Genomic DNA, 72,089 nt, shown 5'->3' with positions numbered 1-72,089 from the left:
TTAAAAAATTAAAGAGAAATTAAAGCATGTAATTGACACCAAACTTAAAATTTGACACTAAACTCAAACAAGAAACACAAACTTTTTTGGTTTTTATGATTTTATTGATTTTTTTGTATTTTTCGAAATTATTTTGGAAAAAGAAAATAAAATTTTTAATCAGAATTCCAGGATTCATGTAATGTTAGTCTAAAGCTCCAGTCCAAAAGAATTAGACATGGCCAATGGCCAGCCAAGCTTTAGCATAGAATTATAAATGAGAATCCCAAAACTGATGCAATGTTATTCAAAGCTTCGGTCCAACAGAGTTAGACATGGCCAGAAGGCCAGCCAAGCTTTAGCATAATAAATACATACAACAATTCAATGAACATGATAAGTTAAAGCTCCGGTCCAAAAGATTAGACATGGCTTAATAGCCAGCCAAGCTTTAACATATCATCATGAAGCTCGAAGATGGAATTCATTCTTAAAAATTTTGAAGAACACATTTTTTTTTTAATTTTTTTTTTTGAATTTTTCAAAAACAAATATATATAATTTTTTTGAATTTTTCGAAAACTAAAAATAAAAGGCTTAAACATAAAATAAAATTACCTAATCTAAGCAACAAGATGAACCGTCAGTTGTCCAAACTCGAACAATCTCCGGCAACGGCGCCAAAAACTTGGTAGTGGGAAATCGTGATTCACACTTTTCACATCTCCGCACAACTAACCAGCAAGTGCACTGGGTCGTCCAAGTAATAAACATTACGTGAGTAAGGGTCGATCCCACGGAGATTGTCGGCTTGAAGCAAGCTATGGTCATCCTTGTAAATCTTAGTCAGGCGGATTCAAATGGTTATGAGGTTTTGATAATTAAAAGATAAATAAAACATAAAATAAAATAAAGTTACTTATGTAATTCATTGGTGGAAATTTCAGATAAGCGTCTGAAGATGCTTTGTTGCTTCTGAACCTCTGCTTTCCTATTGCCTTCTTCCAACCATGCGTGCTCCCTTCCATGGCAAGCTGTAGGATCCTCTCAGTGAAAATGGTCCTCTACGGTTTCTGCACGGCTAATCAACTATCGGATTTCTTGTCTCGGATGAAAAATACCAGGCACAGCTACCGCATGGCTAATCATATGTCGGTTCCCGCTAGCATCAGAATAGGATCCATTGATCCTTTTGCACACTGTCACTGCGCCCAACATTCGCAGGTTTGAAGCTCGTCACAGTCATCCCTTCACAGATCCTACTCGGAATACCACAGACAAGGTTTAGACTTTTCGGATCACAGAAATGCTGCCAATGATTCTAGCCTATACCACGAAGATACTAATCTCATGGACTCGGTCCGTGTATTAGATATCCAAGAGAATATACTCCGGCTGTCGTCCAATGACTACGTTGAACATCATGTAGACTGCTTGTGGTTGTCAGGCACGCGGATCTTGGCTAAGCGAGTAACAAAGATAGTGGGTGATTGTCACGGGTCACCCCTTCATTCTAACTTAACTGAATTAAGTACAAGATTATATCTTGGAGAAGAAGTAGGTGTGAATTGAAAGAAAAACAATAGTACTTGTATTAATTCATGAAGAACAGCAGAGCTCCACACCTTAATCTATGGGGTGTAGAAACTCTACCGTAGAAAATACATAAGTGAAAAAGGTTTAGGCATGGCCAAATGGCCAGCCTCCAATGGAGGTTCCAAAGTGTAAAAAGTTACATATGGTCCAAAGATATAAAATAAATCTCTAAAAGTAGTTTTTATACTAAACTAGTAACCTAGGGTTACAAAAAATGAGTGACTAAGTGTAGATAGTGCAGAAATCCACTTCCGGAGCCCACTTGGTGTATGCTTGGGCTGAGCATTAAAGCTTTTTCGTGCTTAGGCTGTTCTTGGAGTTAAAACGCCAGCTTTGGTGCCAGTTTGGGTGTTTAACTCCAATTCTGGTGCCAGTTTGGGCGTTTTACGCTAGAAAGTTTTAGGCTGGGTTTGAACGCCAGTTTGGGCCATCAAATCTCAAAAAAAGTATGAACTATTATATATTTCTGGAAATCCCAAGATGTCTACTTTCCAACGCAATTGAGAGCACGCCAATTGGGCTTCTGTAGCTCCAGAAAATCCACTTCGAGTGCAGGAGGGTCAGAATCCAACAGCATCTGTAGTCCTTTTTCAGCCTCTGAATCAGATTTTTGCTCAGGTCCCTCAATTTTAGCCAGAAAATACCTGAAATCACAGAAAAATACACAAACTCATAGTAAAGTCTAGAAATGTGATTTTTGAATAAAAACTAATAAAAATATAATAAAAACTAACTAAAACATACTAAAAACTATGTAAAAACAATACCAAAAAGGGTATAAATTATCCGCTCATCAGCAATCCTAGAACTTCCAACAGATAATCAAAGCTTATGAACAGACTAAACCATAAATAGAACAGGCAACTAGATAAACATCTTCAGTCTAACTAACATTCCCCTTTCCAAATCTTGCGAACCTCCCAACCGCCATCAGTAATTTGATATTGCAAACACAATTATATTAACAAGGAAATGCACAAATTGGAAGCAGGTACGGTAATTACACAATTAGCGAGTATTATGCAGTCAATTAGGAATTCCAAACAATTCACATATAAAGCATATGATGTATGCCTGTCCTAGTGGCTGATGAGTCTCATCTGTTAGTTATAAAGTCAACTCGAAAAATCCTGGTAGCTAACCATTGGATTGTCCCTCTGTCGTGTATCCCCAACTCGAGTTATACTCAATCATAATCATCAATACATATTCACAACACCCACACTGGTGTTTATCCATGGGGGCGAGCTCATCTAGAACTTTCACAGTGTCCGGCCACACTTACGACATAGGGTCAGCAGAGTATTGAGTCTCCACCTGGAACACGTGCTGGCTAGCCACTACTTTCACCCAGGGAAACTCGTATCTCAGATAGTGAAAGTGCAACATTCACATTTCATTCAATAAGCATATATGCAATCATACTTAGCCATAATTCAATAATAGCTCAGCCATAATTTGGCAATAACTCAGCCATTCGACTCATAATACAATCCATAACCAGCAAATTTTGTTAACAATTATAGCCTTTCGGCTCATGGCATATAAAGCACTTTCACAATCATCTTCCGTATCTCATATAATTATCTTTGCTCATCATTCATCATTAATTCTCTCCTTACTTCATCCACAAGTTATCACATTTCCTAGCTCCTTCCCATTGCTAGGCATACTATAAAGATTCAGGGCATAAGGGGTGAGAACAGAAGCTTAGAAGTCTGAAATTTGGCTTTGAAAACTCAAAAATCAGTTTTTTGATGAAAATGGTGACACGCGTGCGCGTCACCCATGCGCACGCGTGGGAGGCCAAAAACGTAGAGTGACGCATGAGCGTCACCCATTCGCACGCATGGGAAGCAGAGAGACCAAGTGATGCACACGCGTTAGCCACGCGTACGTGTGGGTACATTTTGTGCTTCTCGCACAAAACCAGCACAATACCAGTGCAACTCTCTGGATTTTTTACTGGGCACTTGCATCCACACATCCGACGCGTACGCATCGGCCAGGCGCACGCGTGATGGAGCAAAATCTGAGATTGACACGTGTGCGTCAGCCACGCGTGCGCATGGGAGTACGATCTGCCAAAATTTTTACTAAGTTTAAAAAGCTGCAGGATTCCATTTTCAAACCCCAAACTTTCGACGAGCATAAATTTTTCGTTTCAAATCATTTTCCATATGTTCTTCAAATGGAATAAACATCTCAAATCCAATTTTATTTCTAAACAAGTTTGACACAAATTGGGAATCCGGAGACCAAGTTATGCTCCGTCAAAGTAGGACCAAAAACCACATTTTCATACAAAACCACAAAGTTCCATTTTCAAAACAAACTAATTTCACCCCTTTTTAAAACTAACCAAGACATACCAAAAATCAACCTCAAGCATCCTCAACTCATATGTTGACATTTTTATCAAATTCATAACCCACCAATCCACCATTTTAACCAATCTCAATCAAATAACTCAATTTTAAATACAATATCATGTCATATATATATCTTTCATCATCCCAATTTCCAACAATACCATTTCCAATCAACCATCAATACATACAATCAATATCATTCTCCTCATCAACATGGTTTCACCTACAATTCAACCTCAACCAATCATTAAGCATATATCAAAACATGCATATCTCTCATGCATCATACCATCAAAACATCAATATCCATTAATCACATACATGACCACACAATTCATCTCAACCATTCAACAACATCAACAATTCAAATCCTATCTTAGGGCCTCTAACCTAAGTTTTCACACCACATTACATTTTAGATACAGAAAACCGAGACCATACCTTAGCCGATTCCTCGCTCAACCCGGAACACCTCCAAATCACTTTTTCACAAGCTCTCAAGGCTTCAACACCTCCAAGATCAGATTTTTAGTACACCAAAGCCCTTTTCCAAGCTTTCCAAAACTTCAATCAAGTTTCAATATTCACATACACACTACCTAAACCACAATTATCACATCTAAACACAACAACTCAATACCCAAACATCATAAATCAATAAATTCTACTAGGTTTGAGAATTTTACCACACCCAAGGATCAAGGAGACAAGATTAAGCCTCTTCTTCAAGTTAGTTGGATCCTATAACATCAAAGAGCCCAAAATCTCAACACTTTTTACCTGAAAATTTGAATTTAAGGGCTGAGAAAACTGAACTAAAATCGTGGCTTACCTCAAAAAAAAGTTGTGGTTTTTGTAGAGCTTGTCACGGTGAAGGTGTGGCCGCAAATGGTGCGGCAATCGGAGCTTCGGATCAAAAGTTATGGTGGTTTGAAGATCAAGTGAGGATTAGAACTTTGGAAGAGTGTTCTTCCCCCTTTCCTCACACATTTCAGCGTTTTGGAGGTTTAAGAGAGGAGATAGAGTGTTGTTTTAGGGTTTTAGGTTGAGCTTGGTTGGGCCAAGGGCCCAATATGGGTCCGATTGGCCTGGTTTGGCTCGTTCGATCCAATCTTGGGCCTTTTTCCTTAAAATTAGTATCAAAATTTTCGTTTTAATTTTCTCTATCATATTAAATCATAAAAATCACATTTTTAATTTTTTAGAATAAATTCTAATTTATGGGTTAATTAGTCATTAATTAACCGGGTTTTACAAAAAATATAAAGTTAAAAAACACCAAACATGCGAGGGCTGCATGTTCGCCCTATTGGTATGTTATATTATTAAACTACTAGTAGATGCAGTATATCATTCATGTTGGAAACCATAAATTGTTGCCTCCTTTTCTCTAGGTATTGTACTTCCAGCAACTGAAACATGATCTGCTCGATGACTATCAAGAACCGGAGCCATGAATTGTGACATCTTGGTGGTTATGACATGTTCTTTTTTCCTTGAGGATAGGGGTTCGAAATCCACCCCACCCATTTTGACAAATTTTCACTTTTAGCGGTTCGGTTGAACCGGTTTTATCGAGTTTGACCGGTTCTTATCGGTTCATTCCGGATTTGACCGGTTCACATAAGTTCTCTATCTTGTTTTGTTTAATTAGCGGACCAGACTGGTTTAGAGTCCGGTTCATCGATTTTTTGGTTGAACTGGCCGGTTCGGTCCGATTTTTACAACACTGGCAAGGAGGAATCCATGAAAAAGTAGCCTCGTAAGACCACAACAAAACCACCCTCAAGACGAGAACGCATACAACAACCGGAAAAACAGACAGCAGCTCTTAAGGTGAGTACATTTTATTGTATGTATAGGTTCCGTTCTTTATATCATAGCTCGTCTTATGATATAGATAGATGTTATTTGGACAGGGTCAATTGGATGTTCATTTCTGCATTATAATGGATGATTTTTTTATTCAGATTCATCTTCTTCTATTTTATTTTATCTACATTATTGAATATATTGGTTGTTTTTGTTTCGTGCCTTGTTGGATATTTACAACACAAGAAAGCATGAAACCTATGAGGAGAAAAGGTGCGTATTGTTAAAGGCAGATCATGAAGAGGAAACACAAAATTATCTATAGAGAAAGCTGCCTCACAGCTTACGAAGACACCTACAGTAGCTCCCGACTCTGATGACGAGGACAATGAGCCAATTTTAAGAGAATGCGCTGACTATTTCAACATGTGGGGAACCTACAAAATGAGAACCTAGGGGATGCCGAGGTCAATCTCAATCAGAAAAAAACTTCTAAAAAAACATCAGGCCACGAAGATCTCGATCCAATTACTTCATCAACAACACTAGTGCAACTTAAGGATATGATTTTGAAAGGCAAGTTGTTTGTGACAAAATTTGTCATCTGTGTCCATCTTACATATGAATGATTCTAGTTTCTTTAATAGCATAAAGTGTTTCTTTTATCTAACATGAATTGCTTTCGACGCAATGACCCAGAAAGTGAATAACTTTGGGCAAACATTGAGCGAGCTCAGTACACAAGGTCTATTAGCACGGAACACATCCAAACTGTGATGCCGAAGAGTTCATATTGCCAGACACCGAGTCTAGTGCGACCTAACTTCTCTTTTAGATTAACTCAACTGGCAAAGACACCCTTCCCATCCTCTACTCCATCAGTGCATCCGAGGCTTAAGAATTTTAAGTTTGGCGAGCATAGGGAGCAACAAGTCTGAGGATGGATTCTGAAGTGACCCTTGAGAAATAACAACCTTTGGCATCGTACAAAGGTAGACCGTATCTAGAATTGTTCAGGAAGGGTTTATACACATTGCAAACCCATCGTTGGGTCAATAACAGTATACGTAAATCAAACTAACAACTATTTATAATGACTACATTTTTACCATATATTATATCTTTAATCAGTGGCATAATTTGTACGTGAAAACTTGACCATGCCGATCGTGCAACAGATGTGCTACATATTCAACGAATCGGCATCATCGAGATTCAGGCATGATTTTTATTGCGTGTGTCCGAGAATATTGGTATTCAAACTATAATATAATTTCAATGTTACAATACCTGTTAGCATACTGACAACTATTGATTTAATAGGAAATGGTCACGCAACCACAAAATCTAGATTTTTTCAAGGACGGAGGCAATTCCGGTGTATGTGGGGTTGGGTGCAAACTTCAGTGACGATACTAGATACTTCGACAAAGTCGAAGCGGCCAAGTGAAAATGGTTGAGCTAAATTCTGTTAAACTATTCCATATTACACATTCCTAAGATGACTTGAACTTATTTTTTGTGTGTAACTGGTTCTATCTGATTTGCTGAATTTCTCACGCCTATGTTAAACTATGCTAGTTACTTTGTTTTGGTCAAATTGTTAGTTGTTACTTAAGAATTGAGGGGGATGCTCATTTTAACATGTATGCCGGTTGATTCTTTTGCATGATAAGTGGATATTTATTTGGTTAATACCATTACTTTGGATTTGACTTAGTTTAATTTTGGTCAATTTGTTAGTTGATATCCTATGTGGTTTGGGAGTTAATTAAAAGATCTGTTTAAACTTAGTTTGATTATGCTTGATTTGACATAATTAGATAAGGTGCACTAGTATGAATGCAATAAAAAGTTTTTATGTTTTGAATGTTTTGTTCCGTGTGTATATTGAGGCAATGATTATTTTTCATATGTTTGAACGGTCATTGGTGGCTGTATACATTTGAGATCGCATGCTGGTACTGGATAGTTTGCATTTTCAGGCGCATGATGCTGATTGAACAAAAATAGATGCATATGCGATAAAAAAGACCTCCTATATACCCTGTAAACCTTTCTAGTCATTTACCTGTAATATATTATAACAATGAAACTGAACCTGTTTTCTAAAGGAGACTAATTGAAGACATGGCTAAAATAGCCATTCCCTCCTACGAGCGCATTGCAAACGGCCCGCTTCGTGCATACGCCAAAATTTCTAAACAACCGAACAGGTGAATTGCATCGAAACACACCAATATATGTATTCGTAGTTCACTTTAGATATGTGTGTAGTCTCCTAATAAAATCCATCATCTTTATTTATGTAGCTGTGATTGTGGCATCTATGCCATAACATTCATGGAGAGGTAGACTGAAGACGGTCAACTGGATGAATGGGACAATGTGAGCTTACCAATCCTACTAGAATTATCTTATGTTCTGTGCAATACACATTTTTCTGATGCTTCTATCCTATCACTCGCAACTAAATTTACCATACAGGATATCCTAAATTCATTCAGATCAAAATTGATGCTAGACATCGTTTTGGGTCCATATAATTCATTGGTTGATCAAGTGCTAAAGGTGTTGGAAGACCAACCTGAACCTCTACGCTGCAACCATCCAAGAAACAAGCGTAAGGAGGTGAGAACACCATTCACAGCACCAAACACGAGGACCATGATACAATGGACTGAAGGATTAGCCGTGAAAAAGACTGTCAAGTGAGAAAAAGAACAACCGAAGAAAGTTGAATAGTATAATCCTCTTTATTATATTTATTTGTTGAATAATTGGAGTTTCTTTATAAGACACAGTGTGATGTTTTCCAGGCACAAACATATAGATGCTTCATTCTTTTTTTTTTTAACTTGGGTGATTCTATTGTTGCAAAATCAGGCAAAATTAAGTTAAATCCAATCCAAAACAAATAAACATCCACTTTAGAATGAAAATAACCATCTACCTACCTAGTAAAATGAATATCCAACATATTTTAAATTGACCACAACTTCTAACATGTCCATTAATTTTCTCATTTATTACACACTTATCTTAATAGTGACATATATTTTATAATTTACTAATTTATATTTTAGGCAAATGACTAACTTAAATAGGATTTAGCTTTTTAGTAAAAAATTTGTGATAATAGGCCTTATTCTCACAAATTTTTTTTAAAAGTCTTATAACTTAATCACTTATATCTAAATGGCATAACTCGAAACAACAGCAGTTGCACGAGTTTCGCAGGACAGCGACACTTCCGAAACGACAAGTACCGCGAGTCAAAGATTCCTCCAGCGATGATGGTGAAATATGGATGCGAACTGGCAGGGCATTGTATAGGCTGCGTGGTGGAGGTTGGAATTGCTGTTACGGTGGGATGGGAGAACCGTACGTAGTGTAAATGTGTTTATGGGTGCTAATCCTAAATTTTTAAATTTTAAAATCTGATAATAATTAATTAATTAAGAATCTGAAATTTAAAATTAATTTTACCATTCCTTTTTAATCTATTGTTCGCGTTGTTTACTATATGCATTGTTCCCCTATACTTTCTCATAAAATAATAGACAAAATATAAAGAATGTTACAAGCTCGTTATAATCTTAATGTTTTTTTTTTTTTCTGAAAAAATATACCATCACATTAATCACCAGTAGCACCGCCACTAGTCACATCATCTTCATCATTGCCACCACCAACAGTTCTCACCACCAACAACATCATCCCCTACTCGCACTACGAGAATCATCCATGCTGAACACAATCAACCACCACCATCTACAATCACAAAGTGATTTTCTAATCAAAATAAAAGAAAACAAAAAAAGTTAGAAAAGATAGATTTGGGATATAGAATAGCAAATCAGACAATAAAGGCAAAGAAAGATGTAGCGGAGGAAGAGAAGACAACAAAGCAGACAAAGATGTGATGGCGACAAAGAGAAAAATAAAGATGTGATGACAACCAAAGAGAAAGACAAAGACATGACGATGATGATAAAACTTGTATGCAGCTGGATATCTTTTTCCTCACATTTCTCTTAAGCTCTTAACTTATAAATCTCCCTTACCAATCTCAGATCTCCATTATCTCTTAAATCTTAGGTCTCCTAACTCTTCACCCAACGGTGCAACCACCTTTGTCGTCCTTTCTATTTCATAGAACTGTTGTTGTCGCTTGTCTACCGTTGTCTTCTTCCTTTCATCCTTTATTGGCACCACCATCTTCATTTCTTATTTGCCATTGTCTTCCTCCTATATTACCATATTCTATCACAGTCTCATGATTTTTCTCTTTCTTTCCTTCATCACTCCACTGTCATTCTTTTATGCTCTACCACTATTCATCACTTGTCTATCATCATATTCTCCCTCTATTTTACTGCTTGGTGGTGGTTGTGTTTTCATTAGTGCAGTTATTTGCTTGTCATGATTGTTCTATTTTTTATAATTTGTTGGCTTTTCTTTTTGTTTTTAACCTAAAATACGATGTCGTTTTGTCTTTTTCTTTTCTCCATATATTAAAAGAACCATAAAACCATTTGGATTATAGTTCATTGCAATTTGACAATTTTTTAAATATTTTTTGATTCGATGCTGATTTTTAAATATGATGATTTTACCATAGTATTGAATAAGCTTGAACATTAATTTTTAGTTAAACCAATTCAACTAACCAATTCAATTTGGTTCTCAAAATATTGAATAACTAATAATATGAAGAAAGAAAATAAAAACATAAAATACAATTGAAAATAAATGAAAAAAATTCATAAGACTTCCATCTTTATTGTTATCAAATTTAACTCAACTGATGTGACAACTCTCTTTTCTCTCCTTGGTAAAAGCTCTGTTCTCTCTCTTGGTAGCAAAGTGACTGTCGGTGGAGGACTGTTGACCAAGGTTCTGAAAATTAGACCGGATCGGTCGGTTTGACTGGGTTAACCGAGAATCGATCTTATGGCCGGTCCGGTTGATACGCAAAACCGCTTTACAAAAAACCAGTTTAAAAACTGGCCGAACCGATAGTTAACCAGTAAATCGGTTAAACCGGTCAGGTTTTTCAAAAGACCGGTTCTCTAAAAAAAAAGTAAAAACCCCACCCCCTAAAACACCCGACCCTCTCCCTTCTGTCTCACTCTCACATTCCAACCAAAATCCCTAATTTGCCTAACCTATGAGAGAAAACACCGCTGCCACTATCAGCCCCAACACCATCTTGAAGCCCCACTAGCCACCGTCAGCCCCCCAGCTGCCGCCACTCTTCTCTTCCTCACCGTCTCTACTTGTCGCGAAGCCCCACCAGCCATCGTCACCCCCAGTTGCTGCCACTCTTGTGCTCACCATCTTTGTGCTCGTCGTGAAGCCCGCCTCTGTGATCGTTGTCGTCGGCAGTGACAGAGGGTGCCGTCGTTGTCCTCGTCCTCGTTCTTCTTATCCTCTATGTCACGCAAACGGTTACTCAATCCTCTTTAAGCGCATCCTCTCCTCCGTGAATCTCTGCCCAGAGCCTCGCCGTAAAATCACTGCTCGGGGCCTCGCCGTCGCAAAATGATCCTCTTCCGAGCTTACTCTGTCACCGATGTTCCTCCTTCGCCGTGTCTCCGGTAATAATTAAGCCACTGCTTCTTCAGTTTCAATTTCTAAGATTCTGACTTCTGAATTGGGATTGTGTTCTGAGTTGGATTGTTGCTCATGTGGTTTTGAATTTAGTTTGGAGGTTAAGTTTGGATTGTTTTAGTTAGGTTTTCTGTTTCTAGATTCTCTGGATTTGGATTTGGATTTTTAGTTTTCTGAGTTTTGTTGTTGAATAGATTGAAAGATTTTTATTGAAATTTGCTATAACTCTGAATTTTTTTTTGTTGATGATGGATTGAAATTTTTAAGTGTAAGTGTAAGTTTGTGATTCTAAGTTTTCTGAGTTTTATTGTTGAATAGATTGAAAGGTTGTTTTTGAAATTTGCTGTAACTCTGAATTTTTTTCGTTGCTGATGGATTAAAATTTTTAAATGTAAGTTTGTGATTCTAAACTTTTATTGCAATGACCAATTTTTAGTTTCCTGCCTCGCTTCTTCTTTTATTGAAGTTCCTCCCAGATAGTAGCCAGTCGATACTCAGAGAGCAGAGATAACTGATAATATCTCTAACCAGCTTTGAGTATTGGGTTACCTTTTCATGGACATTGTCTAGCTTGAAATGAAATTTAGACATAGATCATTGATTTAAACCAACTTATTCTGTACCAAAGCATTCTCTGAGTTAAAGGATAAATTTTCTTGTTGATTATTTTGTTATAATTTAGAAGTTAGTTAAAAAAAAATTTATTTTATAGAATTTTAATAATAAAATATGAATAAATTATTATGTCAAGTTATAAACTTCTGAATTTTATCAATTAAGAAATTATTGAATTTGTATATTTAAAATTGTATATTAAATTTTTAATAATTATATTATATATTTAATGAAACCGATTCAACTTCGATTGGAACCCGGTTGGACCATTGAACTATTGAACCTGTCACCTGATCGGTTCAATGACCGATCCGATTCTCGCAACCTTGCTGTTGATCCTCCTCTCTTCCCCCTCCCCCTTAACTTTCAACCCTCTCTTCTTCCCTTTTCTTTCCCACCTTCTCTTTCATTCTTTTTTCCCCTCCATTCTTCCACTTGTGTTTTTGGCTTTCCCAACCTCTTACCTCACCCCTTTCTTTCTGTGTTCTTTTTCACCTCTTTTTTTCTCTTCCTCTCCATCTCTCCCTTCTTGTCTCTTTTTTTTTTGTTTTTTTGTTTTTGTATTTTCTATTTATGTTTTTAGTCTCTTTGTTACCGGTCTAGCTTTCAATAATTTTCTGATGTTTAATATTCTTTTCTTTAGTAATGTCCTCTTTTATAAGTGCTTTGATTCTAGTAGATCTAAAGAAAAAAATTAGGGAAAAAACTTTTTGTTTATGAAGATATTTATAGATCAGGAAAACGTTCATATCTATTGTGAGAAAAAAGATAAAATACTAAATTGTATTGCAGTATATCTATGTAGATTTAGAAACAAAAGAAACTTAAATTTATCTCTATTTCTACCTTTTAAAGTTATTCGAAATCGAATATTGTGCTTTCGTCCTCTCGATTTATAATTTAACATAAAAATATGTATCTTTTTTTAGTGGTAGAACTAATGTGTTTTTATTATTAAGTAAATATTCAAATTGGTCCCGAAAGATAGCCCGATCTTCAAACGATTCCCCGTAAGAAAAAGATAATAAAATTGTCCCCGAAAAATTTAAAATTGGTAACGTTAGTCCTTCCGTCAGTTGGATGATGACGTGGAGGGCTAATGCCACGTGTCACAAGATGATTGGTTGACATGTCAGATCGGTGACACGTGGCACGCCACGTGGCACTTGACATGTAAAAAAGTTATTTATAATAAAAATAGTCCTTGAAAGTTCAGACGTAAGTCATATTCATCCCTAAAATTTTAAAAATTAATCAAATTAGTCATTATATAATTTTTTTATTTTTTCTTGATAATATTAAATTTAAAATATTTTTTGATACTACTAATTTTAATAGAAATGTAATTGACAATAAAAAAAATTAGTAATTGTATCTTTTCTTCTTAAAAATTTGTTCAATAAAATTATCTCTCTCCTCTAATTCTTGTCAAAATCTCTCTTATTCTTTTTTATTCTAAAACATTTTTCTTACATTATTACATTTTGCTGGAATATATATATATATACTCAAAATTGAAATGTATGTATTTGTTACCCTAAATAAAGTTATATGCTCAAAATAAAAATTTATGTATGTTAACCTAAACAAATTTAATAAAAATTTATACATCTTTTTTTTCATTACGTTATTACTTTCATTTAGATTAACATACATAAATTTTGATTTTGAGCATATAACTTTGTTTAGGTTAACAAATACCTACATTTCAATTTTGAGTATATATATATATATATATTCCAACAAAATGTAATAATGTAAGAAAAATGTTTTAGAATAGAAAAGAATAAGAGAAATTTTGACAAGAATTAGAGGAGAGAGATAATTTTATTGAACAAATTTTTAAGAAGAAAAGATACAATTACTAATTTTTTATTGTCAATTACATTTCTATTAAAATTAGTAGTATCAAAAAATATTTTAAATTTAATATTATCAAGAAAAAATAAAAAAATTATATAATGACTAATTTGATTAATTTTTAAAATTTTAGGGATGAATATGACTTACGTCTGAACTTTCAAGGACTATTTTGATTATAAATAACTTTTTTACATGTCAAGTGCCACGTGGCGTGCAACGTGTCACCGATCTGACATGTCAACCAATCATCTTGTGACACGTGGCATTAGCCCTCCACGTCATCATATGCCACGTGGCACTTAACGTGACACGTCATCATCCAACTGACGGAAGGATTAACGTTACCAATTTTAAATTTTTCGGGGACAAATTTTATTATCTTTTTTTTATGGGGACTCGTTTGAATCGGACTATCTTTCGGAGACCAATTTAACTATTTACTCATAAATATAAGTGTGGTTTGGTTATTTCTACGCATGGAAATTTATTTTTGTGTCAAAAAAAATTTAACTCAACTGAGTCGAGTTATTAATTAAATTGTATTTTCATTGAAACTAGTTTAATTGGGTGTGACCTAATCAGTTTTAATAAAACTGGTGGCCCAACTAGTTTTGTTAACCCGAGAGTTGAGATTGGGTATTTGGGTCACACCATTTTATTTTATTTTATTTTTTTTAATTTTACTTTTTAACCTCTAAATTTCAAAACGAACTGGTTTGCACCACAAGGTTTGGTTTAGTGGCAACTATGTTTGACTTGCTAGGAGATGCACCGAGTTTAAATCTCAGTTAAGACTGGATATTGTTTAAGAGCCCATAGTATCATGGTAGTGTGTGAATGTTTTGTGTTGGGTGTAATGACTAGGATAGGAGACTGTCGACAAAAAAAAAAAAAAGAACTGGTTTGATATTTTTTTTTCATTAAAAATTGTTGAAAAAAGAAATCCTAATTTGCTAATTCCATCATCAGCCTCAGTGCCTCACAAAGCACGGTCACACTACCAAGCCTTCCACTCGCAATAGACCGAGAGAGAACTGGTTCGCCTTCTGCCTCCGCTGCTGTTTCCGCCGCAGCTGGCTGCTGTCTTTCCCGTGAATTTGATTCCGCGTGTCCCTCTGCCGCTTATGTTTCTGCTCTTGCCTCCCTTTCTGTGCCTCTGCTCACCTCTGGTGAGTTCTTTCTCTTTTTTCTTTTTTTTTTTTGTTTCCTACTTAATTTAGCTAATTAGTTGATTTAGGCATTTTTCTAAACTAGTATAACGAACTTGAAGTGGAAGGCTAGGATTAGATGAGTTGAATGGGGAAGGAGCGGAGAAGAATTGTGTGTAACAGAGTAGGACTGATTGTGGGGAATTGAAGAGAAAACGGTGGAGAAGATTCTGAATAGCGAAAAGGTGAAAACTAGAGAAGGTATTACAAAGAGTGGAGGGGCGGGAGCCGGGAAGGGGTTAATAAGAGGAAGATGACAATGCCAAAGGATATTAGTTGTTGGGTATGAACAATGTTTGAGGTTAATGATAGGTAACGAGTATTGATTCTGCAGGCGGTAATTAAGAAGAATGTGAACTGCATTCGCTTCTGGCAAGCGAAAATCGAGGTATTAATTAAAACGCAAGCTTAGAGGGATTGTTGGATAAAAAAGAAAGGGAACTATATTGAAGAGATTTGGGGTATGCTGTGTAATGGGGAGGGACGAATAGATGCTGCTGCAGAAACTAGTACTACTTGTGTTAGTTTGTGTTCTCTTGGAAGCTTGGTGTATGTGTTACTCAATTTCTGAACTTTCTTTGGACTGGCATAATTGTTCAGCTAAGAGTACTCCTCTTGTATTTGAGCTCTCTTATTAAGTATCGGAAAAGAAAAAAAAAGCTAAACTTAGCTTATTAGTTATTTGTTGATTGGTTGATTTAATTCTCGATTTAGCTAATTAGTCCATTGATTGATTGGTTGATTGGTTGATTTAATACTTGAAAGTTGCTAATTAGTTAATTTGTTGGTTTAGTTCTACTTTACTGTTAGTTAATACTTTAGTAACGATAGATGATTGTGCACTTTGATGCATTTGAGAAGTCAAGTATTATGTTGGATTATGCTTTATAGTTACATTTGCTATCACCATCAGTGAAATTTACTATATATAAAGGGGATTGGAAGGGGTTGGTGCACAACCTCCTTTTTTTTCCCCCTATTTTTCTCCTAAAATACCATTTGTCATGTATATATTCACATTTGTTTGTTTGTTTGTTTGTTCTTTTTTTTGGGCTAATTCTAAGACTTGAACTTAAAGACAACTTAGTTATTATTTCTAATTTCATCTGAAATTATGTTGGTTGGCATTGATAAGCAAGCAGATTGTGGGTCTAAATTTAATTGTGCTTGATACAACAACAAAAACAACAAACTTGTATCCTATAATTTAAGGTCAACTAGATGGATCAAACAATACTGTTGTGCCCTTTCATGTATCATTGCTGCAGTAAGCTCATTTGTGCTTAGATTTCTTTGGACCACCTCATACAAAGTCTTCTTAGGTCTCTCTTTGCCCCTAACCACTAATGTATCTCCTTTCTAATCTACCCTCTTGATCAGATGCTCTACTGGGATTGTTAATGGTGCTAGTATGATTTAAATTGTTAATTGTTCCTGATAATATGATCTAAATTGTTAATGCTACTAGGATTTTGTTTTCAAAAAGAAGTAATGTTAAAAATATAAGTGTGAATTTCAACAGGGTGAGGTTAAGCTACCTCGATTTATGAAAAGAAGATAAAATGACACAAAACTAAGAAACAAGGAGAGTAGGAATTTAGCAGCGCTGCGTGATCCCTTGAAAATCAAATATAGCAACTTCCTTGAGTACTATGCTTTGGGCTCTGCATAGGTCATTTTTTAGTCTAAACCAAACCACACTATTCTTATAGATAGGCAATCTATTTCAGTTTAATAGCTATTGTTTTTATGCCTTGAAGATTTGTCCTTAATTAATAGTTTATTAGTAATGTGTTACTTGGTCAGGCTTTACTCCATGTTTCATCAAGAATTGCACATTGCATCATACTATCTTTGTGTGCGTGTCTACCACTGCCCGTCATTTGATTGTAATGGTATATAAATAAATTTGATATTTTATGAATTTTTTGTCTTTTTGGGGCATATGGATGTGATGAGGTGTGTACTTAGGGACTCATGCATACTATCGGAATCCCTCACCACTAGCCCAAATGTGGCCTTCTTTTTAAGAATCTTCTACGAACGCAATTGACTAGTTGTAATTATTTCCCGGCACTAATATATTAACTAATTTCTACCATTTGGGTTGGCTACAGTACATGGCTCAGTTTACCTTTTCTGGTTCTACCATAAACCAAATTTGAAGTAAAAGCATATAGAATAAAGTTGCTTCTTGGGTTTTCCTTGATCCCTTCTTACTATCTTCGTTTTGGTTCACTTTTCCTGTTGGAGCCTCTACTAGTCTTCTTCCATGACTAAATCAGATTAGGAAAGCTTCTGCTATTTTTCCTTAATAAGTACCACTCCAATGTCTAATCTTATCTTATCTTGTTTGACAACTCCACTTTGGCATTTTCTCTTCAATATGAAGATGCTTTGTTTTTTTTTTTTGGCACTAAACTACATAGCGTTCACTACCTTAATCATTGTTTCTGTCCTATCTGTTTTTTTTTGGTGACTTTCTGTCCTATCTGTTTGGTAGAATTTTCTTGCGTTTGACAATGAAGATGTGAAACAAAGCTGGATTCTCATTGTTTTCTTATCTGTTTTTTTCTTTTTTTGTTGCTGGTGTTGCAGTTATTAGCTGTAGCTAGGAAAAATGGCCAGGTAAGAGGTGGTGGTATTTTTATTTTTGATGACTACAAAACAAGTTGGTTTAAATGTTGATGTACCTCTCTCTCTCTCCACCATAGTTTTTGATTGTGGATGGCGACTCATCAGTGTTTTAAAATATCGGCCATGGTGGCGCCATAACGGTATGGCGTGGCGGGATTTGCCCTCGCCGCCATACAAACGCCACCGCGAAGGGGTTTTCACGGCGGGCAAAAGGCGGCCGCAATTGCGGTGACGCCATGGCGGACCGCCAGGAAAATGGCGAAAATTGCGGGTTTTTTCGAATTTTTAAAACAAATTCGAGGGTAAATGGGTAAATTAGCAAAACCCTAAATGATACATGTAACCCACTAACCCAGTTCAGCCGCTGCAACTCAAAAACGACTCTTCCTCTCTGATTCATGTCCAAAACGGCTTTCTATCTCTGTTCTCTTTCTCTCTTCTGTGTGCCTCCTGTGCCGCCGATATTCGCCATCGCCTGTCGCCGTTCGTCGCCGCCGGACGCCATCGCCTGCTGCCATCCGTCGCCGCTGGTGGACGCCGCCGCTCATCACCACAGTTCCCTCTTTTCTCTGGTTCGTACCAGTTACAGTACATACATTCCTTTTTTTTTTTTCATTTAGTGCACTCACTTGACTGTCTCCTTCTCTTCCCTCATAAACCTCTCTTCCTCCAACTTGTTTTCCTTTCAGTTCAGTTCACTATTTTATCATTTGTTAGTTTAAAGACATGATGAGACAATGGCTTTGGTCTTTCTCTTAAGTTTTTAGTTTTTATGTTCTATGTTTTATGTTTATTTCCTACATTTGATATTATATTTGCTGCATTAATTGGATATGTCTAGAAAAATGATTACATATATTAGATTTTATAGTTTATTATGTTTGCAATTTTTCTGCATGTTTTTTTGTACATATATATGCATTTTTCAGGTAATCCGCCATTTCTGCCATTTCCCGCAACGCCATCCGCCATTATTTTATGGCGGATTTTTGGCTCACCGCCATGAGCCGCCATCCGCAATCAAAAACTATGCGACTCATGGCGATGAACCAAAAATCCGTGATAAAATAATGGCGGATGGCATTGCGGGAAATGACGGATTACCTAAAAAATGCATATATATGTACAAAAAGACATGCAGAAAAAGTGCAAATATAATAAACACACTGTTTTAAAATATCGGTTATGGCAGCGCCATGGTGTTATGGCATGGCGGAATTTGGCCCCCCCGCCATATAGAGGCCACTGCGACGTGGTTTTCACGGCGGGTGAAAAGGCGGCCGCAATTGCGGTGGCGCCATGGCGGAACGCCATGAAAATGGCGGAAATGGCGGGTTTTTTTTTTTGAATTTTTCAAAAAAATCTTTGGGTAATTGGGTAAATTAGGAAACCCTAAGCGATACCTGTAATCCTAATTAGCCTCTTATTCAAAAACTTCTCTTCCTCTCTTATTCACGTAAAAAACGACTCTCCGTCTCTGTTCTCTCTTCTATGTGACTGCAGTCGGCGCCGATCTTAGCCGCTGCTCGTCGTCATTCGTCGCCGCTCATCAACGCTGGTGGTCGCTGCCCGTCATCGTTGGTGGTTGCCGTCGCTTATCACCATAGTTCCCTTTTTTTCTGGTTCGTAGTTACATACAATTCCTTTTTTTTTCTTTGTTGTTCGTTCTGTTCGTCGTCTCCTTCTCTTCCCTCATAAACCTCTCTTCCTCCAATTTTTTTTCATTCAGTTCAATTCACTATGTCAACTTTCAGACCAGCTCCTGATTCTAATACCTCTGTCCCTTCCCCTGCCTCTACCTCTGTTGGTCATGCTGCTGGCACTGTTCCTTCTCATCTTGGAGTTGCTGTCCGTTCTAGTAGAATTGATCCAAGCTGGAAATATGTTAGTACTGTGGAAGAAGAAAATACCAATGACACCATATGTAATTTTTGTAGAAAAATTATGAAAGGAGAGATTACACGGGCAACGTAGCACTTAATGATTAAGCCTGGAAATGTTGTTGGATGTAAAATGGTCCCAAAGGATGTTATTGCTGAATTATGAGAGTTTTACAATCAGAAAAAAATCGAGAAAGACAAAGTGCTACACCGGCAAGCATCGAGGAACATAGTGTCAATGCTAGGGAGCTTGATTTAGAAAGTTTGGGATTTGGACTGTTAGAAGAAGATGCTCAAGGAATTGATCCAATTTCAAATCCAACTCCAATGGCAGCAGCTAACGGGGGTGCAAGTTCTATGAGAGGTCCAATGGATTTGTTTGTTAAAAGACTCGAAACTGCCATTGTAAGAAACAAAAAAGAGAAATTGAGGCAGCAGAATATCAAGGAAGCATGTAATAAAGAAGCGGTTCGTAAAGTTCATCAATACATAGCACGGTGATTCTACCAAACTGGGATTCTGTTGAGCCCAGTGAGGTTGAAGAGTTTTCAAGAAATGATGTTGGCTGTTGGAAGCTTTGGTTCTAATTTACCTGCTCCCATTTATCATGCTCTAAGGGTTCCGTTCCTTAATGAGGAGTTGGAATACACCAAAGACTTGTTGAAGGGTCATAAAGAACAATGAAAAAAGTATGGCTGCTCTATTATGTTAGATGCTTGGACGGGTAAGAGACAAAGGAGCATTATCAATTTTCTTGTAAACTCTCATAACAATGTTTTTGAAGTCAATTGATGCCTCTAATTATGTGAAGACTGGTGAAAGAATATTTGAACTTCTTGATGATATTGTTGAGGAAATTAGGGAGTAAAATGTTGTTCAAGTTGTAACTGACAATAGGAGCAATTATGTTCTAGCCGGTAAGTTGATGATGGAGAAAAGACCGAACTTGTTTTGGTCTCTGTGTGCTGCCCGTTGTTTGGATTTGTTGCTTGAAGACATGGGAAGATACCATTAATCCAAAAAAACCATAAAAAGTGCCATTTCTTTGGTTAGCTTCACTTATAGCCACTCTAGCACTTTATCCATAGTGAGACATTTCATAAATGACAAGGAGTTCATGAGGCATGCAGTCACCCGATTTGCCACTTCATTTTTCTCTTTGGAAAGGCTTTACGAGGAGAAAGGAAATCTAAGAAGAATGTTCACCTCGGATAAGTGGGTGAGGAATAAGTTGTCAAGGGAGGCAAAGGGGAGGGAGGCGACAAAGATTGTTATCAGTCCTTTTTTTTTTTGGAATCATATCAAGTACACCTTTAAGATCATGGGTCCTCTTGTTTGGGTGCTTCGACTTGTTGACAGGGAGAAGAAGCCATCAATGGGTTATATATATGAAGCAATGGAGAAGGCAAATGATTGCATCATGAAAACATTTTCTAATGATGTGGGCAAGTACACTGAAGTTTTTAAAATCATTCACAACAGATGGAATTGCCAAATTCATCGTCCGTTGCATGCAGCTAGTCATTTTCTGAATTCGGAGTTGTTTTATGGCAACCCTCGCATTGAGCTGGATTTAGAAATTACAAAGGAGTGATTTGAGTGCATCACTAGATTGGTGTCAAGTCCAGCTGTGCAAGAGAAGTTATTGGAGGAACAAGCACTATATAAGGCCGGCTATGGACTTTTTGCATCACCCTTTGCAAAATCTCAGAGAAAAAAGCTTTTACCCGGTAAGATTAATTTTCCAATGCATTGTTAACTTAGAATGTTAGATTAAAATCTTAAGCCAAATTTATTTTAATTTTAATATTTTATAGCATTTTGGTGGTGGACATATGGGCATGAAACTCCAAACATGCGAGACCTTGCTATCAATATTTTGAGCTTGATTTGTAGTGCTTCAGATGTGAGTGCAACTGGAGTATTTTTGAGCATGTAAAGTATCACTAAAACTCGTTAAAATTTAGAAGTAATAAACTTCCAAACTTGAACACATATATTTGCATTTTTTCTACATGTTTTTTTGTACTATATGCATGTTTTAGGTAATCCGCCATTTTTGTCATTTTCTGCAATGTCATTCGCCATTATTTTATGGCGAATTTTCGGTTCACCACCATGAGCTGCCATCCGCAATAAAAAAACTATGAATAAACTATAAAATCTAATCTATATAATCATTTTTCTACTCATAAGACATTCAATTAATGTAGCAAATATATAGGAAATTCAGCAAATAAACATAAGACATAAAAACTAAAAACTTAAAAGAAAGACCAAAGTCTTTCTCATCATGTCTTTAAACTAAAGATTGATGAAATAAATAATCTAAATTCTAGCTCTCATCAACTTTATCCAAATTAACACGATTATTATCGTGCTCCTCTGCCCCTTTATCATCATCTGAATCAGTATCATTAAATTGAATCTCCTCTTCATTTTTGGAATCCTCTGAATTTTCAAATTCTGGTTCTTCTTCCTCTTCCACAATTATCGCGTTTCCTTTTTTGGAGGCCTTAGACCCACTCGGTCCACCCTTTAGAGCTACAGGTTGTTTCCCTTTTCTATTTTGTTGTCTTCTAGTATTTGTCGTAGGCTCATCTCCTCTCATTGATTCAAACACAAGGTTCCAACTCAAAGTGTTGTCACTTTCATGAACCAAACCCGCATCATCTTCAACATTATCATCACTTTGAAAGGTGGTAGTCCGAAGTCCTCCAACTAGCCACTCATTACACTAATCAATATCATTGAGTGTAATAGGGTCAACTTCATTTTTAAGGTCGTACTTTTTGATGAGTTGTTAGTTATATTTTATAAATATCAAATTCTCCATCGTTTCATGCTCAAGCCTATTTCTTTTTTTGGTATGAATCTGCAAAAGTATTAAATATAATCTAAGTTATTATGGAGTTTGGAAGTTTATTACTTAGAAACTTTAACGAGTTTAGGTGATATTTTACATGCTCAAAAATACTCTAGTTGCGCTCACAATTTAAAGCACTACAAGTTAAGCTCAAAATCTTGATTGCAAAGTCTCGCATGTTTAGAGTTTCATGCTCGTATGTCCGCCACCAAAATGCTATAAAATATTAAAATTAAAATAAATTTGGTTTAAGATTTTAATCTAACATTCTAACTAAGTTAACAATGCTAATGTTATTAGGTGAAAGCTTTTTTCTCTGAGATTTTGCAAATGCTTATCCAAAAAGTCCATAGCCGGCCTTGTATAGTGCTTACTCCTCCAATATCTTCTCTTGCACAGCTGGACTTGACACTAATCTAGTGATGAACTCAAACCACCACTTTGTAACTTCTAAATCCAACTCAATGAGAGGGTTGTCATAAAACAACTCCGGATTCCGAAATGACCAGCTGCATGCAACAGACGATGAAGTCGATGAAGTTGGCAATTTCATCTGTTGTCAATGATTTTAAAAACTTCAGTGTACTTGCTCACATCATTAGAAAATGTTTTCATGATGCATTCCTTTGCCTTCTCCATTGCTTCATATATATAATCTATTGGTGGTTTCTTCTCCCCATCAACAAGTCGAAGCACCCAAACAAGAGGACCCATGATCTTAAGGGTGTACTTGACATGATTCCAAAAAGAGGGACTGATAACCATCTTTGTTGCCTCCCTCTCCTTTGCCTCCTTTAACAACTTATTCCTTACCCACTCATCCAAGGTGAACATTTTTCTTAGATTTTCTTTCTCCTCATAAAGTCTTTCCAAAGAGAGAAATGAAGTGGCAAATCGGGTGATTGCATGCCTCACCAATTCCTTGTCATTTGTGAAGTGTCTCACCATGGATAAAATGTTGAAGTGGCTATAAGTGAAGCTAACCAAAGAAATGGCATTTTTTTAATGATTTTTTGGGTTAATGGTATCTTCCCGATGTCTTCAAACATCAAATGCAAACAATGGGCAGCACACGAGGTCAAAAACAAATTCGGTCTTTTCTCCATTAGCAACTTATCGGCTAGAACATAGTTGCTCCTATTGTCAGTTACAACTTGAACATTTTGCTCCTCAATTTTCTCAACAATACCATCAAGAAGCTCAAATATTTTTTCACCCGTCTTCACATAATTAGAGGCATCAATAGACTTCAAAAACATTGTCCCAGCGGGAGAGTTTATAAGAAAATTGATAATGCTCATTTGTCTCTTATCCATACAAGCATCTAATATAATAAAGCAGCCATACTTTTTTCATTATTCTTTATGACCCTTCAACAAGTCTTTGGTGTATTCCAACTCCTCATTAAGGAGCAGAACCCTTAGAGCATGATAAGTGGGAGCAGGTAAATTAGGACCAAAGCTTCCAACATCCCACATTTTTTGAAAACTCTTCAACCTTACTGGGTTAAATGGAATCCCAACTTGGTAGAATCATTGTGCTATGTATCGATGAACTCTACGAACTGCTTCCTTATTACATGCTTTCTTGATATTCTGCTGCCTTAATTTCTCTTTTTTGTTTCTTACAATGGCAGTTTTGGGTCTTTTAACAAACAAATCTATTAGACTTCTCAAAGAACTTGCACCCCCTCTAACTACCGCCATTGGAGTTGGATTTGGAATTGTATCAATTCCTTGAGCATCTTCTTCTGACAATCTAAACCCCAAACTTCTGAATCAAGCTCCCTAGCATTGACATTATGTTCCTTGGTGCTTGCCCGTGTAGCACTTTGTCTTCCTGGATTTTTTTCTGATTGTAAAACTCCCATAATTCAGCAATAATATCCTTTGGACTATTTTACATCCAGTAACATTTTCAGGCTTAATCATTAAGTGCTTCTTTGCCCGTGTAATCTCTCCTTTTATAATTTTTTCACAAAAATTACGTATGGTGTCATTGGTGTCTCATTCTTTCACAGTACTAACATATTTTCACATTGGATCAATTCTACTGGAACGGACAGTAGCGGCAAGATGAGCAGGAGCAGTGCCAGCAGCATGATCAGCAGAGGCAGGGGCAGGGACATAAGTATTAGAATCAGGGGTTGGTTTGAAAGTTGACATAGTGAACTGAAACTGAACGAAAAAAAATTGGAGGAAGAGAGGTTTATTGAGGGAAGAGAAGGAGACGGTGAACTGAACGAACAACGAAGAAAAAAAGGGATTATATGTAACTACGAACCAGAAAGAGAGGGAATTGTAGTGATGAGCGGCAACGACCAGCGATGAAGATCGGCACCGACGGCAAGCACAGAGAAGAGAGAACAAAGATGGAGAGCCGTTTTGACGTGAATAAGAGAGGAAGAGCAATTTTTGAATAACAGAGGTTAATTAGGGTTACATATATCATTTAAAGTTTCCTAATTTACCTAATTACCCTCATAATTTTTTGAAAATCTGAAAAAAAATTCCATTTCACGACATTCTGCCATGCGCCACTGCAATCGGCGCCTTTTCACCCGTTGTGAAAATCAAGTCTCGGTGGCCTCTATATGGCGGCAAGGCCAAATTCTGCCACACCATAACGCCATGGTGCTGCCATAACCAATATTTTAAAACATTGCTCTCCACTTGTATAGATTGAGATTTTGAGTCTTGTAAGTGGAAATCTACAGGCAACAATTTCAACTTCTAGTGATTTGGACCTTTAGTCTGATGTTGGTTTGCATTTATTCGCAAAAGCAAATCTGGAGTTCTCTTCAAGGTATATAAATCACTACTTTTTGACAATTTAGGTTGTCTTTCATTCTTGCATATATTGTATTTTGGTTGTGTTCAATATATGGGCAATAGTCACATTGAACATCCCCCTTAATTCTTAAGTAACAATTAACAATTTGACTAAAAACAAGGTACCTAGCATAGCCTAACATATGCGTGAGAAATTCAATAAATCAGATAGAACCAATTACACGGATAAATAAGTTCAAGTCATCTTAGGAAGGTGTAATATGGAATAGTATAACAGAATTTGGCTCACCCATTTTCTCTTGGTTGCTTTGACTTTGTCGAAGTATCTAATATTGTCATCGAAATTTGCACCCGATCACACATACACCAGAATTGCCCCGTCCTTGAAGAAATTCAGATTTCGTGGTTGTGTGACCATTTCCTGTTAAATCAACAGCAGTTAGTATGCTAATAGGTGTTGTAAGATTGAAATTATATTATAGTTTAAATACCAATATTTTGGGATATACACAGTAAAAATCGTGTTTGAATCTTGATGATTCCAATTCGTTGAATGTGTAACACATCCATTGCACGATCTGCATGGCCAAGTTTTTAGGTAGGAATTATGCCACTTTTTAAAGATATAATGTATGGCTACAATGCAGTTAACCCAGCAACGGGCTTGCAACGTGCATAAGTCCTTCCTGAGCAGTTCTAGATACGGTTTACCTTTGATGCCAAATGCTGTTGTTTCTCGAGAGACGCGTTCATAATCCATCCTCGGACTTGTTGCTCTCTACGCTCGCCGAACTTAAAATTCTTAAGCCTCGGATGCACGGATGGGATAGGGGACAGGGTGGGTGTCTTTGCCAACTGAGTCAATCCAAGAGAAAAGTTGGGTCGCACTGGACTCGGTGTGTGGCAATATAAACTCTTCGGCATCACAGTTTGGATGGTTTTCATGCTAATGGGCCTTATGTACTGACCTCGCTCAATGTTTTTCCACCGTTCTTCACTTTCTAGGCACCACAAGAACATGTCAAGGTCACTGCGTCGAAAACAATTTATGTTAGATAAAAGAAACACTTTATGCTTTTAAAGGAACTAGAATCATAGCATATGCAAAATGGACACAGATAACAAATTTTGTCACAAACAACTTGCCTTTCAAAATCATATCCTGTAAGTTGCACCAGTGCTGTTGATGGAGTAATTGGATCGAGACTTTCGAGGCTTGATGTTTTTTGAATTGTTTTTTCCTGATTGAGATTGACATCGGCATCTCCTAGGTTCTCATCTTGTGGGTTCTCCAGGTGTGGTAACAGTCGGCGCATTCTCTTAACAATTGTCCCATTGTCCTCGTCATCAGAGTTGAGAGCTACTGAAGGTGTCTCCGTGCGCTATGAAGCAGCTTTTTCTATAGATGGTTTTGTGTTCTCTCTACATGATCAACCTTCAAGAACGCACACCTTTCTTCTCGTAGCTTTCATGCTTTTTTGTGTTGTAAATATCCAACGCGGCACAAAACAGAAACAACCAATATATTCAATAATGTAGATAAAATAAAGCAGAAGATGAATTTGAATAAAAAACATCCATTATAATGTGGAGATGAACATTTGATTGATTCTGTCCAAATATCATCCAACTGTATCATAAAGATGAGCTACGATATAAAGAACGGAACCTATACCCACAATAAAATGTACTCACCTTAGGGCCACTGTCTGTTTTTTCGGTTGTGTGCGTCCTCATCTTGAGGGTGGTTTTGTTGTGCTCTTATGGGGTTGCCTTTTCATGAATTCCTTCTTGCTCTCTCTAGCGACGGTGCTTCCCTATTATGATATATCCAGAAAATAAAAAAATAACCATGCAATTGTTCACATAAGAATATTAAAATTGTAATCATACCAAATATCCAATGCACACCGAAACACAGAACTATTTTTGCAATTAGGGAAACCTATACCAAATTATTAAATAATCTATTCACTTCAACCTGGCATCATTCTCTTGCTCGAAAGATAATCAATGGAGCTTACTCAAATTTCATTAGATACTTACCTTGGGAGGTACTAAAGTTTTTCGTGCCCTCTTTGAATGTGCTTCTTTGTAACGTGGTTTTGTTGTTGTTTTATGTGCTTGGCCCTCAAGTTTTTCACCTTTTTTTGCTTTGTCTGCGATGCATCCCTGATTTTTAAAGATCCAATGTATCCGATAGTAATCCTCCAAATTAGATTTGGGAAAAACATCAAAATCATACTATTCATGTGGAAGCAAGGTATCATAGTACAGTATAAGAAAGGACTCGTTTAAGTTAGTATTTCGAAAAGAACACTAGTTCCTTTCTTTTCGAGTTCAGCGGCAGTTCATGCAGTGATCTATGGCTCCAATTCTTGACAGTCATCGAGTTGACCATGTTTCAGTCGTTGGAAGTACAATTCCTAGAGAGAAGGTAACAATTTATGGTTTGCAACATGAATAGTATGCTGCATCTACTAGTAGTTTAATAATGTAACATACCAATAGGGCAAACATGCAAGGGTGCTTTTCAACTTTATATTTTTCAATTGGCTTTCTAATCACTTGAAAGTTTTCAACGGCCAATTGAATCTACTTGGATCTGAGACATCCAGATTGTTTGTTGAGTTGTTAGGCAGATGAATATCTTAAGACTATTAAGATGAAATGTTGTCTGAACACCATCCTGTTTGCTTCGATTTCCATAGAGCAGCTGTAGTCGAAATCGCGCAGTTCGGTGGTCGTTTTTATGTGGAATTGTCCTTTGATAGCCACATGGGCAGCATTCTTTTTGTTGAATTTGGGGAAGTCGTCGCCTACATTATTGAAACATCTAAATACATACAATTACCGGTAGAATAGAAACATCGAAATCAAACGACTAGGAACAATAAAGGCTACTTAATATGGAAGATAAACTCGCCATCAGAAGGAATGCCTAAAACTCGCCCAATCAACTCGGCGTTAATGCAAATGTTGCCGACATATACTTTCAATGTGCTTGTTCGGACGTCGTAGGACCTTGCTAGCTGAACCATGATATCTTGCTTCATAGGCCAATGTTGGATTCACTTTAGAAATTCGAATCCTATAGCTTCTATTTCTACCCGCTTTGCTTCACCATTGTTTTTTTTCCAAGTGGTTGATCATATCGTTCATGTAACAAGGTGAACAACGTGTCTCTACTAGTTGCTTTCAACAAAGGAAGTAGCCGTAAGCAGCAAATATAATCATGTTGAAATAGAAGCCAATAACAGTGAACTGCGTATTATCCTTTTTTTCCATATTATAAACCCACCTGATTTGTGCCAGTGAAAAGTTTTGCCAGATGATAAAAAGGGTAATACGCAGTTCATTGTTATTGGATTATACTTTAACATGATTGTATTTGCTTCTTACGGCTACTTTCTTTGTTGACAGAAACTAGTAGAGACACGTTGTTCACCTCGTTACATGAATGGTATGATCAATGAAAGGAGCGTTACCGACGGCTTAGAATTTCTTCTCAATAAGAGAGATAACTTCATTGCAAGTATAGTTCTAAACCGACAGATAACACTCAATCAAAGTTTAATTTTTGGTTGTCACAAGTCCAACCCAATAAAAATAATCGAGAGTATTAGTCCCAAGTCGTTCTCCCTAGGAATTACAATCGAGTGCCTAATTATTGGTTATGAGGTTCAAGGGGTTGGGTTGATAAAAGTGCAAGAAATTTAAATGACAAGAAATTAAAACAAACAACTAAAGATAACAATTACTAACAAGAGGCATTCATGGAAAGGATTGAGAATCAAGGCTTTTTATCCTAGTCATTAATCATCATACAATAATTAACAAGAGCTAATCCTATTTCGTCATCTCAAACATCGGAAGAATGTACAATATTATCTTCACATTGAGAGAAAGTCAAATAGGGCTAGTTAATCTCAATCCAAAAGTCCTAATCAACTTACTAATTGAATTAGTAAAAGATTAGCGTCAATGAAAACAATATTAACTAACAACTTTAGATCACTAATTTAAATTGAGTATTAATGACTCAAGATTGCCCAATTTCTCTTTTCAAGCGAAGAATGCTCATAAACTACTCTAAAGCCCAACCAAGTATTTTGTCAAACACTTAGAAGGCATAAAAGAAAAGCATGGTAAAATTGCAAGAATAATAAAATCTACTACTACCCAATGCGAGAAAATAATAACAACTCAATTAAACATCAATAACATGAAAATATAAAATTGCATTAAAGAAAATCCAAATCCAACAATAGTGTATGAACATGAAAAGAACATAAAAGGGAAATTAACAAGTAAAATTAAGAGAACAAGGATGTAGGAACAAGAAATTGTAAAGAAAACTAGATGAAAACAAGAATTAAAACCTAGATCTAAGAGAGATTATCCTAATTCTAACATAATTCTAGAGAGAAGAGGGAGCTTCTCTCTCTAGAAACTACCTAAAGCATGATCCTAAGCTACACTAATTGCTCCTCCTTGACCCATTTTGAATTCTGCATCAAATAGCTTCATAAATGAGTTGGATTTGGGTCTGGATGGCTCATAAATCGCCCCCAGCGTGTTGCCTTTAATGAGGTCACGTGACGAACGTCATGCGTGCACGTCGATGACGCGTGCGCGTGGCTTTGACAAAATTCTCTCTCACGCGTACGCGTAGATGACGCGTGCATGTGTCCATGAATCCTGCAAATGTTCATTTCCTCGTGAATTCTCCACTTTGCATGTTTTTCTCTTCACTTTTTCCATCCAATCCTTGCCTTATAAGCCTGAAATCACTCAAGAAACATATCAAGGCATCGAATGGAATTAAAGTGAATTAGATTTAGCTATTTTAAGGCTTAAAAAGCATGTTTTTAACTTTTAAGCACAAATTAGGAGAATTTTACAAAACATGTTATTTCATTGAATAAATGTGAGATAAGTTGATAAAATCTCCTAAATTCAACACAAGATAAACCACAAAATTGGGGTTTATCAAACCTCTCCACACTTAAACTAAGCATGTCCTCATGCTAAACTCAAGAAAGAGACAAAGGGTATCAACATTTATTCAATGCAAACTATCTAGATGCAATCTATCTAAATGTAATTTATCTAAATGCATGCAACTACTTGATCAAAATAAATCAATTTTCAAGAAAACAAATATGAACATGAGGGCTAAAAGTATTAACAACCAAGTCAAATCCACAATTGAATTTAGTTATTAAAAAGAATTATAAACTTGCAAGATAAGAGATTATCATGGGTGAAAACATGTAATTGAGAGATCGAATCCTCACCGGATGTGTTTCTGCTCTAGTAACTCAAGTGTATATGGTTAATTCACTCAATTCTCCTCTAATCATGTTTTTCAATATTTGTTTTTCATCTAACAATCAATAATTATTCAAATGCATGCATACAAATATCATGAGAACTTATCCATGGGTTGTAATAGGGCTAGGATCAAGGTAGGATTGTATTTGGTTAAGTGAGCTTGAAATTTGAATATTTGACTAGTTTAAGCTCTCACCTAACCTAAACAACAACCTATACAATTCAAAGCAAATCTAACTACCAATTCTTCACTTTTTCACACACTCATGCATTCTCTTTTTATCACAACATATATGCACTGTTATTATTACTTTAACTTTGGGGCATTTTGTCCCCTTTTTATCGCTTTTTATTTTTTTATTTTTTTCTTTTTCTATATTTTCTTTTTTTTTTCTTTTGTTTTTCTCTTTTTTTTTTCTTTTTGATGAATTATATACAAAAGAACCAATGCATATGGTTTAAACATTTAATGCATAAGTACATACCCAATTTTCAATGAAAACTCAAAATACACTTTTACCTCTGCCAATGTTTTCAAATTTTTCACAATCGAATGATAAACACCCTCATTAGTCTAAGCTAATCAAAGATCTAAATGAAGGACATTTATTGTTTTTCACATTAAAGCTAGTAATGTACTAAAATTAAGAACAAAAGGGGATTAACATAGGCTCAAAGTTGGCTAACAATGGCAGATAAAAGGTAAGGTCATTTGGGTAAGTGAGCTCAATGAAATGAAGGCCTCAATCATATAAATGCATTCATACACAGAATAATGGACATAAAGAATCAAACAAATCAAAGATTGTAATCATAGAAAGAGAATAATACACACAATTAGGCTCAAGACTCACATGCTCATCTGTTCTTAGCTCAAAAACATGCTCCACAATATATAATTCAAGCAAGTTCAATGAAATTTTTTTTTTTCAAATCAATTGGGGGTTGCCCTATAGATAAAATTTTCTTGGAAGATTTCATTATTTTGACTAAGCTTATTATATGCAAACTAAGAAAATGCAACTAAAAATTCTAATGACCTAAAGATGAAATACGAAAGTGTTAGGATTAGAAATTTTTCATCCAAAAACACCGATTGGTCAGACGACCTCCCCACACTTAAAAGTTTGCACCGTCCTTAGTGTATTCAAAGATGAGCAAGGGAGTACGGCGATTATACGGATTGCCACCTTCAGCTGGTGGATCAACCGGCTGCTGCGTGTTCTTTCTTCCGCTTCCATTTTCGCTTATGGTAAATCATCCTGAAAGATAGAAAATAGGTGAGTAAGACAAGTAAATGCAAAAGCAAGGAAGCATATATTGTTGGAATGAGGTAAGAATTACTAAAATGAAGCGAAGTAATAAGTGTGTGACATTGATACAAACAAATGTGTCACCACTACACAAAAAGAGTATGTATTCCACTCATTTTAGTGCGCTTGAAATACTTTAAAGTAAACTTGTTGGTTAAGGCAAACAACAAGCAATAGAGAAGCATAAAAGTACTCAAGTAAAAATCAAATAATTGTGAATTGGATGAGGTATGGACATAAATTGATGTGCAAGGTAACTTTAATGAACAAAATGGAATATGAAACTTACACATCAATCAATGACACACTTTTGAATTTTATTTGCAATACCTAATTGACATAGAAGTGGAAGACATGGGTGCTATAGAATTTAGGAAAAGGAAGATAGAAGTGAAAATCAATCACATAGCAAGCATGGTCCACAAAGCTTGAAAAGCTAAAAAATATGCAATTATGTAAGCTTACGATCCAATTTCACAATTCCAAAATCTCAATACATGAAATAAATAATCTAAATAAAACTCAATCATAAACAGCATTACCTAACAAAAAATGCATTGAATAGAAGTAATTGCCTAATAATGGATAATGAAATCAAATCACATGGTGGCCAAACATGCAATTAAAAAGATTTAAAGTGCTTTGAAGGCAATGTACAAGTACTTGGTATGCAGAAATGTTGAGCATGAAAAATTCAAAACCAAGTAACCAATTGTATCCTCAATAAAGAAATCCAACAATGAATATAAAAAATAATTATACTAAAATAGCATTAAGTTAATAATAAGTAGCAATAAACAGCAAACTAAATTAATAATCCAACACTTATCATGAAAAATAGAAAAACAGAAATTAAACTAACTAAGTAAGTAGCTAACTAGCTAGCTAACTAAATACGGTGGTGATAGATGGTGCATGGTCGTGGTGGATGATGATTGGAGGAAGGAAAGAGAAGAAGAGAAGGGAAAAGAAGAAAAGAAATGGAGAGAAGAGAAGAAAAGAAGTGAGTGAAACAGAACAGGGCGTCACGCGTACGCGTGCATGGCAAAGTTGGGGTGTGACGCATATGCGTCGAAGACGCGCAGGCGTGGAAGGCACAAAATTGAGGGTGACGCATATGCGTGGATCACTCGTACGCGTGGGAGGAATTTGTGCTAGACGCACAATTCTCGCACCCTACGCGCACAACTCTCTGGTTTTTGTACTGCACCTGGAAATTTTTGGGGGTCACGCATACGCGTGGGCGAGGCGTACGCGTGGATGGGTTGGAAACTTGGGTTCACGCGTACGCGTGGGTGACACGTATGCGTGGCTGGGTGCTCTGTTTTTCAAAATTTTTCAAGTTCTAGCACCAAAGCAAGCATTCCAAACATCTAAACAACTACCAAAACACCATCAAACCTTATTTGACATACTAGACTACCAACTAAACTCAACAAACCAAAATAAACATGAAATTTAACTTATTTACCAATATTTACAAAAGAGAAAAGCGAAAAGATGTTACCATGGTGGGGTGCCTCCCACCTAGCACTTTTATTTATTGTCCTTAAGTTGGACTTATGGAAAGCTCTCATTAAGGTGGCTTGTGCTTGAATTCATCCTTGAACTTCCACCAATGCTTGGTCTTCCATTGGTTGTCAGAATTTCTAACTAAGTGCACCAAACCTTGGTGATGTTCTTCACAAGATTGGAGCTCTCAAAATTGATCCGCGTCTTGTAATCCAGGATTCCAAACGTTGTTTTCACACCTATCTTCAAGTTGATCATGGTAATTCCATCCGGGTGATATGCACATAGAATTCTCATATAAGCACCCAAACATCCTCCTAGATCCTATCAATTGAGAACTACACCAATCCATGCTCCTAAACTTTGAGCTTCCAACCATAATGAACCTAGATTTACAACGCCAACGACTAAACATCCTTCTCTTACGCTTCATTCCACAAAGCGCCCTAAGTTGGTCATCTGTTTAAAGCAAACCAAATTCAAGTGGGATAAAAAAAGCTAAGAGTAATAAGTTTTACCCACTCAAATGAAGGAATAGATGGTGACTTAGGTAGAGAAGTTTTCAATGACCTTGATAAAGCACATTCCACTCCCGTCCATTGATGCGTGAGCATCTTGTCTATCTTTTCCTAGTGAATTTGCATCTAATTTGTTGAGTTTAATTAAGAATTAATTATATTTTAGCCACTATGGATGCTATTTTGAGTTTTGTGCAATACTGTTTATTTTAGGTAGCATTTGGCAGAATTTGATGGAGTTTTTGCAGAGAAAGAGAAGAAGCCAAGGAGATGACCAGCGAATACCGACGCGGACGCATGGCTCACGCGACCGCACGGAATGGAAGAAATCGCAATGACACGATCGCGTGCCTGACGCGATCGCGTGGACTGGAATCTGCACAAATGACGCGAACGCATGGACGACGTGGACGCGTCACATGCGCCACGTGCAGAAAATGCAGAAAAACGCTGGGGGCAATTTCTGGGCTGTTTTAACTCAATTTTCAGCCCAGTAAACACAGATTAGAAGCTGCAGAATGGATAGAACAAGTGGTCCCCACCCATCAACTGAAGATCTGTTAATTAATTCAAATTTAAATTCAAATCTTAAATTAGAAAAATATATTATTTTAAGTTTAATTTTTTAATATTAGATTTTAAATTTATTAGGATTAGTTATAAAAAGGGATCTGATACCATCAGATTGGTACGCTGTACCTTTTTACCTGAATCCTTATTTTCTCTTTTCCATGAGCAACTAAACCTCCACTGTTAAGGTTAGGAGCTCTGTCTATTTCTATGATTAATTTTATTGCATTTACTATTTTAATTTATGTATGGATTTATAATTTAAGAATTGTTTTCGCTCTTTATTTTATGAATTTGGGTGGAACGGAAGTATGACCCTCTTTCTATTTGAGTTCTTGTAAAACTTTGAAAAACTCTTTACCTGAACAACAGCTTGAAAACTATTTCTCCTAAATTTTAATTATCTGAATTTAATAGGATACGTGACATATAATCCTTTTACCTCTTGGATAATTAGAGTTTTGTGGCATATAAACTAGAAATTGATTATCACCCTCTAATTGGAATTAATTGACCAAGGAATTGGCAGTTAATGAATTTTAGAGGAGACTAGGAAGGTCTAAGGAATTAGGGTCTAGTCACATAGGTAGCGTTTGTTTTGAGGTACTGAGATAGAGACTGAGAGACTGAGACTCAGTATTATGTTTGTTGGTTCAGAGACTGGTACTAAAATTCTTGTCTCTGTCTCCAAAGTTTCAGTATTTCAGTACCTCCAAAAAGTAGAGACACAGGGGACTAAAATTTTTAGAGATAGAGACTGAAATTTTAATAACATTTTATACCTAAAATACTTTCATTTCAATTAATTAATTCCAATTTTATCATTTGTACAAATTAAATTAGAATTTTATTCGTGTTTTAATTTTTGTCTCCCACTTTGCACCAAACAAAATACTGAAATTTATTTCAATCTCTGTCTCTTAGTCTCTGTCTCTCAGTCTTAGTCTTTCTATCTCTGTCTCTCCACCAAACGCTACCATACAGTTTGCCATAAATTAAATCCTGCATAATTAAATTAGTTAGTAAGAAAAGTTAATTCGGAAAAATAGATAACTCTGAAACCTTAACTATCTTCTCCATATTTTTTCCAAAGTATTTACTTGCCTTTCTTCAATATTTTTGATATTGTTTAATGTCTTTTATATTGCATCTCAACACCAATTTTTGTTTGTCTAACTAAGCCTATCAAACACTATTGTTGCTTAGTCCATCAATCCTCGTGGGATCGACCCTTACTCACGTAAGGTATTACTTGGTACGACCCGGTGCACTTGCCGGTAAGTAAGTGTGGTTGTAAATACCGCACCATCCATCCTCTTCTAAAGGCTTCCACCACTTGACAAGATGTTTCAAGCTCTACCTCTTTCCAAGCTTCTTAAGGTTCACATTATTCCTCACCAATTTCTTCTAGCTCTTTCCTATCACTCAAATCGTATCTTGGAGATTGAGTGAAATCTACTTCAACATCAACTTCAAATTCAATGGGGAAGGATTCATCAAGCTCAAAAGGATCATATGTTGATACAGAATCATCATAAATGGGAGGGTTTGTTGCTTGTCTTATTTCTTCCAATTCTTCATTCACAATATACCTTGGAGGTTGTGCACTAGCCTCCTCAACATCAATTTCAAACTCTATGAAAGAAGATTCTTCAACTTGGGATTCCTCTTTGCATTCAACATCTCCTAAATATTCAACCACTTCTTCCAGTTCAATTATCTCTACTTCCTCCTCTTCTTGCAATTCTTGCTTCAACTCTTTTTCTTCACCTTGAAACTCTAAATTCTCCTTCTCATTGTGCTCCTTAATTAATCCTCCACATTTAATAATAAGGGTGTCTTGGATAGTTGAGCACAATGATGCCAACTGGCTCATCACTTCAGTTAAGTTAGCCACGACTTTCCCTTGCTTTTGGCAACGAGTTAGAAGTTCTTATTGTTCTTGCATTAGGGGTTGGAGAGATTCGTCCAATGAAGGTGGTGGTGGAAGAGAGGGTTCATTGTTTGGAGGAAGAGTGTCATAGTTGGAAGGTGGCTCATATTGGTGAGAGTATTGAGGTGGTGTATATGGAGATGGTAATTCTTGGGAGTATTAGTGTTGGAATGGCGGTGGCTTTAAGTGTGGTTCATATGGCTCGTAAGGCGGTTAGTATGGTAGGTATGGATTAGGATCATATGGAGGTGAATGGCGGTAGGAGGCTTGTGAGTATGGTGGTTGAGGGCTATGTTAAGGGAAGGGGTCATATGTGTGTGGTGATTGTGATTGACAACCACAATGAGGGTCACTACATCATATCCATTAAGTTGGTAAGCATTAGGAGTTGGATTGTACCCATAAGAAACCGGAGAAGGGTGTTGCCAAGAAGGTTGTCCGTATGAATGAGGCTCCTCCCATCTTTGATTTTCAAATCCTTGATGCAAATCTCCATTGAAGTTTCCATTTTCTGCAACATAGTTTGAACCAAACTCATAGCTAAAAGGGTAAGAATTCATAGTGGAAAAGGGAAAACAACAACAAAAGCTAATAAGAAACAAAGAAAACAAGTCCTAAGACTAGCAAGCAAGCAAAAATCAAACTATTCACATTATTTACATATGAACAATAACTAATAGCAAGCACACATTGCGATTCCCCGGCAACGGCGCCAAAAATTTGAAAAGAGTGTTACCGTCGGCTTAGAATTTCTTCTCAATAAGAGAGATAACTTCGTTGCAAGTATAGTTCCAAACCGACAGATAACACTAAATCAAAGTTTAATTTTTGGTTGTCACAAGTCCAACCCAATAAAAATAACCGAGAGTATTAGTCCCGGGTCGTTCTTCCTAAGAATTACAATCGAGTGCCTAATTATTGGTTATGAGGTTCAAGGGTTTGGGTTGATAAAAGTGCAAGAAATTTAAATGACAAGAAATTAAAACAAACAACTAAAGATAACAATTACTAACAAGAGGCATTCATGGAAAGGATTGAGAATCAAGACTTTCTATCCTAGTCATTAATCATCATACAATAATTAACAAGAGCTAATCCTATTTCGTCATCTCCAACATCGAAAGAAGGTACAATGTTATCTTCATATTAAGAGAAAGTCAAATAGGACTAGTTAATCTCAATCCAAAAGTCCTAATCAACTTACTAATTGAATTAGCAAAATATTAGCATCAATGGAAACAATATTAACTAACAACTCTAGATCACCAATCTAAATTGGGTATTAATGACTCAAGATTGTCCAATTTCTCTTTCCAAGCCAAGAATGCTCAAAAACTACTCTAAAGCCCAACCAAATATTTTGTCAAACACTTGGAACGCATAAAAGAAAAGCATGATAAAATTGAAAGAATAATAAAATCTACTACTACCCAATGCGAGAAAATAACAATAACAACTCAATTAAACATCAATAACATGAAAACATAAAATTGCATTGAAGAAAATCCAAATCCAACAATAGTGTATGAACATGAAAAGAACATAAAAGGGGAATTAACAAGTAAAATTAAGAGAATAAGGATGTAGGAACAAGAAATTGTAAAGAAAACTAGATAAAAACAAGAATTAAAACCTAGATCTAAGAGAGATTACCCTAATTCTAACCTAATTCTAGAGAGAAGAGGGAGCTTCTCTCTCTAGAAACTACCTAAAGCATGATCCTAAGCTACACTAATTGCTCCTCCTTGACCCATCTTGAATTCTGCATCAAATAGCTTTAGAAATGAGTTAGATTGGGCCTGGATGGCTCAGAAATCGCTCCCAGCGTGTTGCCTTTAATGAGGTCACGTAACGAACGTCACGCGTGCGCGTGAACGACGCGCGCGCGTCGCTGGCAAATTTCCTCCTCACGCGTACGCGTGGATGACGCGTGCGCGTGGCCATGAATTCTACAAATGCTCATTTCCTCATGAATTCTCCACTTTGCATGCTTTTCTCTTCACTTTTTCCATCCAATCCTTGCCTTATAAGCCTGAAATCACTCAACAAACATATCAAGGCATCGAATGGAATTAAAGTGAATTAGATTTAGCTATTTTAAGGCCTAAAAAATATGTTTTCAACTCTTAAGCACAAATTAGGAGAATTTCACAAAACATGCTATTTCATTAAATAAATGTTAGATAAGTTGATAAAATCCCCCTAAATTCAACACAAGATAAACCACAAAATTGGGTTTTATCAATCAACCACTTGGAAAAAAAAACAATGGTGAAGCATAGCGAGTAGAAATAGAAGCTATAAGATTCAGATTTCTGAAGCGAATCCTACACTGGCCTGTGAAGCAGGATATCATGGTTCAGCTAGCAAAGGCCTACGACATCCGAACAAGCACATTGAAAGTATATGTCAGCAACATTTGCATTAACGCCAAGTTGATTGGGCGGATTTTAGGTATTTCTTCTGATGGTGAGTTTATCTTCCATATTAAGTAGCTTTTGTTGTGCCTAGTCGTTCGATTTCGATGTTTCTATCCTACCGATAATTGTAAGTATTTAGATGTTTCAATAAAGTAGGCGATGACTTTTTCCGAGTTCAACAAAAAGAATGGTGCCCATGTGGCTGTCATAGGACATTTCCACATAAGAATGACCACCGAACTGCGCGATGTCGACTACAGCTGCTCTATGGAAACTGAAGCAAACAGGATGGATTTCTGACGACATTTCATTTTAGTGGTCTTAAAGATGTTCCTATGCCCAACAAACAATCTCACCGTGGCACATACCCTCGATTCTGGATGTCTCGGATCCAAGTAGATTCAATTGGCCATTGAAGACTTTCAAGTGATTGGAAAAGGCAATTTAAAAATATAAAGTTAAAAAGCACCAAACATGCGAGGGTTGCATGTTCGTCCTCTTGGTATGTTATATTATTAAATTATTAATAGATGCAGCATACCATTCATGTTGCAAACCATAAATTGTTACCTCCTTCTCTCTAGGTATTGTACTTCCATCGACTGAAACATGGTCCGCTCGATGACTTTCAAGAACCGGAGCCATAGATCACTGCATGGACTACTGCTGAACTCAAGAAGAAGGCAACTAATGTTGTTCTTTCCGAGGTACTAATTTAAACGAGTTCTTATTTATGCTGTACTATGATACCTTGCTTTCACAAGAATAATATAATTTTTATAACTTGGAATTTTTTTTCATATCTAATTTGGAGGATTACTATCTGATACATTGGATCTTTAAAAATCAGATATGCATTGCAAACAAAGCAGAAAAAGGTAAAGAACTTAAGGACCGAGCACGTAAGACGCCAACAAAACCACATTCTAAAGAAGCACACTCAAAGAGAGTACAAAAAACTTCAATGCCTCCCATAGTAAGTACCTATTTGAATTTGAGTAAGTTTCATTGGTTATCTTTCAAGTAAGAGAATGATGCGAGTTGAAGTGAGTAGAATATTTAATAGTTTGGTGTAATTTTTCCTAATTGTAAAAGTGGTTGTGTTTCGGTGTGCATTAGATATTTTATATGGTTACAATTTTGGTATTCTTATGTGAACAATTGCATGGTTATTTTCTGGATGTATCCGAACAGCGAAGCACCATCGCTAGAGAGAGCAAGGAGGAATCCACGAAAGGGCAGCCTCGCAAGACCACAACAAAACCACCCTCAAGACATGGACGCACATAACAACCGGAAAAGACAGACAGTGGCCCCTAAGGTGAGTACATTTTATTGCGTGTATAAGTTCCATTCTTTATATCGTAGTTCATTTTTATGATATAGCTAGATGTTATTTGGACAGTGTCAATTGGATGTTCATTTTTGCATTATAATGGATAATTTTTTATTTAGATTCATCTTCTTCTGCTTTATTTTATCTACATTATTGAATATATTGGTTGTTTCTGTTTTGTGCCCCTTGGATATTTACAACATTGGAAAGCATGAAAGATATGAGGAGAAAGGTGCGCATTGTCAAAGGAACACAAAATCATCTACAGAAGAAGCTGCCTCACAGCACATGGTGACACTTACAGTAGCTTTCGACTCTGATAACGAGGACAATGAGCCAATTGTTAAGAGAATGCGCCAACTGTTTCAATACATGGGGAACCCACAATATCAGAACCTACGGGATGCCGAAGTCAATCTCAATTAGGAAAAAACTCTTCAAAAAACATCAACCCTGAAGATCTTGATCCAATTACTCCATCAACGGCATTGTGCAACTTACAAGATATGATTTTGAAAGGCAAGTTGTTTGTGACAAAATTTATTATCTGTGTCTATTTGCATGTTATGATTCTAGTTTCTTTAAAAGCATAAGTGTTTCTTTTATCTAACATCAATTGCATTCGACGCACTGGCATGTTATCTTTACGGTGCCCAGAAAGTGAAGTACTGTGGCAAATATTGAGCGAGGTCGGTACACAAAGCCTATTAGCATGGAATCCATCCAAACTGTGATGCCGAAGAGTTCATATTGCCACGCCAATCCAATGCGACCCAACTTTTCTCTTGGATTGACTCAGCTGGCAAAGACACCCACCCCGTCCCCTATCCCATCCGTGCATCCGAGACTTAAGAATTTTAAGTTCGACGAGCGTAGGGAGCAACAAGTCTAAAAATGGATTGTGAACATGTCCCTCGGAAACAGCCTTTGACATAGTACGAAGGTAGACCGTATCTAGAACTGCTCAGAAAGGATTTATGCACGTTGCAAACCTGTCGCTGGGTTAGTGCTGGAAGTTTTTCCACTGATTCTTCTAAAAAGGTGCAGCTAATCTGAGGATTAGGGTTTTTAAAAGGATTTTGGGGATTAAAATGACAAAAAAATGTATCCGCCACATCAGCGTGGTAAGAGTAAGTCCAAGTTAGCTTTCCAATCACGTCTCATTGACGGAAAATAGTTTAGGGACTACTATGAATTTCGAAGTGCAAGTTCAAAATTGAATAACTATAAAGTTCGAGAATTACTTTGGGACTCGAGTACAACTTTAGGGGCCAAATTGAAACTCAATTTTCATCGACGACTATAATTTCATAATACATATAAGTTATAAAGGTGATATGACTACAAAAAAGGGGTATGTTTTATATTGCTATTTGAATCATTTTTAAGAAAACGCCAAAAATTGACTTTAGTATAAGTGGCCTTTACAGATATCCGCGCTTCGTGTTTTTCGTCTACCAAGCCAAGGTATAACTCATCGAACCAGAAAAATCTAAAGTTATTCCAAGGTGGACGAGTTACACAGAAGAGATCCGACCAGCTGAACAAGAACAACCTCTATTATGTTTGCTTCATTATCATCTCATTCTCCACTAGTCTTATCTCTCTTCACCTTCTCCTTAAGCTCCCTTTCTTGTCGCACTTATATAGTTGATATTGCCTCCGTGATCATTGTCACTGACTCGCAAGAATCCATTGAAAATTTCTATATCCATGCATATGAAATAGCCAAAAAAAATAAAAAAATAAAAAAAGTGCAAAGAGGGGATACTAAAAGCAATGGAAATTCCAATCACAAAACTGAAAGGAAAAGATCAAGAATAACTGAAGTTTGTTAAAGGTAGCTCGAGGATACATTAGTTCCATAAAAACACACTCAAAGATAGGCGAGCCTTCATTAGTTGACTTGTGAATGAAAGAACTTCTCCTTCCTATAGGTTCCCCCCCACCATAGCCTGCTTACGGCATTGGTTATAAATACTGTTTTTTGTTGTAGTGATGATGGATGGTTACAACTTTCGCGAGGTTTGATTATTTTGGAAAATTGAAATTCTTCCTAGGAATATGGGATGCTGGGAGCAAAGCCAACTTCTGTCCTTGTGGTTTACAACGCCAAATTTGGCAAAGATAGCATAGAAAAATTGGCAAATACATCTCAATATAGAAAGTTGTGATAATCAGTTCGCATTACGTATAAGAGCAAGTCCATTTTTGCCATGCAGTGAAAGAGAAAGTTGAGGCGAGAATTTTGAAGTGATTTCCCATTAAATGATAGAATCAAATCCTCACGCTTTGACTCCAGGCACGTTTAAATTGATGCTTGATAAATTAGGACGGTTAGATTTGCACTTCCCAAGCTTGAGGGAGGAAGTACAATGATTTCGTTTTTTTTTCATTGTCCAAGTTTGTATTGTGTGTTTGTGAAAGCTCTCTTAACTTGATGGAGAATATTAGTAAGCTTGCATAGATATAGCTTGTAACTTGTAAGGTAGCATACAATGCAAGATGGAGAGTTAACTTAGTTAGGTTGAATCAGAGGTAGGTTAGTTTAACCATAATGAGTTAATTTAAGAGTATAGTTAGGTTTGAGGATAATTTATCAGTATGGTCTACGGTGTATATAATTAGCTGATAGTAATTAGGTTGTATTTGGTTAGTGGGTGTGTGTTCTTCAAATACATAGACACAGTAACACACATCTATCGTGCGACACAAATTTTGAAAGACATGATGACAAACAATTAGTTGATGGTGCTAGTGGAGGAAGAAATGCAGTGGATTAGGATTTTAGAGTAAAATTGGTATTTTTTAAAATTATTATATGTAGTGTTCAATTGTGGTCTATAATTACTAAACAAGTTATAAGAATTTGTGTATCTTTTATATCTGTCTTTATTGTTCATGTCTTTGTATCCATATCTCACACTCTAGTTAAGCCAAACGCAGCCAGTGTGTAATTGATTCTGTTACTTGTAATCATTTTTCCCTACTCAGAAAATCCTTATTCTTTCTGTTCTCTCTGTATTCTTCCTCGCACCTTTCTCTTCTACCATTTCATTTCCCTTTTCTCTGCTCTAGGCTTGATCAGGAACACAATTTCACAAGTTGACTTTGACCATTTAAATACTACAATCTCAACAATTTTGATTACACTGATTAACAAAATTGAGCATTATCATATGAGCAAAAACAATTGATCACAAAACACCTATAAAACAGAACACTGAATATTTTCCATGAAAAGTTGTATGACTAAACCTCTATATATTAAATAACTTAACACTAATCTAACCTTGCATGCTTTGAGAAACCAGAGCATTGAAAAAACTTGCCTCATCCATGCCACATAAATAATTAAATTCCCTAAAATTCACCTCTAAGATGATCCAATTAAAACACAAAAATTGCTAACTAATACTTGCATGTGTCCATCATCATCATCATGTATTATAATGGTTGTAGAATCTGATACTTTGTAGTAACATCACATGGAATTTGATCCATATGAATCACAACCCTTCATCAATTTCACATTTCGTGCTCTTGCTTTTTTTCTTGGATTTCGATTTACTCTGACACAATCTTCTCACCTTCATCATTTTCTTTAGACTTTTTGCCTTCTTTGCTATGCTTAGATCTTTTCTTCCTCTCACTATCTGTAACGTTTCCTTTGTTCTTTAAAGACTTTTTCCTTTTCAAAGATGGTGCTTCAATCCCTTCCATAACACCGATCTCATTCACAGATTGCTCCTTGCATGGTAGATCTGCCCCTTGGGGTATTTCTGCTTATATAATGAAAATTTACAAAAATAAAGAACTGCTACCCAAAACAAATAAGAAATCTTAAAATAAAGAAATTACAAGTCTTAAAAAAGTGAACTTTTTTGCATAAAAAGGCTAAAACAAACACACCTAGATTAAACAGATATTATTGGAGTGAAATTTTGAGTCTTATTAGTAAGATTGATGCCAACAGCTGCAGGCCACAGCTCCTAAATCATTGTTTCATTCCAAAGCATGTCATTTAATCAGATTAACAATGAGGTATAATATTAGAGGATTACTCAAGGCATCATAACCTATGATCATCCATGTCTTCTGTCCATTTTTTCTTCCCAAAAGAAAAAACAACAAATGTAGAACTCAAAATATAAATAAAATAAGAATGAAAGTTACTAACCTTCAACAGTGAAGCCGGAATCAAAAACCACATGCAAAAGATGTTGCTTAAGGAAAACCTACAACCAATGAAAATTAACAAAATGATCATTAAAAAAAAATATTTTCCAGTGGCATACACATACAAGCATCATGAACATTATACAGCATACAGCAGTGGACAAAGAAAGAAGGCAGAACACGCACAGAAGAAAGAAGCTGCCTAGTCTTTGTATCCCAAATTCGCAGATAGCTGTCCAATCCTATACAGAAAGAGAGGGTGGGAAAATGATATGGACATTAGCAGCAGGGCATGGCAAATTAAGTTGATAACCATTTTTGAACTATGAACCATTTAACCTCATCTACATTTATGTACAGGTTAAGAAGAGATGCTCACCACATGAAGCTACCACAGGAAGCTCAGGGTGCCTAACTATGGATCTGATGCTTCCCGAGCACTTCCCAGTAAAACATCCTAGCAATTTACCTGTAATATAAATAAGCAAATAGAGTTCATAATAATAATTGCAAGATACAGTTTAACTCAATTGCACCTGTTGATAATTGTCTAAATACCAGCAACAAAGCAATATTGATTAAATTTGGGACAAGGATTCTATAAAACAAAGGGCAAAGAGTTTTCACCCTAGTATAGAAGCAAAACTCATTTCCAATTTATAAATCAAATGGTGAAACCCCCTATTTTACTATTCTCTAAAGTGCAATCTTTAGAAGAGGATCCAAGTTCCATACAACCACTACTTGTTCTCACCGGACCTCTTTTACCCCCCCCCCCCCCCTCTTTTTTTTTTACATAAATTACAGTGATATTGTGGCTCCTACAAGTATGTAAATGCTAAAATTGAGACGTCTCTCTCAATCAGTGGGCTAAAACAATGCTAGAATTGTTTACAAGAAATAAGTAGAAACTAGAAACCATCTCCTAAGCTTTATCAATAAATACATAGCATACTCAAGCTGAAGAAGACGATAATCAAAATAGCTTCATGGTTGGGTTTGAGGGGAAGAAGCAAACAAGCATAATAGTCATACTTTGGGCATAAAAAATGATAATTCTCTTTTGCTTGGTTGAAGAGGAAATTGGAGAGAAACAAAAGGAATAAGAGAAAATGGGAAGAATCTGACATTTACCCTTAGAATTGTAGAGAAAATAAGGAGGAATTGTATGGGGGCTGCAATAAACCTTTTCTCTACTTTCAGAAAATTAGAGAGACTGAGCCACATATGCAAAGAATATCGAATCTCATTGATTAACAAAGATTTTATTGCATACATGTATGCTAATTAAACAACACTGTAATCACTATAAATAAATTTCTAACAAACAGCCCATGATATGGGAAGTACCTGTTCGTATATCAAAAGAAGCCATGTCACCAGACCCATTTCCTACATAGATTGAATTTCCATCTATATCCTCTGCTAATGCTTTAATTGGTGTCTCACGGAAATCAAAAGAAAGAACAGGCCTTCTCTGTGCAGAGATGTCATAAAGGCGAATCTGTCCAGTTTATGTTAAAAGGGTAATGAAAATGAGTAATAAAGTGTAGCTGCTGGAAGCAATGCTTCCTTATGCATTGTAATAGAGGTGTGACAGCTTAATAAAGTCGACGCATTACACTTTAATCATATGGAAAACAGAAAGTTCTCATCCCGAAAAATCCTTGAGGTTATTCCAAATATTTGAAACCTTTCTCTTTTTATTTATGCAACACAATGGATGCGGAAAGAACAATGGAGCATTTTTGCGGAAACACAATACTAAAAACTCCCTGTTGATTTCATCATTATAAACAGAAACAACAAGAAGCACATTTATCGCTTGAAGGAACTTAATCACTGAACTAAAAGCATCGCAGAACAGATTATGCAATCCTAGCAAACTATTCTTACATAAACCTTGTGGAAACATGTTCTCCTCTTCAAAGTGTATGGTTTCTGACTCTTGCACAAATTATTAATCCTTGTCAAGAGTATCAGAAGGGGAAAAAATATTTTATTTCTTACTAGTTAGAGATCAAAACCAGTTTGATAAAATGAAGAATTGACTTGTTAAAATTACCTGATGGCTGTTGGTGCCAGCAACAAACTTCCGATGGTCATCTTTCCTTAGAAATGCGGCCGATGTAAACCAGGTTGGTGTGAATATTCCAAGGCTGTCCTTGGGAGGCTGCATAGGTCAAAATAATTGGTATATCAAGCATGGAGGGGGAAAAAAAAAGTAAAATGTGCCAACCATGATCTAGGGGAAAATAAATTAACAAGAAAAAAAATGAAAAACTTGGAGTTGAAGAAAAGACTTACAGATTTTGCATTCCAAATCTTACTGTAATTGTCAAGATCCCAGAGATTAACCTCAACACCTTTCCTATAGAAAAAGTAGTAATTTAATATTGCTCTGGCTAAATTTTCTCTATAACAACTATACAGTTGGTAACGGTTTTTCAAATTCACGAAAGTATGAGGCAATGTGTTAAGAGAGAGAGAGAGAGAAAGACAGAGAGGTAAATACAATCTGTCATGTAATTGACAGTGTGACCCTTTTACAATAAACTAGCCTCATGTGCTTCATTTATTTTTCTGTTTCTTTTTTTTTTATTGGGTAAAGAACTAAAGATGATTGATAAGTTAGATTACCACTAAAAAGGATTACTATTTTTTAGATTATTGGTAACATAACAATACAGACTACAGAGTTAATCTAACTGGTAATCTGTAATACCCTGTTAGGTATATAATAAAGATTACTAGTTAATATAAATTTTTTACCAATGTATCCTAAAGAAAAAGTAACAGAAATAATAAATTTTTTAAAGCTTTGAATATGCAATTGGTCATAATTTAGACTACGATTATTATCGTTTATTGATTTTAAATTAAAATTATCATGTTTTGATATTGAGTACATGTATTTCTATAGAAGAGGTTTATTTTCTATCTTGGAGGGACTTGAATAATTTGTAGTTTTTGGGAGTTGAAGGGTCTCTGTTATAACCCCTCTCTACTGTTGTAATTTAGTTTTTCCTCTTTTCAGTTCCCTTTTTTACCATGATAGGTGAACTGTCTTGTATTTCGTTCCTATGTTTTAATCAAACCTAAATAAATAAATTATTTGAACACTTTTTTAGTACCCATATGCATTCAACATAACTTACAATCTTTTATGCGAAACTGATGCAAGTCATAGATACTCACCCTCCAAATAGAGCAAACTTCTCACTTCCGTCCACCTTGCAACACTCTATGCTACCACTAGCACATACATTCCATGCTTTTGAAGAATCAAGACAAGAAGATTCTATCGATGAATCAGTAATATCAATGGACTTTACGCTTGCATTCCCTTTTGATGTGCATGTAAGTAGCGTACAAGGCCTAAGACCAATCACAAATCAGAGTATGTTCAGAAGAATTCAAATAAAAGTAAACGAGTTGACAAAACACATTGGCACACATACATACATAAATAGACATGTACGCACACAATTCTAGAGCTTAATGCAACTTGAAAATTAGAGAATGAATTGTGTGCATGAGAGATAACTAACTATTAGCTTGCAAAATCCCATCAACATCAACAGTACACCATTGCAGCAAACACTAAATTATGCAAATGTGACCATGTAAAAAAGGATGTGAGTTACAAGGAAATATACAAAATAACCACACCAGTGCAGGACAACAGGTTAGACTCATTTCAAGTGTCTGGTTTTGATTTAATAAAGAAATAACCCCTGAATATACTTTTGAAAGAAAGATGTGATACAAAACCCAAGCCTAACCTTTTATAAATTATTTGGGCTAATAGCCCACTAATAATAAGATTTATAATCTAACGACCAGCAAGCAGGATTACATGGAAGAGGGATATAAATCCACAAAGCAACCTAAATATGTGACTTAAGTCTCGTGTAGGGTCTCCTCCGTTCACAGTTTCATAAAACAAGGCCAATATGAATTAATTATTCAGTAGGGGGGAAAAAAATCAGTGTGACTATTGCCCTTATATAGAGCACAACCAAAATACAATACATGCAAGAATGAAAGACAAACTTAAACTGTCAAAAAGCAGTGATTTATATACCTTGTAGATAACTCCAGATTTGCTTTTGCAAATAAATGCAAACCAACAACATCAGACTGAAGATCCAAATCACTAGAACTTGAAATTGTTGCCTGTAGATCTCCACTTACAGGACTCAAAATCTCAATCTGTACATGTGGAGAGAGAGAGAGGGGTACATCAACATTTAAACCAAACTTGTTCTGTAGTCACCAAAAATAAAAATACCACAGCCTCTTCTTACCTGGCCATTTTTCCTAGCTACAGCTAATAACTGCAACACCAGCAACGAAAAAGAAAAAGGAGATAAGAAAACAATGAGAATCCAGCTTTTCTGCTTCACATCTTCATTGTCAAACTCAAAAGAAAATTCTACCAAACAGATAGGACAGAAACAATGATTAAGGTAGTGAATGCTATGTAGTTTAGTGCCAAAAAAACCAAAGCATCTTCATATTAAAGAGAGAATGCCAAAGTGGAGTTGTCAAACAAGATAAGATAAGATTAGACATTAGAGTGGTACTTATTAAGGAAAAATAATGGAAGCTTTCCTAATGTGGTTTAGTCATGGAAGAAGACTAGTAGAGGCTCGAACAGGAAAAGTGAACCAAAATGAAGATAGTATAAAAGGGGATCAAGGAAAACCCAAGAAGCAACCTTATTCTATATGCTTTTACTTCAAATTTGGTTTAGGGTAGAACCAGAAAAGGTGAACTGATCCATGTAGTGTAGCCAACCCAAATGGTGGAAATTAGTTATTATATTAGTGTCGGAAAATAATTACAACTAGTCAATTACGTCCGTATAAGATTCTCAAAAAGAAAAAAAATTCATAAAAATATCAAATTTATTTAATCATTACAATAAAATGATGGGCAGTGGTGGACACGCACACAAAGATAGTATGATGCAATGTGCAGTTCTTGATGAAAAATGAAGAGTAAAGCCTGACCACATCACTAATAAACTATTAATTAAGGACAAATCTCCAAGGCATAAAAACAATAGATTAAACTGAAATACACTGCCTATCTATAAGACAAGTATAGTGTGGTTTGCTTTAGACTCAAAAATGACCTATGCAGAGCCCCAAAGCTTAGTACTCAAGGAAGTTGCTATATCTGATTTTTCAAGCGATCACACAGCCCTGCTAAATTCCTACACTCATTGTTTCTTAGTTTTGTGTCATTTTATCTTCTTTTCATAACTCGAGGTAGCTTAACCTCACCCTATTGCAGTTCACACTTATATTTTTAACATTACTTCTTTTTGAAAACAAAACCCTAGTAGCATTAACAAAAAAGCGGAATACTGAAAAGCTAAATAGAAATGGAAAGATATTACATTCCAAACTATCATTAAAATAACTATGTAAACTCAAGGGATTACTTAATCATTAACTAACAAAGGGCAAAAATTATTCAAGCAAGCTGCCAAAACCTAAAACACATGTTATCCCATGGCAGGTAAGGCTAAAAAGCAGATCTCACATATCGAGAATCAAACTAAAACAGCTAACCCGTTGAACAAACACATTGAAGGAGGGGAATTACAATTTCCTTTAATTGTTTCCCACCTTTTTATCATAAGTTTGTTTCTATATTCATCTCTATGGACATGTTTATTGACTTCAACGTTGAGAAACAAAATGAAAAAAAGAAAGAAAGAAAGGTATGCTCTATGTATGAAGCACAGAGACACCAGGTCACCAACTACATGAGGTGTTTGTGTCTGACACGTGTCAGTATCCAACACTCAAAGACACTCTTAAATCTTAATGACCATACATCATACGTATTATTACAAAATTTTCAAACAAACTAAGTAGCAATGCTGAGAATGTTTGAAACAATTTTGGCCAAGTCTACATAGTAATGAATATTTTAGTGCTTGAATAACACATAAATTTCCTACTATCTACAAATTTCGGTGTTTAGGAGTATCTTTGTATCTGTGTCATCATTTGTGCACTCTACAAACAATGCTACAAGAGCAAAGACTGAGAAATATTGTATTGCAAGAAAACACATACCGGGTTGGAATGGCATTGAATCATTGAAACAGCCATGATACCTTTGGATGAATCAGGCTCACCCCACCTCTCTACTACCCTTGGAGCTCCTTGCTTATCACGAGCCTCCAACACTAATATCACCCAAAACAAAGTAAAAGCTAAGTAAATTAGTAAAACACACAAGAAAACTCAAAAAAATAAAAATAATAAATAAATAAGGAAGAAGAATCACCTTTGATGAGACCAAGTGTATCGAAGGTTAAAGCCCGAAGAGGAGGGCATCCAATGCAGTCCACGGTGGTTGTACGAGGCATTTTTTAAGCACTCTTGTTCTTTTGAATAAACTATGTTGTCAATGATGAATGGCGTTCTGGGAAGAGAGTGCCGCTGAGGACGGGAGGAGCGTCGTGCCGTCCGCTGCCACTGTCTTCCCTTTTCTGTTTCTGGAGTTAGTGTCCTCTCTTCTCTCTTTGAGACGTTTGTTGCAACTATAGTTATCAGAACTGATCCAGCAATTGACCCATTGATCGATCATATATATATATATATATATAAGAACACCAAACGCAAAATATTAACTAATTAACTAACAGTAAAGTGGAACTAAATCAACAAATTAACTAATAAGCTAAGTTTAGCTTTTTTCTTTTTCGATACCTAATAAGAGAGCTCAACTACAAGAGGAGGACTCTTAGCTGAACAATTATGCTAGTCCAAAGAAAGTTCAGAAATTGATAACACATACACCAAGGTTCCAAGAGAACACAAACTAACACAAGTAGTACTAGTTTCTGCAGCAGCATCTAGTCGTCCCTCCCCATTACACATCATACCCCAAATCTCTTCAATATAGTTCCCTTTCTTTTTTATCCAACAACCCCTCTAAGCTTGTATTTTCCATTGATGCCTCAATTTTCGCTTGCCAAATGTGATGCAGTTCACATTCTTTTTAATTACCGCCGCAGAATCAATACTAGTTACTTACCATTAACCTCAAACATATGTTCATACTCACCAACTAATATTCTTTGGCATTGTCATCTTCCTCTTATTAACCCCTTCCCGGCTCCCGCCCCTCCACTCTTTGTAATACCTTCTCTAGTTTTCACCTTTTCGCTATTCAGAATCTTCTCCACCGTTTTCTCTTCAATTCCCCACAATCAGTCCTACTCTGTTACACACAATTCTTCTCCGTTCCTTCCCCATTCACCTCATCTAATCCTAGCCTTCCACTTCAAGTTCGTTATACTAGTTTAGAAAAATGCCTAAATCAACTAATTAGCTAAATTAAGTAGGAAACAAAAAAAAAAAAAAAAGAGAGAAAGAACTCACCAGAGGTGAGCAGAGGCACAGAAGAGAAGCACAAGCAGAAACAGAAGCGGCAGAGGGAGACGCGGAATCAAATTCACGGGAAAGACAGCAGCCAGCTGCGGCGGAAACAGAAGCGGAGGCAGAAGGCGAACCAGCGGCGGCAACTGGCGAACCAGTTCTCTCTTGGTCTATTGCGAGTGGAAGGCTAGGTAGTGTGACCGTGCTTTGTGAGGCAGAGGCTGACGATGGAATTAGTAAATTAGGGTTTTTTTTCAACATTTTTTAATGAAAATTGAAAAATATCAGACCTAGTTAAAATTTTTACATATGGAGAATTTCTCGATGAAATACGAGAATTTTTTTTTTTTTGGTCACTTACGTTTTTTTGTGACTAAATACGAGAATATTTGATCATTGTTGTGAAACAACTAAATAAATAAGAAAGATGTAATAATGTAATATAATTAGATAATTTTAATAATAATATTTACAATGATGACTATCTCAATATAATAAGAATGATTAATATATCTACTAATATTATATGTTGTAGTATATGAATAGAAAAGATAATAGAACTTTGTACGTAGTAAGAGAGAGAAGATTTTGTATTTTGTATTGTGTGTAAAATGCATCTGACGATGCTTGCTATTTATACATGTAAGGTGATTCCACTTTTAACCTTCATTTATTGCTTTTTATCTTGTAAAGAGATTCATTCAGTCTTGAAAATGATATCCACCGTGGTCATCCATCTTTATCACAACACTCCCCTTGGATGACCATTTAGAATTATTGCCTCGTTAAAACCTTACTAAAGAAAAACCCAATGAGAAAAAATCTTAGTAAAGAAAAAAGAGTACAATATCCTTTAGTGATGGGGACTGCCTCATTAAAAACATTGTCAAGAAAAACCCATTGGGAAAAAAACTTGACCAAGGAAAAAAGAGTACAGCCTCCCCCTCTTGCCGACATCATTTAATGTCTCGAAATCGGCGTATCCCAATCTCATGTACCAATCTTTCAAAGGAGGATTTTGGGAGTGACTTGGTGAATAAATCTGCCAGATTGTCACTTGAACGGATCTGTTGGACATCAATAGTCCCTTGATTTTGAAGATCATGAGTGAAGAAGAATTTGGGAGAAATATGCTTTGTTCTATCACGTTTGATGTATCCACCCTTAAGTTGAGCAATGCATGCTGTATTATCTTCAAACAGGACAGTTGGAGCTATCTTATGATCAATCAGTCCACATGATGACAGAATATATTGAATCAGACTCCTCAGCCAAAAACACTCGCGACTAGCTTCATGAATCCCCAGTATTTCAGCATGATTAGAGGAGGTTGCTGCTATCGTCTGTTTCGTGGACCTCCATGATATAGCTGTACCACCATATGTGAACATGTATCCTGTTTGAGATCTCCCTTTATGTGGATCAGACAAGTATCCGGCATCTGCATAGCCAACTAGTTGTGACTTGGATCCATATGGATAAAACAATCCCATATCAACCGTTCTATGAAGATATCGAAAGATTTGCTTGATTCCGCTCCAATGTCTTCTGGTTGGAGAGGAACTATACCTTACTAGTAAGTTCACAGCAAATGATATATCGGGTCATGTATTATTAGCAAGATACATTAGCGCTCCAATGGCACTAAGATATGGTACTTCAGGACCAAGGATATCTTCATTTTTCACATCCAAAGACCTTACGATCATTGGGGTACTTAATGGATGTGACTTATCCATATAAAATCTCTTTAAGATCTTTTCTGTGTATGTTGTTTGATGAATAAAGATCCCACTTTTTATATGCTCGATCTGCAGGCCGAGACAAAACTTAGTCTTTCCAAGATCTTTCATCTCAAACTCTTCTTTTAGAGTTTTTATAATTATTGGAATCTCTTTAGGAGTCCCAATGATATTTAAATCATCAACGTACACAGCAACTATAATGAATCCAGATGCAGTTTTCTTTATGAAAACACATGGACAGATATCATCATTCTTGAATCCGTTTTTAGCCAGATACTCAGCAAGGCGATTATACCACATTCGTCCAGATTGCTTTAGAACGTATAAAGATCTTTGCAGCTTAACTGAGTATAACCCTTGCGAATATTCATTGGATGGTTTAGATATCTTTAGTCCTTCAGGGACTTTCATATAGATATCCCAATCTAATGAGCCGTATAAATAGGCTGTTACCATATCCATTAAATGCATATGCAGTTTATGATATGCAGATAAACTGACCAAATAACGCGATGTTATCGCATCCACTACAGGGGAATACGTTTCTTCATAATCTATACCAGGCCTTTGTGAAAAACCTTGTGCCACAAGTCGGGCTTTATAGCGCACATCTTCATTTTTCTCATTTCGTTTTCTCACAAATACCCATCGGTATCCAACAGATTTTACATCTTCTGGTGTACGGACTACAGGTCCAAAGACTTCACGTTTTGCAAGTGAGTCTAATTCAGCCTTCATGGCTTCTTCCCATTTTGGCCAATCATTTCTTTGTCGACATACTTCGACTGATCTTGGCTCAAGATCCTTACTTTAATGCATGATATTTAATGCCACATTATATGCAAATATTTCATTGACAATTGTCTTATTTCGGTCCCATTTCTTTCCTGTAAAGACATAATTTATCGAGATCTCATCATTTTCACAATTTTCAGGTACCTGAACGTCTTCTGGCGTTAACATTATATCAGAATTTTGGACAACTGCAGGTGTCTCTACTATGTCTTTTTCAACAGGAATAGTATTTACCTCTTTTTGCTTTCAAGGATTCTTATCTTTGGAATCGACAGGCCTGCCACGCTTCTGGCATGAATTTGCTTCAGTGGCTACTTGTTCTACTGGGACATCAATTTGAATTGGGACATTTTCCGCAGGTATATAAGATTTGGTTATCCTCTTTGTATCGGAAAATGCATCAGACAATTCATTTGCTATTCTTTGCAAATGTATAATCTTTTGAACTTCTAGTTCACATTGCCCTGATCGAGGATCTAAATGCATCAACGATGATGCATTCCAATTAAGTTCCTTTTCAGGAAGCTTATTCTCTCCCCTAATGTTGGAAATTTTGATTCATCAAAATGACAATCCGTAAACCGGGCTTTAAATACATCTCCAGTTTGTATCTCAAGATACCTCACTATAGAGGGAGAATCATATCCAACATATATCCCCAATTTTCTTTGGGGTCCCATTTTGGTGCGATTAGGTGGTGCAATGGGAACATATATCGCACATCCAAATATTCTTAAATGGAAAATATTTGGCTGCTGGCCAAAAGCTAATTGTATAGGAGAGAACTGATGGTAACTCATTGGTCTCAAATGAATAAGTGTTGCGGCATGTAAAATAGCATACCCCCAAACCGAGGTTGGGAGATTTGTTTTCATAAGTAAGGGTCTAGCAATTAACTGGAGGCGTTTAATAAACGATTCTGCTAACCCATTTTGTGTGTGAACATAAGCTACTGGATGTTCAACACTTATTCTATTAGCCATACAATAAGCATCAAAAGCTTGGGAAGTAAATTCACCAGCATTATCAAGACGAATTGCTTTGATTGGATTTTCTGGAAACTGTGCTTTTAATCGAATAATTTGAGCCAGTAATCTCGCAAACGCCAGGTTGCGAGAAGATAATAAGCACACATGTGACCATCTCGAAGATGCGTCTATTAGGACCATAAAATATCTAAAAGATCCACATGGTGGATGAATAGGTCCACATATATCACCTTGAATCCTTTCTAGGAATTCAGAGGACTCAAATCCAATCTTTACTGGTGATGGCCTTAAAATTAACTTTCCTTGAGAACATGCAGCACAACAAAATTCACTAGTTTTAAGAATCTTCTGGTTCTTTAGTGAATGTCCATGAGAGTTTTCAATAATTCTCCTCATCATGGTTGTTTCCGGATGACCCAATCTATCATGTCAAGTTATGAATTCATTTGTGCTAGTAAACTTCTGGTTTACAGTGGCATGTAATTCAATTGCACTAATCTTGGTATAATACAACACAGATGAAAGTGAGTGTAATTTTTCCAGTATAACTTTCTTATTTGAATCATGAGTTGTGATACATAAATACTCATGATTTCCCTCATTCATTGTCTCAACATGATATCCATTTCGGCGAATATCTTTGAAACTCAACAAGTTCCTCAGAGATTTGGTAGATAATAGTGCATTATTTATTATAAATTTTGTTCCTCCAGGAAACAAAATTATAGCTCTTCCGGAGCCTTCTATCACATTGCCTGAGCCAATAATAGTATTAACACATTCTTCTTTTGGCACCAGATGGGTAAAATATATATCACTTTTGAGAATAGTGTGCGAACTTGCACTATCCGCAAGGCATACATCTTCATTATATATTCTTGCCATTCTCTTCAAAGACAAATAATAAAAATGAGTAGTATGCACAGTTAAATTGAATACTTAATCGGAATTATTTATCTAAGAAATACTGTTCAAAATAATGTCATAAATTTTATTTTAAAATTTGACACATTTAATAATTTCAAAATTCATGAACATTAATATTTCATTATTTATATACATCACATTTGAAACTTAAATACATAGAAAATAAAACTTAACAATAAGCTCTTTACATTATTTATTTACATAGATACTTAATAATCTCACATATTAAACTATTCCATCATTGATCAAATGACCAATATTTCCTTCAGGGTCCTCAAAGAAATCAGATACATCATAATGAGTGGTGGAATTTTCAGCATCATTTGAAACAAAATTTGTTTCCTTTCCTTTGTCATCCTTTTTCAAAGATGCCTGGTAAAGATCAACTAGGTGCCTTGAGGTACGACAGGTACGTGACCAATGGCCCTTTCCACCACAACGAAAACACTTATCCTCTGTTGATTTATTCTGTCCGATATTTTATTTTTTATCCCACTTCTGGTGAGATCCTCTCTTTTGAATATAATTCATTTTCCTTCCATAATTTTTCTTGTTATTAAAACCTTGCCATTTACCTCTTCTGGGGTAATTTGCCGCATTTACTTCAGGAAATGGGGGCGGTGCCAGCTGGACGCGCTTCATGATTTTTCAATAGCAACTCATTGTTACGCTCAGCAACAAGAAGGCAAGAAATTAACTCAGAATATTTTTTAAACCCTTTTTCTCGATACTGCTGCTGCAGGAGCACATTCGAGGCATGGAAGGTTGAGAAAGTTTTCTCCAACATATCATGGTCAGTTATCTTTTTCCCACATAATTTCATTCGTGAGGTGATTCGAAACATTGCAGAATTATATTCATTTATGGATTTAAAATCCTGCAAACGCAAGTGCGTCCACTCATATCGGGCTTGAGGAAGTATCACTGTTTTTTGATGATTATACCTTTTTTCAATGTCTTTCCAAAGATCTGCAGGATCTTTTAATGTGAGATATTCATTTTTCAATCCTTCGTCAAGATGACGACGAAGAAAAATCATGGCTTTGGCTTTATCCTCCTGGGATGCATTATTTTCAGCCTTAATGGTATCTCCAAGATCCATTGAATCAAGATGAATTTCAGCATCTAGTATCCATGATAAATAATTATTTTCAAATATATCAAGAGCATTGAATTCAAGATGAGAGAGCTTCGACATAATGAAAATTTGTTACCTGAGTCTTCCTAAAAATTTGATCAAAGTCTCGTGCTGATAATGTGTTGTGAAACAACTAAATAAATAAGGAAGATGTAATAATGTAATATAATTAGATAGTTTTAATAATAATATTCACAATGATGACTATCTCAATATAATAAGAATGATTAATATATCTACTAATATTATATGTTGTAGTATATGAATAGAAAAGATAATAGAACTTTGTACGTAGTAAGAGAGAGAAGATTTTGTATTTTGTATTGTGTGTAAAATGCATCTGACGATGCTTGCTATTTATACATGTAAAGTGATTCCACTTTCAACATTTATTTATTGCTTTTTATCTTGTAAAGAGATTCATTCAGTCTTGAGAATGATATCCACCGTGGTCATCCATCTTTATCACAACAATCATTTTAATATTTTATATTGTTATGATAATAAAATTTAAATTTTTTAAATTTTAGATTTTTATTTTAAAAAATAAAGTATGATTTTTTATTTTTAAATATATTTGTTATTATATTTTTTACCTTATTTATAAAATAAATTATTAAAGATTATATTTTATCCTCTAAAATAAAATCTAAAATTTAGAGGATCCAAATTTATGATAATAAATTGGTAATTGACATTTTGTATAATAAATATTTTTTAATTATTAAAAAAAATGTCACTTACATTTTTAAAAAAATATTATTTTAATTATTAAAAGATAAAATGTTAATGATGTTTTGTAAAAAATATTATTTTAATTATAAAAAGAATCCACAAAAATGTATAAAACATAATTTAGGTCATTTTTAAAGAAATCATCATTTATAATCCAATATATAAAAAAAATTCTCGTTTTGGAGATTAAAAAGTAAAAAAAAAATTATATGACCGGGTCTCAACTCTCAAACTAACAAAACTGGTTGAGCTATCGGTTTTATTAAAAGTGTAAAACTAATCCGGTCACACCCAGTCAAAATAGTTACAATGAAAGTATGATTTGATTAATGACTCAACTCAATGGAGTTTTTTTTTTTTTACACAAAAACAAACTTTCATTCATAGAAATAACCGAATGACACTTACAAATAACAGAAAAGATATTAGTTCTACCATTAAAAAGAGAGATAAATATTCTCTATGTTGAACTATAAATTGGAAGGAGACACAATATTTGATTATAAAAAATCTTAAAAGGTAAAAACAGAGATAAATCTAAATACTTTTTGTTTCCAAATCTATACAGATGTACTGCAATACAGTTCAATATTTTGTTTTTTTATCACGATAGATCTGAACGTCTTCCTGATCTATAAATATTTTCATAGACAAAAAAAAAATTTCTGACTTTTTTTTTCAAATCTGCTAGAATTAAAACACTTATAAAAAAAGATACTACAAAAAAAGAGAATATTAACCACTAGATGGTTATTAAAAGTTAGATCTGTAACAAAGAAACTAAAAATATAAACAGAAAATATAGAAATGAAACAAAAAAAAAAGGCAAGAAGGGAAAGATAGAAAGGAGCTAAGAGGGTAAGAGAGGTGAAAAAGAAAGAGGAGATGAAGGGTGGGATAGCAGGCTTGAAAAGCCAAAAACACAAGGAAAAATAAGAAGGGAAGGGGAAAAGGGATGAAAGAGAGGGTGGAGAGTTAAGGGAGAGGGGGAGGAGAGCCACCGCTGCCAAGATAGCAGCAGCGGCGGCGACAGCTCTTAACTGACGTTTATTTGCTACCAAGAGAGAGAAGAGAGCTTTTACCAAAGAAAGAGAAGATAATTGTCACATCAGTTGAGTTAAATTTGATAACTATAGAGATGGAAGTCTTATGAACTTTCTTCATTTTTTTCAATTGTATTTTATGTTTTTATTTTCTTTCTTTATATTATTTTTCATCCAATATTCTAAAAACCAAATCGAATTGATTTAACTAAAAATTAATGTTCAATATTGTTTAACACTGTGGTAAAACCATGGATCTGAAAATCGACCGAACCGGTCGATTGGATCGGTCCAATCATAAACCAAATGCCTATGCGGTTTGGTTCAATCTAAAAAATCGGCATATTAAAACTAGACGCAAACCGCTAAATCAGCCAAAAACTGGCCAGTCGGACTGAACTAGGACCCAGCCAATTTTAACGAAACGACATCATTTTTGTGTTTTGTTGAAAAAAGACGATTCCTCACCTGAAGCCCTCGCCCCCCCCCCCACGAGCTCCATTCCTGATTCCTCAGTCTCATACATACTCTCATTATTTCTCCCCAAAACACAACCCCAGTCTCCATCGTGCCGCCATTGGTCTTACTGCCACCACCTGGTTTGTCGTGGTCATTCACCAATCTTCCTGTTTTGTCATGCTCGGAGGCTCTTCCATTCCCCAACACCAGCATCTCCAAGTCCTGCTCCGTCGTTGCCCGTTGTCCGTTGCTAGCTCCCCGTCATTCGTTGCCAGCTCGCCAGTGTTCGTCACCAACTTCCTGTCATCCGTCGCTCACACTCAAATCTCTAGTCACTGGCCTTGCAAAAGGTAATGCCTCGGATGCTTAGTCAGTGCTCGGTGCTTTTTCTTGGTAGATTGGCTTTGCTCACTACTTGATAATAAATTTTACTGGCTTGTTTTTGTCGGTTCTGGGTTGATTAACTATTACTGGCTTGCTCTTGTCTGTTCTGGGTTGATCAACTATTATTGGCTTGTTCTTGTTTGTTCTGGGTTGATTAATTGTTACTGGCTTACTGTGTAATACTCCGAATTTTTGGAATTTAAATAATGAATTATTTATGATTTATTATTATATATATTCAAGATTTTTATTTTTAGAGATTTTATATTAAAACTTTGAAGCCAGAGGTATTGTCTACCAAATTGTCAATGCTCGGCAAGGGGTATGAATCTTTGGGACAGGTCTTGTTCAAGTCTACAAACTTGCGCCATTTTCTCGAGCTTTTCTTTACCATAACCACGTTTGCCAACCATGATGTGAATATGATTTCACGCAAGAATCATGCGTCGAGCAGTTTCTAAGTGTCTATAATGGCAGCATCTCTCCTTTCAGTGTTGAGGTTTCACTTTTTCTGTCAGACCGGTTGGGCGTTAGGGTTGATGGCGAGCTTATGACATATGATATTTGAGTCGATTCCAGGCATATCTGTTGGGGTCCACGCGAAGATATCAGCATTGGACTGAAGCAATTTGGTGAGGTTTTGTGGTTTACCTATAGGGAAAGCAGATCCGATATTAGTATATTGGAATTCATTTTTTTTGAGTTGTACCTTGCAGAGTTCATCCATTAGTATTGGTCGGTTGTTGACATTGTCCCGGGGTCAAGCTCAGCTAGGGTTGGGATGTCGACTAGTGTTGTATACAGAGTTGACCTGTTGAATAGGTTCTGACGATGGTGAACTTGGTTTCAAACCTGCATTGTAACATTGTCTTGCATCTTTATGGTCGGCATGTACGGTTGCAACGACATCGTCCTGCACATGAAACTTTACGCACAAGTGAATTGTAGAAACAATAGCTCCAAAAATAATTAGGGATGGTCGTCCCAAAATAATGTTATAAGGGCTGACATAGTCAACTACTAAAAATTGAATGTCTAGGGTTTTCGAGTATGGGTACTCCCCTAGGGTTATTCTCAACCAAACATAACCTGTCACGGAAACTCTTTCTCCGAAGAACCTTACCAATTTGCCAGCTGAAGGTTGTAATGCTCTTTCGCTAAGTTGTATCTTTTGGAAAGTTGAATAGAACAACACGTTGGCACTGCTTACTGGATCGAGTAGGACTTTCCTGACTGTTAAATCCCTATGTTTATAGAGATTACCACGGGATCATAAAAATTTGGGCATTGTAACTGCAAGTCTGAGACACTGAAAGTGATGTTGTTGGCGAGAAAGATTGACTATTGTATTGACGAAGATCCCTCCATAGTTAACATTGCTCGATAACTTCGTTTTCTGGCCGAGCTGGTGATCCCCCTCCTGCGAAACCTCCTGCGAAACCTCCTGAAATATAGTTGATAACTCCCCGTGGTGTAGGAAGTTGGGATGGAGTGTGCCATTTTCCTTTATCTTTAGATGACAAGGTAAGGTTTGGTTGTTCAGTTGTTGTTGTGAGGTCCATTGTATTTCTTTGGATTCGGCCGTTGACATATTTGTCTAGCAATCCTTATCGTGCCAACCGCTCTAATAGGTCTTTTGCTACCAAGGATTCCTCGGTTGTGTGGCCGAACTTTTGATAGAATGCGTAGAGTTTGCTCTTGTCCATGTACTTCTGATCTTGATAAGTCCCTGCTTTGCTGGGTGGTTTTATGATCTTTAAATGAAGGATTTCTTTGATTATGTCTTCCCTTTTAGTGTTGAATTGTGTATACGAGTCAAACGTTGGTGTCAGTTTCAACGGTTTCTTGTGTTCTCGTGTCTGATTTGGTTTCCCATGCTTGTCTTCATCTCTTCGGGGCATTTGTTTTTTGGCCCTCCTAGCTTCCCTGAGTTCTTCGATCTCTACCTGCCCAATTGCTTTATCTCTAAATGCGGTTAATGTTTTGGGTTTGGTGACTGTAGAACTCACAAAATTTATAAATAATTAGCCAATAAAATAATTATTAATTAAGAAAATTAGAAATATAAATTTTATAGTTTAATGAGGTAGAGCCAATTAAAATAAGAATTTTGACACTAATTTTAAAGAATTTGGCCCAAAATTTGGACGAACCGGGCCTGTGGCCCAACCCACAAAGCCATACACACTTAATAAAACACACTCTTCCTCCTTCATTCAGCATGAAACGCTGAAACATGTACATGGAGAGAAGAGATTGAGAATAACCCTAACCCTCCACCAAAGTCCACATAACTTCTCGCTCTGAACTTCGATCGCCGCACCGTTTGCGGCCACACGACCAGCGCGTCGAGCTTTACAAAGCCCAGTACAAATTTGGTAAGAAATTCTCATCTTTTCTCTCAGTCTCATCTTTCCCTAATTTTTCGAAATTATGAGCCATTGGTATTGAAAGTCCTCATGTCTTGATGTTATGGTCAAATTAACTTGAGGAATTAATGGGTTTTTGTTAGCTTGAGGTACGATTAAGGTAAAGACCTTCGAACCCTAGTGAATCCCTTGATTATATATGTTTAGGTATTGAAATTTGGTATTTAAATATGGTAATGTGTATTAGGTAGTGAGTATGTGATTGTGGAACACTCTTGAAGAGATTGAGAGCTTGAATTGGGTATCTTGGTGGGTGAATTTTGTTCGGAGTGACCTTGGGGCTATAGAATTTTGAGGATCAGAGACCTTGAGTGTCTTTAGGATATACGAGAAAATCGGCCAAGGTATGGTTTTGGTTTCTCGTATATAATATGTACGGTGTCGTGAAAACTTAGGCTAGACGACATATGATAAGTTGAACTGTATGATTGATGCATGTTTAGTGACTTTGGTTAATAAAATGTGTGTTGAGTTTGGTTGTGAATAATTGGGTGTTGGCTAATGATATAAATGTGGTGGATAGTTGATGATATGATGAATTGAACGAATGATAGTAATATATTAATGTTTGAATATGAGGTGGTATTGATTATAAAATCCTTGAATATGAGGTTTTGTTGATTATTGAAGTTGAGCTTGATGGATTTGTATGAGATTGTTTAAAAATTGAGGTATAATTGATTGTGGTAGGATGTGGGACTGTGATGCTATAATATGGTATGTTTTAGTGCTGGTTATAAGCATAGAAGGTTGGTTTTGAGTTGTGATTTGATGAAAATAGAGGTTTGAGAATTTTGCGAAAATATGATTTTTTGCCGAACTTCGGCGAGCCATAACTCGACTTTCGAACCTCAAAATCCTTTCAAACTTATATTACATTGACGTCAGAGAATGGCAAAATGAATAGAGGTCGGTTGAATATGAGAGAGCATATATGAAGATTTGAGAGCGAATTTTCGAGGACGAAAATTTCTATTAGTGGGGTAGGATGTAAAACTCGCAAAATTTATAAATAATTAGCCAATAAAATAATTATTGATCAAGAAAATTCGAAAATATGAATTTATAGTTTAATGAGGTAGAGCCAATTAAAATAAAAATTTTGACACTAATTTTAAAGAATTTGGCCCAAAATTGGCCAAATCGGGCGTATATTAGGCTCATTGCCCAACCCACAAAGCCACACACACTTAATAAAACACCCTCTTCCTCCTTCATTCAGCATGAAACGCTGAAACATGTACATGGAGAGAAGAGCATGAGAATAACCCTAACCCTCCATTAAATTCCGCATAACTTCTCGCTCCGAGCTTCGATTGCCGTACTGTTTGCGGCCACACGACCAGCACGTCAAGCTTTACAAAGTCCAGTAACAAATTTGGTAAGAAACCCTCATCTTTGCTCTCAGTCTCATCTTTCCCTAATTTTTTGAAATTATGAGCCATAGGTATTGAAAGTCCTCATGTCTTGATGTTATGGTCAAATTAACTTGAGGAATTAACGAGTTTTTATTAGCTTGAGGTACGGTTAAGGTAAGGACCCTTGAACCCTAGTGAATCCCTTGATTATATGTGTTTGGATATTAAAATTTGGTATTTAAATATGGTAATGTGTATTAGGTAGTGAATATGTGATTGTGAAACACTCTCGAAGAAATTGAGAGCTTAAATTGGGTATCTTAGTGGCTGAATTTTGTTCGGAGTGACCTTGGGGCTATGGAATTTTGAGGATTGGAGACCTTGAGTGTCTTTAGGCTATACGAGAAAATCGGCCAAGGTATGATTTTGGTTTCTCGTATATAATATGTAAGGTATCGTGAAAACTTAGGCTAGACGACATAGGTTAAGTTGAACTGTATGATTGATGCATGTTTAGTGACTTTGGTTAATAAAATGTGTGTTGAGTTTGGTTGTGGATAATTGGATGTTGGCTAATGATATAAATGTGGTGGATAGTTGATGATATGATGAATTGAACGAATGATAGTAATATATTAATGTTTGAATATGAGGTGGTATTAATTATGAAATCCTTGAATATGAGGTTTTGTTGATTATTGAAGTTGAGCTTGATAGATTTTATGAGATTGTTTAAAAATTGAGGTATAATTAGTTGTGGTAGGATTTAGGGCTGTGATACTGTAATATGGTATGTTTTGGTGCTATTTATAAGTATAGAAAGTTGGTTTTGAGTTGTGATTTGATGAAAATAGAGGTTTGAGAATTTTGCAAAAATCTGATTTTTTGTCGAACTTCGACGAGCCATAACTCGACTTCCGAACCCCCAAATCTTTTCAAAATTGTTTCATATGAAAATTGGGACCGTGAAGTTTATGCCGTTTGAAAAACGAATGGAAAATATTTTAAAATGAGAAAGTTATGCGCGTCGGAAGTTCGGTGTATAAAATTGAAATTCTACAACACTTAGCATTTTTACTTATTTTGCAGAACATGCGTACGTGACCACCTACACGCGATGCGACTAATCCTTTCGGGTTGGGCATCTTGCGTACGCGAACAAGGAAAACTCACCCACGCGTACGCATCACTCCTGTTTTCAGCAAAGTATAATTGAGTTGTAATGATAGTGAAAGGGGTTGAACTATGACGGGGTATTAACTTAGAAGTAAAGAAAGGTTTTGAGTGATAAATTGTGGTTGAGGAAGTGTAAAACTGATGATGATGTATGATTAATGACAGAGTTGAGAATGATAAGATTTGATTCGTGATGTGACTGTATTGTGAGGCAAATGTTGAGTTTGGCACTGATTGAGTATGGCCGGAATGGACGAGATGACAGGGTCTGGGTGTGATCCCACCTGTGAATTAATTGAAAACTTTATTGTGTGGCAAGTTTAGGGTGGAGAATTCCATCTCTTGTTGTGACGTGGATGTGGGAAGGTGGAAAGGCACACTCCTTTAATGTGGAAAGGCATTCTCCTTCGCATAGTTTTACCCACATTTTTCTCTGGTTGCAAGGTGGAAAGATACACTCCTTTGATGTAGAAAGGCACTCTCCATCGTGATACCTCCAAGAGAAGGTGGAAAGGCACTCTCCTTTGTTAAAGTTCTTCCTAGGGATGTGCAACCTAAAGACCATATTCGGGTTAACTACCGGATGTGTCGGGTTTTGGCAATTTAACTGACACGTGAGCTCACAGCCAGTAGGACAGGCATACATCATATGCATATTGTTTGAATTGCTTGCTTGTGCATTAATTGGGAATGCCTAAATGAATTTAATTGTTATATTTGCTATCTACAGTACTTGTATTCTACCTATGTTTGCCATTATTTGCTTGTTTGTCTGTGTGGTTCCACCAGTGCTGGAGGATTGGAAGGAAGGCAGGAGACTTGAGGGTTTTAGTACGGTTTTGGTTAAGTTAGAACCTTAGAGGACCACCCGCTTATGGTTTCTGTTTTAGTTCTTTAAGTTTTATAATATAAGTGCCGGAGTTCTAGGATTGCCTCTAACTTTCCCAGGACCTTATATCTTATTTATGCGGTACCACTACCATGCTGAGAACCTCCAGTTCTCATTCCATATGTGTTATTGTTTCTCAAATGCTGGTTGAGAAGCACCACACTGTATATTCTGGAGACTCTGAGGAAGCGAAGAACTCTTGGGACTTAGGGTTGTATTTTATTTATATTTATATATGTATATAAATTTTCCACCTTGTATTTTATGTTTATTCCTCTTATAGGTTGATTTGGAGAAACAGGTTCTATAAGTTGTATGTTGTGCATTCTAGGTTTATTTTGTATATATGTATATATGTATACATGTATGCTCTAGCCGGTTTAAACTTCGCGAGCCAAGTCAAGAGCTTTGATACCTGTATCTTGAAACTCTTCTCTTATGTATTTATGTCTCGCTTTACTCTTATCATATCTGGTTTACATATATTGCTTAGGCGAGTGATGCGCTTTTCTATTTAATGATTTTGTTTAATTTCCTTCATAAGGCTCCTAGATATAAACCCCTTTTCAGCTATATTATGTACATACATACATACATACATACATACATACATACATACATACATACATACATACATACATACATACATATATAAGTAGCGCCTCGCCACCTCTATTTATATCCTAGGTGTAAAGCTTTGTATGGTAGGGTGTTACAGTGACAATAATCGTCTTCTGAAAATTTCCTGGGCGAAGACCGCTCTTCAAAGCGTGCAAATGTACCTCGGGACTAAGATTAAGAATTTCCATTGCAACTTTGGCGAACCTTGTCATGCAATCTTTTATGCTCTTATATTGGCCTGCTTGATGGTGCTAAGGTAATTAGAGTCATGGACGTAGATTTTTGAGGCAGCAAAATAGTTGATGAATTGGTTGGCAAATTCTTTGAAGCTGAAAATTGAACCTGCAGGCAAGATAGAAAATCACAGTAAAGCAGCTCCGTCCAAAAAAGTCGAAAAAGAACAACATAAGATCGGATCAGAAGCACTGTTCAGAAGCATCATGGATTTGAATTTGGTGATGTGTATTTTGGGATAACCAATCCCTTCGTATGGCTTTAATGTTGTTGGGAATGTAAAATTTTTTGGCATTTGAAAATTCATTATCTCAACCGAAAAAGGGTTCGTTATTCTTTTTGTGGATGTTGGAGGAGTGACTTCTATCGCCATGTTCATTTCAGAATGATGTCCGTCTTCAGGACTTTCCTTGTCTGCATTCTTTTTCTCTCCATCCTCCTTATTTCCATTGGTTCTACCAACTAAAAGGTTGGACATATTTTTTACTTCTGCCTGAAGGGCAGTATTCATGGCTACTAGTTCAGCGTGAGTCAGAGTAGAAGGGGTGGGGTGTGGCATCATCAGTCATGATCGGGGTCCTACAAAAGAAAAAACAAACAGGTGGATAAAGAAAATGTGGGATAACATTAATGCGGGTGATAAACCATTATTTTATGGTTTATCTTGTGACAATTTGAGTGGCTTTTATCAACTCTTCACTCACTTATGCATACTATTTGCATGGTTTTACAATTCCTTCCTAGTTTTATGCTATGATTGAAAACCTGCTTCCTAAGCCTTTAATTTGTGTATTTTAACTTCTATTTTATACCATTCGATACCGTGATCTGTGCGTTAAGTGTTTCAGGCTTTATAGGGCAGGAATGGCTTAGAGAATGGAGAGGAAGCTTGCAAAAATGGAAGAAGCACAAGAAATAAAGGAGAACACCAGCGAGAAGTGACGCGCACGCATGGCTCACGCATGCGCGCAAAACGGAGAAAATCACAGCGACGCGTACGCGTGCTTGATGCGTACGCATGGAAGCAAATCTGCACGACGACGCAAGCGCGCGCCTGACGCGCACGCGTGGAAAGGAAATTCGGCCAGTGACGCATACGCGTGATCGACGTGTACGCGTGACATGCGCGATCTGCAAAAAATTCAGAAAATGCTGGGGGCGATTTCAGGCCGCATTTTGACCCAGTTTTTGGTCCAGAAACGCAGATTAGAGCTAGGGAATATGCAGAGACTCGAGGGGGATATTCACACATTCTCATTATGCATAGTTTATAGGTTTTAGATCTGAATCTAGAGAGAAAATTACTCCTTCCTCTAGGTTCCCTTGCATTCATAGTTTAGAGTTTCATGCTTTTGCTTTTGGATATTGAGAAGACTCATTACCTCCATGGAAGTTTTATTATTCTAGTTTGTTCTCTCACTCTTACTTTTATTGCCCATTAACCCTATTTGGATAAGTATGTTGCATTTTGGGATTTATTAATGTAAGAACTTATTTTATTTTTAATTGCTTTTTAATTATTGTTTATCATGTCCTCCTTATATTCTCTTTTCAATTCTGTGAAGTTTTCAAACATGATAATGGAGTAGTTCCCCAACCTGATTGGGGGATGATTAAAAGGAGAACCTTGAGTTGGGATACTCAAGTGTTAACCCTCGCGCATAGTTGATGACTGACAACTCTAATCTCTAACTCTAATCCTTCCCAAGGAGAGGATTAGGACTTGAGGATATAGTTTGTTAGTTAGTTACTTGACTTTTCCTTATTAATCAAGGGATGACCAAGTAGATTAACAATGTTTTAGGATTACACTTGAGGAAATCCAACAAGGACAGAACTTCCAATTAATCATTCCCCCAGTTAAGGCCTTTTATATTAATAATAATTCTTAGTTTTATTGCTTTAATTTACAATTATTTAATTGCTCATTATTCAACTCAAACTTTCTTGAAAACTCCTGATTAATAAATTGGCACCCTTTCTTGCAACTCGTTGGGAGACGATCTGGGATTCATACTCCCAGTATTTTTAATTCTAATTTTGTGACAACCCTTTTTAAATTGATAAGCGAATTTTAGCTGGTTAAGAACTGTACTTGCAATGCATTTTGTTTAGTAATTTCTTAACTGGTCAATTTCTGCCACCATCAATTTTTGGCGCCGTTGCCGGGGAGTTGCAATAGTGTGCTAGATTATTAATTGGTGTACATATTTTTATTCTTTATTTGCATATTTTATTTTTATTTTGTTACCATGAGCTATATGTCTTTCTCATTGAATGACGCATTCATTGTCTGATCCGAGCTTAGCCCCATTTGATCCTGAAATTGAAAGAACTCTTTCACGTATTAGGCGAGCTCGACGTCGGTTAGCCTCTAAGGGTGGTGAAGTGATTGTTATCGATTCACCAGTCTCATCTGAGGGAGAATCTGAACCGCCATCTGAGAGCGAGACAAGCTCCTTTACTACTGATTCAGTTGATTCACGTGCAAGTAACATGGCAGCACCTAGGAGGATTACTCTCCAGGAGGCAGGAGCCCTAGACTTCACCCTGCAACCGTATCAAGTGCGTCATCCAAATCTGGCTGCAGATTTTGAACTGAAGACTGCACTAATCAACTTGATGCCCAAATTTCATGGCTTACCTGCTCAGGAGCCTATCAAGCACCTTAGGGATTTCCATACAGCATGTTCTACTGTTAGGCGTCATGGTGCAGATGAAACCTCTATTCTGTTAACCGCCTTCCCGTTTTCTCTTGAAGGAAAGGCGAGGGAATGATACTACACTCAACCTGAAGCGACTGTTACTAACTGGGATACGCTTAGAAGAGAATTCTTGGAAAAATACTTTCCAGCTGAAGTTACTGATAGATTGAGGAAAGAGATTTCACTAATTATTCAAGGCGAATCCGAGACTCCCTACGAATATTGGGAGCGCTTCAACAATCTCCTAGGCGCATGCCCCCACCACATAATTGACAAGTTGGTGTTGATCAGCTACTTCACACAAGGCATGAAGCCGCAGGATAAGACCACATTGGATGGTGCGAGTAATGGTTCCTTAAAAAAGTACAAGACTACAGATGAAGCATGGCAACTGATCGCTGACCTGGCTGAGTCTGCTCGGAACCACAAGCATAGGAACAACCATCCCAAGGATGTTGCCGAAGTTTCTTCTAGCAGTGAGACTACTGCTCTTACACAGAGTATATGTGAAATGACCAACCTACTGAAACAGATGCAGTTAAATCAACAACAAGCACAACAAGCTCAGGCTCCCCCGCCACAACAAAGCTAACAGTTGGTTCCACAAAGAGTATGCGGGATCTGTGCTGATTATAGTCATTATACTGATGAATGTCCACAGCTCCAACAGGAAGACAACACTGTGGCAGCCACTCATAACTTCTATGACCGCCCGAATCAAGGATACAATCAACAAGGCGACAACTACAACCAAGGTGGCAACTATAACCAAGGGTGGCAGGACAACTCCAACTAAGGTTGGAGAGATAATTCTAACCATGGTTGGAGAGACAACTATAACAGAGGAGGCAGAGACAACAATGGAAACCAGAGGCGGAATAACAATAACAACAACAGACAGCAGAATCAGAACCAGCCTTACAGAGCACCTCACCTAAGACAGTCCCAAGGACCCCAGCATAACCAACAACAAGTTCCTTAGATCACCTATCCTAATTCCTCTTTTAATGACAAGTTGCTTCATTCCCTTGCACAAGGACAAAAGACCATAGAAAGTACACTTAACGGTCTAACTTCAGCTATACAAGCTCTCGTCTCCCAGATAGGATCGTCGAGTACTTCTAACACTCAACCTGCAAACTCCAGTGAATTCCTTCTCAACCCTTACCCAATCCCAAGGGTGGCATCAATGCCATCACTTTGAGGTCCGAAACCACACTGCAAGAGAGGAATCAGGAGGAGCCAAGCCCACAGGAACACGCCCCAGATACAGACATGGTTGAAGTGGAGGATGTTGAAGAGGAAGATGAAGTGCAAGACATGGTTGAAGAAGAAGCAGCTCAACCACGGATTGGAGAACCAAAATAAGCAGCAGTTGCAAGTAACGCCATTCCCATCCCATTTCCACACCTTGCAAAGAAGTCCAGAAAACAAATGGAACTTGATCCTAAAATGGTAGAAATCTTCAAAAAGGTTGAGGTAACTGTTCCCCTTTTTGATGTTATTCAGCAAGTACCTAAATATGTGAAATTTCTAAAGGATCTGTGCATACATAAGGATAAGATTAATGAATTAGAAAATATTCCTTTAGGTAGCTCCATATCTGCTTTAATGGGGGGTATACCTGAAAAATATAGTGACCTAGGACCAAGCATGGTTAACTGTACCATTGGGGGTGTAATGTTTTCTGACTGCATGTGTGATTTAGGAGCGTGTGTTAGTATAATGCCTTTGTCCATATATGATGCTTTGAGGCTCCCTCCTTTAAAAAGGTCGGTAGCTCGTTTTGTGTTAGCAGATAAGAGCATTATTACAGTGGTTGGAATTGCTGAGGACGTGTTGGTGAGGATTAAGGGGCTCACATTTCTCATTGACTTTTATATCCTGGAGATGCCCCAAAATGACTCAGGGAAGCCGTCATCCATCCTGCTTGGAAGACCATTCCTGAAGACTTCAAAGTTCAAGCTGGATGCCTTTTCAGGAACCTATTCTTTTGAGATAGACGGCCGAGCAGTAAGCTTCAACCTGAATGAAGCTATGAAGCACCCTCCGGAAGATCATTCTGTCTTCCAATGCGACATCATTGATGAGACCGTAGCTGCAGTCCATCAAGAAGAATTAGAAGAAATGCACATGGAGCAAGGTCCAAGTGTGGGGAAACCTTCTGAACACAATGAGGACCACTTGCAATTATCACTAGCTCCAGAAGAACCAGTGCCCACTCAGGAGCAGAAATTGGAGTTAAAGCCACTTCCACCCCACCTCAAGTATGCTTACCTTGAGGATGATCAGAAGCTCCCAATCATCATTGCAAGGGAACTCACTTCCCAACAAGAGGAGCAGTTACTTAGTGTGCTGAAAAGACACAAGAAGGTAATTGGGTGGAGCTTGGCAGATATAGTAGGCATCAACCCTCAAGTTTGCGAGCACATAATATTTTTAGAAGAGGGAGCAAGGCCTGTCCATCAACCCCAAAGAAGACTGAATCCCACTATCTTAGAGGTTGTCAAAAAGGAAGTGACCAGATTACTTGAGGCAGATATCATCTACCCCATCTCAGACAGTGAATGGGTAAGCTCAGTACAAGTGGTGCCCAAGAAGTCTGGAGTCACTACAGTGAAGAATGAGCATGGAGAGCTCATAGCAACCAGAGTACAGAACGCCTGGAGGGTCTGCATTGATTACAGGCGCCTCAACCA

At 36.5% G+C, this 72,089-nt stretch overlaps 2 protein-coding genes and 1 pseudogene across 6 annotated transcripts; 1 reads left to right on the top strand and 2 right to left on the bottom strand.

The window, feature by feature from the left end:
- Window positions 1–14,690: 14,690 nt before the first annotated feature.
- LOC107625112 (uncharacterized) lies at window positions 14,691–41,454 on the top strand. Of its 4 annotated transcripts, XR_015902233.1 has the most exons (9): window positions 14,691–15,022; window positions 17,660–17,689; window positions 25,161–25,249; window positions 34,130–39,341; window positions 39,424–39,546; window positions 39,690–39,815; window positions 40,034–40,160; window positions 40,386–40,694; window positions 40,833–41,454. XR_015902233.1 is itself a non-coding variant. In XM_088501016.1 (8 exons), the coding sequence occupies exons 5-8, from the start codon at window positions 39,449–39,451 to the stop codon at window positions 40,599–40,601; spliced, it is 567 nt and encodes a 188-aa protein (XP_088357142.1). In that variant the 5' UTR covers window positions 14,691–15,022; window positions 17,660–18,270; window positions 25,161–25,249; window positions 34,130–39,341; window positions 39,424–39,448; the 3' UTR covers window positions 40,602–40,785. The 4 variants fall into 4 exon arrangements, 1 of the variants encoding a protein (XP_088357142.1); XR_015902234.1 differs by lacking the exon at window positions 25,161–25,249 and having other exon boundaries at window positions 34,165–39,341; XR_015902232.1 differs by lacking the exon at window positions 25,161–25,249.
- Window positions 21,914–24,102, bottom strand: LOC148575732 (uncharacterized; annotated as a pseudogene).
- A 1,817-nt stretch (window positions 41,455–43,271) lies between the features above and the next one.
- On the bottom strand, window positions 43,272–52,039 carry LOC107625103 (Transducin/WD40 repeat-like superfamily protein). Of its 2 annotated transcripts, XM_088501015.1 has the most exons (14): window positions 51,767–52,036; window positions 50,667–50,937; window positions 50,453–50,565; window positions 48,665–48,694; window positions 48,442–48,569; window positions 47,553–47,732; window positions 46,662–46,725; window positions 46,420–46,527; window positions 45,705–45,858; window positions 44,734–44,823; window positions 44,541–44,596; window positions 44,356–44,413; window positions 44,088–44,167; window positions 43,272–43,957 (listed from the first exon to the last, which is right to left on the bottom strand). In XM_088501015.1, exons 2-13 carry the CDS (start codon window positions 50,746–50,748, stop codon window positions 44,130–44,132), a joined length of 1,101 nt encoding a protein of 366 aa, XP_088357141.1. In that variant the 5' UTR covers window positions 50,749–50,937; window positions 51,767–52,036; the 3' UTR covers window positions 43,272–43,957; window positions 44,088–44,129. The 2 variants fall into 2 exon arrangements, with proteins under 2 accessions (XP_088357141.1, XP_088357140.1); XM_088501014.1 differs by lacking the exon at window positions 44,088–44,167 and having other exon boundaries at window positions 51,767–52,039.
- Window positions 52,040–72,089: the final 20,050 nt, after the last annotated feature.

This window comes from Arachis ipaensis, chromosome B1, assembly GCF_059453495.1.
Source record: "Arachis ipaensis isolate K30076 ecotype BB chromosome B1, ASM5945349v1, whole genome shotgun sequence".
Lineage (NCBI taxonomy): Eukaryota > Viridiplantae > Streptophyta > Magnoliopsida > Fabales > Fabaceae > Arachis > Arachis ipaensis.
The sequence above is the reverse complement of the archived record's forward strand: the minus strand, read 5'-3'. Positions and strand labels throughout refer to the sequence as shown.

Bases quoted from the DNA above. Each gene is read 5' to 3' on its own strand.
- LOC107625112 (XM_088501016.1), top strand. From the start codon at position 39,449: ATGGTCCGCTCGATGACTTTCAAGAACCGGAGCCATAGATCACTGCAT. The intron at 39,816-40,033 runs GTAAGTACCTAT...GTATCCGAACAG, and splicing joins AAACTTCAATGCCTCCCATA to CGAAGCACCATCGCTAGAGA. The intron at 40,161-40,385 runs GTGAGTACATTT...AACATTGGAAAG, and splicing joins GACAGACAGTGGCCCCTAAG to CATGAAAGATATGAGGAGAA.
- LOC107625103 (XM_088501014.1), bottom strand. From the start codon at position 50,748: ATGCCTCGTACAACCACCGTGGACTGCATTGGATGCCCTCCTCTTCGG. The intron at 50,566-50,666 runs GTGATTCTTCTT...GGGTGATATTAG, and splicing joins TACACTTGGTCTCATCAAAG to TGTTGGAGGCTCGTGATAAG. The intron at 44,824-45,704 runs GTACTTCCCATA...TTTATATTACAG, and splicing joins TTCTTTTGATATACGAACAG to GTAAATTGCTAGGATGTTTT.